The sequence below is a fragment of the Lathyrus oleraceus genome, chromosome 3, assembly GCF_024323335.1.
Source record: "Lathyrus oleraceus cultivar Zhongwan6 chromosome 3, CAAS_Psat_ZW6_1.0, whole genome shotgun sequence".
NCBI classification, from domain to species: domain Eukaryota; kingdom Viridiplantae; phylum Streptophyta; class Magnoliopsida; order Fabales; family Fabaceae; genus Lathyrus; species Lathyrus oleraceus.
The window spans coordinates 402,558,172-402,630,260 of record NC_066581.1 but is presented as its reverse complement, the minus strand read 5'-3'; positions in this window follow the sequence as shown (position 1 = coordinate 402,630,260).

Here is a 72,089-nt window from a genome sequence, read left to right as displayed (position 1 = left end):
GAGCTCAGACAGATGATGCAGAGGAATCCCGCCGCTACTCAACCAGAGACATTGGATGATCCTCCAGCTGGAGAGGCTAATGGTCCCAATGGACCGGGGCCTATCCCGATCCCACATGTCAACCTTGATCAACAGCTCGTCCATGATGATCAGGCCGATCAATTCCCCCTACTTCAGGAAGACTTTGGCATGGGCCATGGCATGGACCCCATGTTTAGAAGATTAGAGGAGAGGCTGAAAGCTGTGGAAGGACAGAATCCTCTAGGAGTAGATGTTGCTGACTTGGGGCTGGTCCCAGGTGTGAGAGTGCCACCGAAATTCAAAGTCCCGGTCTTTGACAAATACAATGGCATCTCTTGCCCCAAAACTCACGTGCAAGCCTATTTCCGTAAAATGGTTGCATACTCTGATGACGAGAAGCTACTTATGTACTTCTTCCAGGATAGCCTAGCTGGGGCATCCTTGGAATGGTATATGAGGCTGGACAGAGCCCATATCCGCTGCTGGAGGGATTTGGCGGAGGCTTTGGTAAAGCAGTATCAGTATAATGCAGACATGGCTCCGGACAGAACTCAACTTCAGAATCTGTCCCTTAAAAGCAATGAGTGCTTCAGGGAATAGGCTCAACGCTGGAGGGAGATAGCTTCCCGTGTTCAGCCTCCTATGTTGGAAAAGGAAATGGCCAACATGTTCATGAATACGCTGCCTGGACCTTATCTGGAGCGTCTGGTGGGGTGCAATGCCTCCAACTTTGCTGATGTGGTCTCTACCAGAGATAGGGTGGAGAATTACCTGAAGACCTGCAAGATCCAAAATGGAGTTGGATCTTCATCAGGGGTAAAAAAGTCGTTCATTGGAGGGCATAAGCAGAGAGAGGGGGGAGTGAATTCTTTGACTTCCTATCAGAACAGAGGTGTTAGAAGGAACAGTTTCCAGAATTATCATCAACAACCGTATGTTGCGGCTGTGACCATTCCAGCTGCAGCACCACTACAACAACAACAACCACAACTTCAACCAGCTCAGTACCAACAGCAGCAACAACCGGGTAACAGACCCGCCTATCAAAAGAGACAAAGGATGATGGACCGTCGTTTCGACACCCTTCCAATGTCGTACGCTCAGTTGCTTTCTAGTCTTCAACAACTACAACTTGTGCAATTGCGCACTCTGGCTCCTCCTGTTGGTAGACTTCCGGTGGGTTACGACGCCAACGCTAGGTGTAGCTTCCACTCTGGGGCACCTGACCATAACATTGAGAACTGCAAAGCTTTTAAGCACGTAGTTCAGGACCTCATAGATTCAAAAGCCATCAACCTTGCACCGGCTCCTAATGTCGTCAACAATCCCATGCCGCAGCATGGTGGTGCAAACATTAATATGATGGAAGGAAAAGCCAAGTCCATTAAGGATGTGTTGAAGTTGAAGACTCCATTGTTGGATATCAAAGGATGCTTGCTGAAGGCCGATGTTTTCCCCGGTTGTGGGAAGGATTGTCTGGATTGTGCCACTCAGAGTGGAGGTTGTTTGAAGCTACAGTAGGGTATCCAGGCCTTGCTCGACAAAGGTATCCTCCAGGTTGAAGATTTGTCTATCCAAGAGTCTATGGAAGGGGTTGAGGAAGAAGGGTTTGAAGATGCTACTGATGAATTCGCAGATGTTGTTCCTACTGATTCTGTAATCCATGATGTAATTGAACTTGATTCCGATGTTTCGGATGTGTGTACTTCAACACTTCAGACTCATCAGGGGCCGATTACTTTCTCCAGCGTTGGCATCTTTCAGTATGGCCATGTATCAGCAATCAATGAAGAGGGTGGGGATAGTGATTGTGACATCGACAACTGGGTGCGTCCGAGGATCCCGGGTGAAGTCATCAACAATTGGTCTTCTGAGGAGATTGTCCAAGTCACTTTTCTGAAGGAGTAATTTTCTTTGTTTATTCATGCATGTCCAAGTCTTACATTCCGCCCAGGGCGTAATGACTCATTGTAGGGCTCATCTATGTGACACTTGCATTTTTTATCATAAATAAAGGACGTCTTTTTGCATTCAAATATTTCGTTCCCTGTCTTTCTATTTTTGCAGTTTTTCAAAATAAAAAAAATGGCAATGTTTTGTTTAGTTTCCACTTTTTTCTTTCACACTCATAAGCACATACCATCACTCATGCAGATGCACGTCACCGGATCCTATTGATAACGCTTCTGCTATGGCTCGCTTCGACTTTGAAAATCCAATCTTTCAAGCTGAAAAAGAGGGTGATGAAGACAGTGAACTCCCTGAAGAACTTGCCAGGTTCTTAAAACAGGAAGAAAGGGTCATTCAACCGTATCAAGAGCCTACTGAAGTGATTAATCTCGGCCCCGAGGATGCCAAGAGAGAAATCAAGATAGGGGCTGCTTTGGGAGATGATGTGAAGAAATGGCTGATTGAATTGCTGCAAGAATACGTTGACATCTTCGCCTGGTCTTATCAGGACATGCCCGGGCTGGACACAGACATCGTGGTACACCGCTTGCCTCTCAAAGAAGGTTGTCCTCCGGTCAAGCAGAAGCTCAAAAGAACAAGACCAGAGATGGTTGTCAAGATAAAGGAAGAAGTGCAAAAGCAGTTGGATGCAGGGTTTCTAGCAGTCACCAATTATCCGCCATGGGTTGCAAACATCGTCCCAGTACCTAAGAAGGATGGAAAGGTATGGATGTGTGTCGACTACCGGGATCTGAACAGAGCTAGCCCTAAAGATGATTTCCCATTACCTCACATCGACGTTTTGGTGGATAATACAGCTCAGTTCTCGGTATTCTCCTTCATGGATGGTTTTTCTGGCTATAACCAAATCAAGATGGCACCAGAGGACATGGAAAAGACAACTTTCATAACCCCATGGGGCACCTTCTGCTACAAGGTGATGCCGTTTGGTCTGAAAAATGCCGGAGCAACATATCAACGAGCTATGGTGACTCTGTTCCATGATATGATTCATCATGAAATCGAGGTTTATGTGGACGATATGATTTGCCAAATCTCAGACAGAAGAAGAACATTTGGTGAATCTGCAGAAAGTGTTTGAACGGTTAAGGAAATTCAAACTGAGACTTAATCCGAACAAGTGCACTTTCGGGGTGAGATCGGGAAAATTGTTGGGTTTTATTGTTAGCGGAAAAGGGATTGAGGTGGATCCTGACAAAGTGAAAGCAATACAGGAAATGCCTGAGCCAAGAACAGAGAAGCAAGTCCGTAGTTTCTTAGGGAGGTTGAACTACATTGCAAGGTTCATCTCTCACCTAACAACCACGTGTGAGCCAATTTTCAAATTGCTGAGGAAAGATCAGGCTATCAGGTGGAATGAAGATTGTCAAAGGGCTTTCGAGAAGATAAAAGAGTATTTGCAGAATCCTCCTATCCTTATGCCTCCAGTCCCAGGGAGACCGCTGATTATGTACTTGACAGTACTTGACAATTCTATGGGTTGCATTCTCGGTCAACACGACGAGACAGGTAGGAAAGAACATGCCATCTACTACTTGAGTAAGAAGTTCACAGATTGCGAGTCGAGATACTCAATGCTTGAGAAGACATGTTGTGCACTTGCATGGGCTGCTAAGCGATTGAGACAATACATGTTGTCTCACACAACCCTACTGATCTCCAAGATGGATCCAGTCAAATACATATTCGAGAAGCCAGCTCTCACCGGAAGGGTGGCTCGTTGGCAAATGGTACTGACAGAGTATGATATCCAGTATACATCCCAAAAATCCATCAAAGGGAGTATTCTGTCAGACTATCTTGCTCATCAGCCGATTGATGATTATGAACCGATGAAGTTTGATTTTCCAGATGAAGACATCATGTTCCTCAAGATGAAAGACTGTGAAGAGCCAGTTGTTGAGGAGGGACCTGATCCAAACGAAAAGTGGACTTTGTTGTTTGATTGGGCTGTCAATGCTAGAGGAAGTGGAATTGGCGTTGTCATTACTACTCCGAAAGGTGCCCACATGCCTTTCACCGCTCGTTTGACTTTCGAGTGCACAAATAATGAAGCTGAGTACGAGGCCTGTATCTTGGGTATTGAGCAAGCCATTGATCTGAGAATCAAGACTCTGGACATCTTCGGAGATTCAGCTCTGGTGATCAATCAAGTGAATGGTGATTGGAATACTCTCCAGCCCACTCTGGTCCCCTACAGAGATTACACGAGAAGACTGTTGACTTTCTTCACAACAGTAAAATTGTATCATATACCTCGTGATGAGAACCAGATGGCAGACGCACTTGCTACTCTATCCTCCATGATCAAGGTAATTCGTTGGAACCATGCTCCCAGGATCGATGTGATGCGCCTTGACAGGGCCGCGTATGTGTTTGTTGCTGAATTGGTAGTCGATGACAAGCCCTGGTATCACGATATCAAGTGCTTTCTGAAGAATCAAGAGTACCCTGCAGGGGCATCCAACAATGACAGAAAGACTTTGAGAAGATTGGCAGGCAATTTCTTCTTGAACAAAGACGATGTGCTATATAAGAGGAACTTCGACATGGTTTTTCTCAGATGCGTGGACAGACACGAGGCGGACATGTTAATGCAGGAAGTTCACGAAGGTTCCTTCGGTACTCATGTCGGCGAACATGCAATGGCTAAGAAATTGTTGAGAGCGGGTTATTATTGGATGACCATGGAATCAGATTGCTTCAAATATGCTCGGAAGTGTCATAAATGCCAGATTTATGTTGATAAGGTGCATGTGCCGCCAAATCCTCTGAATGTGATGACTTCGTCGTTGCCGTTTGCTATGTGGGGCATTGACATGATTGGAAAGATTGAGCCGACTGCTTCCAATGGGCATCGATTCATCCTTGTTACCATCGACTATTTCACCAAGTGGGTCGAAGCAGCGTCGTTCGCGAACGTCACCAGACATGTGGTTGCCTGTTTCATCAAGAAAGAAATCATTTGTCGCTATGGGATTCCCGAAAGAATCATTACTGATAATGGTTCTAATCTCAACAACAAAATGATGAAGGAGTTGTGTCAGAACTTCAACATTCAGCATCACAATTCTTCCCCTTACCGCCCTAAGATGAACGGCACACAGATACTTCCGCTGGGAAATAGCGACCTTCAGGCCTGGCGACTGGGGAAGCATCGATCTGAAACCTGCTGGGGATAACCATCCTGACCCTGCTAGGGAAGCCACAAACCTTGAATCTGCTGGGGAATTAGTCCTTCCGACTCTGCTTGGGGAGAGGAGGAAACCCTGGTACTGAACACTCGTCGACTCGTCGAACCATTGGCATTCATATCCAACTCCCACTATCAGCTTTCCAACTTTGAGAACTCCCAGACTCGTCGGGACTTTTCTGATTCATCACCTTGTATTCCCGACCGCTCCGCACTCTACGGAGAGCGAACTCCTGGGATCTATACAGACTTTTCAATCTTCAGACTTTGAAGAGTCTTCTTGATTAATTCCAAGGATCGTCGTACGTCTCGTCGTCTTTTCATCGTTCTTCCATTCATTCGTCCCTGATTGGACTCCATGGGGATTGTTTATCAAAAGCCTCCACATCACAACCTGCAAGTGTGGCTCAAATTGAGCAATACAAAGGAAGCAATTCCTGAAAAGAGGTAATTGCGCACAAAAGGAAAAATCTATCCTAATGGCAATGTGAAACCGCGATCTCATCGAGTTCCAACTCGGTTACACCCCATATGTCCTCAGACTCTCCGTGCTTTCTGCCTTCTAAACAAGACAATTCCAACTGATCCCTACCGGGTATTATCCATGATGCTTTAACCAAAGCGCAAACGATCATGCCAGACGCAGTTGTTCGTTTCAATCCCTCTTTTGCCTAGACCGCCCTTTCGGGTTTTCAGTCCACCGGGATACCCTTTTTTGCCCAAGCCGCCTGTTCAGGTTTTCGACTTGCCAGGTGTACAATTTTTTCTTTTTATCCCTAATTTTTTCCCGAACCTTTTCTTTCTGTTTTTTGGTTCGCTGTGATGCCCATTTTTGCCTGGACTATTTTATTCTTTTCGTCCAGCGGGTCTCTTTATACGAAGTATTTTTTAACTGCGTCCGCATTCATAGGGGATGGAAAATCCTCGCCATCCATGGTCGTTAACAACAAGGCTCCGCCAGAGAAAACCTTCTTGACCACGAATGGACCTTCATAATTAGGTGTCCATTTGCCCCTACGATCGTTTTGAGGAGGAAGGATCCTTTTCAGCACCATATCACCTACGTGATATACCCGAGGTCGCACCTTTCTGTCAAAAGCACGCTTCATCCGCTGCTGGTACAACTGCCCATGACAGATGGCTGCCAGCCTCTTTTCCTCAATTAGGCTCAACTCTTCGTACCGGGTCCTTACCCATTCCGCCTCTTGCAACTTCACGTCCATCAGGACTCTCAAAGAGGGAATTTAAACCTCAACCGGTAGCACGACTTCCATCCCATACACAGCTGAAAGGCTTTTTGCCCCAGTGGATGCACGCACCGAGGTTCGATACCCAGGATACCAGCTTCATACTCAATCACACCGTCGGTGCTTTCAAATGCTAGTCAGGCAGCACAAGGAATGTGGGATCTCTTCGGCGCAACCAAAGCACAACTCCGTTTCCATACATGTTAATGGCCCCATCAGACATCAAAATCCGTTCGGATTTAGGGTCAGGCCCCTCCTCCGGGATCGGTTCCTCACAATCTTTTGATTTGAGCACCTCGAGATGTCCTCATCAGGGAACTCAAACTTCCTTGGTTGATAATCCTCTATGGGTTGCTGGGTGAGGTAATCGGACAATACACCCCTTGATTGCTTTCTGAGAGTATCACAAATCAGTCAACATTCTTTTGCACTCTCACAACCCGTCCGGTCACTGCTGGCTTCTCAGATATGTACTTGATCAGATCCATCTTAGAAATCCACAAAGTGGTATGAACCAGCATATACTGTCTCAGTCGGCGAGTAGCCTATGCCAAAGTACATCAAGTTCTCTCGAGCAGTGAATGTATTGTTTCACAGTCGGTAAACTTTTTGCTAAGGTAAATTGCATGCTCTTTTCGACAAGACTCGTCATGCTGACCCAATACACCTCGTAGACCCCTCGAAGGCCGTCCAGTACAGGATTAATGGTTGTCTATTCACGGGAAGCAACAGAATCGGAGGTTCCTGCAACTTATTCTTTTATCTCTCAAGGCCCCTTGGCAATCATTATTTCACCTGACCGTTTGATCTCTTTTTTTCAACAGCTTGAGTATAGGTTCACACGTGGCTGTTAGAGGAGATGTGAACCATGACATGTAGTTCAATCTACCTAATAGACCACGAACCTCTTTTTCTGTTTTCGGTTCAGGCACTTCCTTTTTTTTTTTTTTTTCAGCAGGATCAACCTCGATTCCTCTTTTCCGTTCACAATAAGCCCCAGCAACTTACCGGACCGCACTCTGATAGTGCACTTATCTGAATTCAACCTCAGTTTGAATTGTCTCAACCGGTCAAACGACTTGCCCCGGTCTGCCAGATGCCCCTCTTCTGTCTGGGACTTTGCTATCATGTCATCAACATAGCATTCAATTTCATGATGAATCATATCATGAAACAAAGTCACCATGGCTCTCTGATAAGTAGCACCGGCGTTCTGCTTCTCTAGAGGACGGTCTCCTCTCCATGATAGCTTGTGCACAACGACATTGGTATCCGATCTTGGCATATCCTGACACGACCAGGCGAAGGTATCCACATGCTCTTTCAACAGGGCTACCATTCTGCTCTCGACTCGCCTCTGAAGCGGCCCCAACTTTCATTTCCTTTCTGACCTCGGCAGTATACATGCTAACAGCTCAACTCGCCCTTCGTGCAGCTGAATCACCTTCTCCTCTTATTTCAACAACCTGGCTAATTCCAGCAGATCACAATCTTCTTCGCCTTCTTCTTCGGCATGATAGATCGGATTGTCGAAGTCATATGAGGTGTAACCAAATTGTTATCAACGAGATCTGTTGAATTACTTTTCGAAGTTGGAACGAGACAAAACGCAAGGAAAGAAAAATGAAAACAAACATTGCCATTTTTATTTGTTTTTAAACTGCAAAAATAAATGAAAAACAGGGAACACTGCTTTTAATTGAAAAACATCCATTTATTTATGATGCAAAATGTTGCAGAATGAAACATGAGGTGGCCCTTACAATGAACCATTACGTGTCGGGCACCACGTATGGCTTTCATGCAAATAAAACTGAAAACAGGAAAATATTACTCTTCCGAATGAGTGACAGTGATGATCTTTTTAGGCCTTCCAGTTCTGGACTTCCATCCCTGGTGCGCACGGCTTTATCCAACCATCAAACTCGCAGTTACTGTCAGTCTCTTCACCTACCGCAAAGGCGTGATCCGAATCTTCAGTAATTGCACCTACCATCGCCTGACCATGTGCCGACATGGGATTGGCATTAACATTCTGTGATGGTGCAAAATTGATGGCCTTGGAGTCTACCAGATCCTGGACAACATGCTTAAAAGCTCTACAGCCCTCAATGTTATGCCCTGGTGTACCAGAATGGAATTCACACTGGGCGTTCTCATCATAGTTAGGAGGCCTCTGATCTGATCTTAACGGAACCATCGTCCTTGGCTGAACCAACCCAAGATCCATCAACTTCTTGAACAGAACAGCATATGTCACGGGCGGCTTATCGAACTGACGATCAATCCCTTTTCCCCTCACTTGGTACCCGGATCCCTGTGCTCTCTGTTGGGGTGGCTGACGTTGCTGTCCTACTGACTGATTACCAGCAGGGGTGGTTACCGCAGCAGTGTGCTGGTAGTAACGATCCCTACCGTGTCCTCTCTGGGCATACACAGCACTCGATTCACCCTCATTTTTCCTTTGGCCATTTCCGAAGGGCTTCTTCGATCCTGATGACGAAGCATTACCACCCTGGATCTTCCCCATTCTCAGCCAACTTTCAATTCTCTCCCCAGCCACCACAATGTCAGCAAAGTTGGTCAATGGACAACCGACCATCCTCTCAGCGAATGCCCCCTACAGGGTACCCATAAAGAGATCAGACATCTCTCTGTCCACCAGTGGAGGTTGCACTCTGGCAGCCAACTCCCTCCATCTTTGTGCGTATTCTTTAAACCCTTCATTCGGCTTCTGAGACATACCCTACAGCTGGGTACGGCTAGGAGCCATGTCAGCATTGAACTGGTACTGTTTAAAGAATGCATCTCCGAGGTCCTGCCAGCTCTTGATATCCGAAGACTTCAACTTGGTGTACCACTCCAAGGATCCTCCAGACAGACTGTCTTGGAAGAAGTACATCCAGAGCTTCTGATCCATAGTGTATGCAGAGATCTTGCGGACGAAGGCTTGAAGATGAGTTTCTGGGCAGGAACTTCCATTATATTTGTCAAATGAGGGCGCCTTGAAATTCTGTGGGATCACAATCCCCTCGGCCAGTCCCATATTTGACATGTTTACGACCCCTGGAGTGGCATAACTCTCCAAAGCTCTGATCTTTTCAGCCAGCAACTGAATCTCCTTATTCGGTGGTTGGGCACCATACTGACCAAACGGTTCGTTATGCATAGAGAACTGATCAGCTTCTCGGTCTTCCTCTCTGTCGTCATCAACCCCGAAGAAAGGAGGGAATAGACTGTCTTTCATGTTATGGCCCATCGGACCAGGTTGACCACCAGTGGCAGCACCGAAACCACCAGCATTGTTTACCACGCCCACAGTCGTTCTTTTTCCACCATCTCTGGAGCCACCCAGCCCCTGGTTGGAGACACCATCCAGGTTAACACCACTGTTGGCCACTGAAGCCCGCTCGAGCTTCTCAACTTTATCAGCTAACACTTTTTGACCAACTGCAAACCCTTGCATAATGTTGATCAACTTGTTCATTTTCTCTTTCAGCTCGAGAACGTCTGTATTAGGGAGATCCATCAGTCTGGGAGTATTGCGTCTTGTGAAGTATCTGTGAGGACGGGTTGAGTGCAAGGGTATAACTCTGCGCGCTCGAGCAATGATTCCTGAAACAATCAAGCACGTTAAAACCCGACACCTGCAAAACAGCAAACAGGTTAATATGCATGAATGCAACATCTATCCATACGAGGAAGCTTCTGTCTTTTGATCCTGGTTTCATTGAGACAGATAATATTTTGACATCCACATTCTGAAATTCAAGATGACTCTCAACCAGGTTCTCAATCAATAATTCTCCCCATATGGCTAGACATAGGTTTGATGCAGATGAATGCAAAATGTGATGATGCTAATGAATGAATGCAATGCATTGCCATCCTCCAAGTCGTCTGAACATCTGTTGCTCTGAAGCCTGATCTCTGAACTGATCACAACCATCTGAAGGAATATGTAACCACAAATCCGACTTAAGGGTTCCGAAATAAACGGAACTGAAAGATACATCACCATCATCATCATATAATCTTTGAGCAGATAACCACAATCCTCTGAATCGGCCCGGGGAATCCTGAAATAAATGGATCCCCACTGATAAATAACACGGACAGAACTCCAGCGTCTCAGAAAGAAATGTCCATAAATCTGACTTATAAATAGGACTCTGATCAACGGAACCAAAAGTCACCATCAAAGTCACCATCTGAACATGCATCTGTAAGAATCACCCTCCCCTCACAGGTAAATTCTAATCAGGTCATCCTAAGGCGGATAATAGTCTCGACAATCGGGCAGAGATACGCAATGGGTTTGCCCTTTCGGGTGTGCCATTGTAGCTCCCTTGAGATCGTCTAAACCAAAGATCCGGGAAAGATCAGTCACCGAAGTCAACAACTCAGATGAGGTGACTCAACTAGAGTGGAGTACCCCACAGAGGAAGAGCACTCTCAAATGAACCTCGTCCGGCTTGTGGTACATCACGTTGCCAAACACATGTTGACCTAACATGAAGGAGGCAACATGAGACCACACTAATCCTAGGTGTATACTCGGGCCTGGGTTTTAGCCCCACTCAGAACACCCACCCCAAAACAGAGGAACCACCTGCACAGAGGACAACACGATGATAGTATGATGCATGCAAATATTTATGCCAATATATACACAATCAGAATAATAAATGCAATAAATATAGCGGCACAAGCAACCTAAACTATCCTAGAGCGCTAGGAGAGACTCGCTTAGGGAAGATGGACCAGCAATAGGTCAACTTCAAAGATCCCCAGCAGAGTCGCCAGCTGTCGCATCCGCGAAAAACAACCGGCGGGCTAAAACAAAACAAACAGAGCCGCCACCGTGCGTTATTTATCCCAAAAGAGGGAAAGGAAACGCTCGAAGTAAACCTGGGAAAAGCATGGTCTCGCGACCAAAGAGAATGGGATCGGGAGTCGGTTATGCGAAGGGAAGGTATTAGCACCCCTACGCATCCGTCGTACTCGACGGGATCCATGCTCAAAAGATAGACAATCACAAGCATTGCCTCTTAAGGAGGACTTCAGACAGGTGCCTGGCCAAGTAACAGGCCAGGTCTTCCAGACTACATGGAGTTAGTGATGCTATACCTCAATTGGTTTATACAACCAAGCAACAGCACAAGCAAGTTCAAAGTGAACTATAGCAACTAAGGTACCTGAAATCAATCTAACATAATCAGTACACAGCTTGAACAGTCAAACAGACAAACTAAAAGTCAACAGTTAACTGTACACAAGCAATGCATCAAGCAAAGCATAAGCCAATGCTCAACACAAATGACTTAGAAGCCACCTACAAAACAAACTTAATGTTAATCAACATCAATCAAACAAACAACTCAAGCCAAGTGAATTAATTCCTCCATGCCATATGCTTTTTGTTCTGAAAACACAACTCAAACATTAGGCACTAACCACTAGGACATGGCCTAGGCTCAAAATGAGAGCAATAAACTAAAACAGAATATGCAACTTATCAAAAATCAAGATCAATCAAATAAGAACAACATCCAATTGGTCCCACATTCATATCACACACCAATTTCATTTCATACATCAATCATGGTCACACATGCAATTTCAAAGCTCATTAGACCAAACAGAATGCATCAATCCAAATCCAATCAAAAATAATTCAATAAATCCCAGGAAATATCATGGCTAAACAGCATTCATCAAAGGGTCATCACACCAAATTTCAAGCCATTTGGACAATTGGAAGCAAGTCAATTAAAATCCCTAAGTCAAAACATGTTCAAACAAGCTCATACAAGGCACTAAATCATGCATCAACTTAAAGCAAGCACAAAACAGAATTGGCATAAGATAAATGCACCAAACCAAAGCCATGGCAAACTTCAATGTGTCTATAATCACTCCGCAAAATTTCAAGTCCATCCAATACATCTCAAGAATTTCATGAAACATTTAAGATCATGACTCACAAAAGGTCCACATTTGGTCAAACAGAAAGGAAATTCTCAAACAAATTGGAAATGCATCCAAAAAAATCCACAAAAATTCACATTCAAACTTAACATCCAGAAGTATCAACATGCAAAAATTCAGGTCATTTTGAATTCATATGACATGGTAACAAAAATCAAGAAGTTGGACATGAAATGGTGTGACACACATTGTAACACCTCTAATGATCATAGCATATCTCACAATCCAGGAATGCAAAAATCACAAACCATATACCAAAATGCTCCTCAAGGTGTCTAAATTATGCATACAAAATTTCAGCTCCATCCAGTTAAGCATCATCATTTCATGATCAAAACATCAAGCAAGGTGCATGAAAGAACACATCTAAACAAACCCTAGCCAAAACAGAAATCCACATATGCACAATATTTGCAAAAATAATCAAAAAATAGAGGACATCATAAGGATCATGGCACAAAAAATTTCAGTTAATTTGGACTAACGGTTATGAAGTTATGAATTTTCTAATGTTGAGAAAAAATAAAAAAACATGAATGAAGGCATGTGAAATATATGAAGCATATGGAAATAAATGTCAAAGCCTAAATGAGAAATGCTTGGGCGAAGGATCGAAGGGAGGCTCATTTCAAATCCAGCGCGCGCTACCTTAAGTGAGTGGACACATGGCACGGCTTAATTGGACGCATGGGCCAAAAACACGAAACACATGCAAATGAGCGAAATTATGGATCTTCAGCGTTCTAGAAACGCGTTCTTAGAGTTCATCATGTGTTCATCCCAAGTTCATACGTCCAAGAACAAATGTTCACCAAAATCAACAAACCGCACATCATTGGAATCCTTGTTCAACGTACATCAACAATATCAAATCAATTTGATCTAATTCTTCCTAACCTAAGAGATTCGAATGGAAACATATTGGTGCATCAAACTTCCAATCGACATAACTTTCTCATTTCTCAACCAAATTCAGTGGTTCAAAGTGCAGATTACTCTACTCTCAAAGATCTATCTAAAGCATATATCAATTTCATGAATGGTTAAAATCGAAATCTGACCTTAATTGGATGACAGTTATGAAATCGCGCGAACCAAGCCTTGTAAGTGCAAAACATAAGTTCTTTGACGCTTGAGTTGATGAATGGAACAAGGTTTGGATGTTGCTTGTACACGATCTTGCTGAAATCTCAAATTGCCATGGATGACCTTCACTTCAACAGTCCCAAATTCAGCTTGAAAATGATGAGATCTTGCTTCCAACAGCTTCAATAATGCACATGGATCATGGATTGGTGAAGATCTTGGCAAGGTTTGTGAAGAAAATTGCAGAAAAAGTGAGAGAGAAAGATGAAGAGTTTTTGGATTTCTAGATCTAGAATGCAATTCTGTTATGGTTAATCAGAAAACAGTTATGATTTAGTTTATATATGTGATGTTAATGATGTTGTTAATCATGATTAGTGTAATGGCAAAGGATTAAACCAAATCAAGTTTTCATGCTAAATGGCAAATTGACCAATCCACCCTCTCATGTGAAAACCAATGTAACAGTGCATTTCTGGTTTTGAGCAAGTTTAAAATGATGTTTGGAGGCCAATGCAAGTGGAATTATGTGTATGCCATGCTTAATTCTCAAAATCACCTTTTTCCCTCCACTTTTCAAATTAAGTCCACTTGAAAAATGCACTTTTTGTATGATCAAAATTCATGAAATGTAATGCTTGTTTTGGATAGAGGACATCAAAAGAAATTTGCTCAAAAAAGTCTCACTCCATTTGGCCTTGTGAATCAAAAGTTATGCACTTTTAAAATCCAACTTTTCTTGACAATGATTTGATCATAACTTGCCAACCACACATGAGAAATTCATGTTCTTGGACTTTTTGGAAAGGTGAGAGCAAGATCTACAACTTTCGTGTTGGACAAAATTCCATTTTAATCATTTTTGGACATGTAACTTCAAGGAGAAAACCTTTCCATTTTTGGCAATTTTGAATTACAAGTCACTTTCTATTTTTGGAAAGTTTTCATCTGACTTTATTTTCTTTATTGTTGATGTTTGAAATGTCAAATGAAACTTGTTTGGACATGAATGAAGTGTCTCTAACCCTCTCCCACCTCCAAATCCATGAATTCAGGCACAGTTGACCACAATTGACTTTTGTTGACTGATAGATGCATTGGCCATGCATAGATGATCTTGAGCCTCAAACTCCTGATGAAATGGCTCAATGATGAAACCCTAGCTTCCATAAGCTCAATATAATCATATGATGATCCCCACCTTAATGCAAACCTCATCTCCTTGGAAAGCCCTGATTGGCACAATGCAGATGATTAGGGTTGACCAGAGGTCAAAACCCTAATCTCAAGGAACTGATCATGAACAATGAATCTCTGGGTGATGACAAGACCACGATGATGATGATGTACCATCTCAACCAAGATAAAGCTCAATCTCCTTGAAGAATCAAGAAACCCTAATTTGAAGCACCAACCCTCAGATGATTAGTGATCAGTTCAATGAAACCCTCAACTTGAATCTCAACCTCTTTATCTTCTGATCAAGACCTAGGAGGATGACTTGCTTGATATAGCCACATGATATGCAAAGTGCAATGACTAATGACCTAAAAATGAAATGCAATATGTTAAGCTAGTCCCAATAGAGGAGGGCAAATTTTGAGGTGTTACACAACCTCAGAAATAACAGTCCTCTGGGGAGGAGTTGCAGGAGGCAAAGATGGTTCATTCTGGGCAGCCAAGAATTGCTCCATCAGAGCACTCAGTCTAGCGACCTCTTCTTTCAGCTCTCGGTTCTCTTGTTCAAGTTGATCCATCACTCTTGCAGAATTAGCTCGGGTGTAGTATCGATGAGTCAGCTTGTCTTCAAAATAAATGAAGATCACAGAGTTAGGCCACAGACAAGAAGACCAGAACAACACCTGCTTATGCAAAATGATGCATGAAATGCTCGTGCATATGCTTTGTTTTTATATTTCAAGGAACTTTTAGGGTATTATTTGCAATTTTGAAATTTAAAACATTTAATCGCATATGGAAAATATCTCATCAAATATATTCAAGGCAAAGAAGTACAACATTGTTGATTATTACAAGGGAAAAGGAAAATGAACATCCTATGGATTCCTAGAAGCTCGAGATGCTGGAAGATGAGATGCACAAAGCCTCTTGATATCTCTCTCATATGCTGCTTCCATATCCGCTTTCTCCTTAGCAAGTCGATCATACTTCCTCTTCCAGAATTTGGAAGACTGAGGAAGCAGAGAAGTCCAGGTATCATTCAGATCATCTATCACCTGATGCTCGAGGAATTCGATCAGAGCGTCCTTCTCTTTAAGCTGTTGAAGCAACTCTTCTCTTTCACGGATCCAGGCACGTGAAAGGTCTTCGTCTCTCAACTCCTCTACGCCTTGGTTAGGGAGGGTTGAAGGCCCAGCCACATCCAAAGGTGTAGGTCTCGGATAATCATATGGCATAAGATACTCAGAAGCTCTCTGTCTGACCCAAGAAGTATACGGCTCCAAAGCAATGCAGTTTTTCGGACCCAATTCACTTCTACCCTTCTTGTGAATCTTGCGCCAAGCGCGGACCATCCTGGCTTTCAGGCCTTGGGGATCTTTACCCTCCTGAAAGAACACACCTTCTAACAAAATGTTATGAGGTTTATCCTTTAGGGGGAACCCAAGTTGACGACGTGCTAAGATAGGGTTGTAGCTGATCCCACCACATGTACCAAGAAGAGGCACATTAGGGAATTCACCACAATAATCAATAATCTGAACTGTATCATACACGCGATCATACCAAGAGATATCGTCATTAGTGAGAGACATAAGTCTCGTAGACCACCGTAGACATCCCTTGTTCTCCTTGAAAGCAACCGTCTGCGGTAAGTGAGAAATAAACCACTTATACAACAGAGGCAAACAGCACACAATAGCTCCTCCACCTTTTGCATTCCTCAGATGCAAAGAGAAATAGGCATCACCAATAGAGTAGGAACAGGATTAAGAACAGAAAAGATCCTAATGGCGTTCACATCCACAAATTTGTCGATGTTGGGGAATAATACCAAACCATAGATGAGCAGCACGAATATGGCCTTAAAGGCATCCTCACTCATGGCCTTCCCATAAACGGTAGCTTGAGCGATGAGGAAGTCAGAAGGAAGACCCTGAATTCCACCTTTGGTGGTCATATGCGCTTCAATCAGGGATTCATCTATGTGCAACAAGTCTGCGATCTCTCGAGAAGTCGGAATACTCTCTAAGCCACTGAACGGCACCTGATCCAGAATAGGAATACCCACAAGATGAGCATACTCCTCGAGCGTAGGCAATAACTGAAAGTCCGGAAAAGAGAAGCAGTGATACAAAGGATCATAGAACTGCGCCAAAGTACTCATCAACCCTTCGTCAACCTGAGTAGTCAACAGAGGCAGAAGCTTCCCATAACGAGCTTTGAAACCCAAGGGATCTAATACATAAGATGTCAGATTCCTTAACTCTTTCAGATCGGGCTGTCTAAAGCTGTACTTCTTTGTATGCCTTTTTGGTCTTTCCATGTCTGAAAATTTTGCAAATAAACCCTTTAAGTTCCTTGAAAATTTTCTTGCTTTTTCTGATGACATGAATGCAGATGAATGCATGAATGCATGAATGCAACAATCACACTCAAGGATCAAGCAAATCACACTAGACAAAGGTCACGGGAAAGCTCGTAGTATCCTTAGTATCAATCATTCATTTTGGTGGATTATGGTTTACACCTTATCGACACCCAAGTTCCATTGATATTATCCATACATGAACCGGTTCAATCATCCTTAATATCAATCATCCATTTTGGTGGATTATGGTTTTCACCTTATCGACACCCAAGTTCCATTGATATTAAGGATGTTTGAACGACTCAACCATGAATCACGGGTTTGTTGAGAGTCACGAGCATGGAGTCTCGGTTAAGAACCACCCAAAGGGAGTGTACTAGGGTTTAAACCTGCCGAACATGTTCTACAAGAGGTTCCCATAGTCATCATCCCATCTTTCGAATATTATCGGAGGAACGAATACTCGTATTCCAAAAATATTCTCAAGAGAGACTCTTATCAGTGTAGTATCGCGTAACAATCGCATCAGATCTTACATCTGAACGACCTCCGCACTACGTCCTAAAAATAGGCCAAGATGGGCTTGGTAAACTAAGGTCCTTGGCTTCTAAGGCACATGATTGAAAGAATAATGCCTAACCACAAATAACTTGTGTGACATTATTAATCCAACATGACCTCCACCAAGTGAATGGACTCGCAAGTCAACTTGCTAAGGAATACTCCACACAAGTCGACAAGACTATGCCATTCTCCTATCCTAAGGTGCACTCGAGTTCGGGTATAGAACTCATCTCACAGAGATCACCAAGCAAACAAGCAATTGTATATCAAGCAATTCAAGCATTACAATCAATACAGTAATCCCAAATTGTACAAAAATATGTCATATAACAGATAAACAAATATCATACAACAAGGGTGAAAAGTAGGCAAAACCACCAAGGATTCGTTATCCCCAGCAGAGTCGCCACTTTTCTGTAGCGGTGTATTCGTCACTTTATGATTTATTGACTAAATCAAAAGCAAAGCATACAAAGAATCGAGTCGCCATCGTACTTTTATTTATCCAAAGGAATGGCTAAAAAGCGAACAAAAGCCTAAGAAGTTTTACACATAGAAAACTAATGAAAAGATCAGAGATCTGGGTAAGGGGTTAATTACGCAATGGGAAGGTGTTAGGCACCCAAAACGTCCTAGGTACTCCTAGGGAGCCCTTTTCATAACTTGTTGTATGAAATGTTATTTGTTTATGAAATATTTATTGTGCAAACATGGATTGAAGGGATGAGAGAAAGAATATACAATTTTTATTATTTTTATGTTTGAACGGATGAACCCGTAGCCTACGTACCTTTCCATGGAAGGTAAGGATCAAAATGCCGTAGTTCGGCTAAAAGATTTCCAAAAGTGTGGGTGGATTCATTTTAAAACAAAAGCCCTAAGGTCTTTCGTTATCCATGGGAGAAAACTCAACCTATACAAACAACAAGTCCACCATGTGAGAAAAGCTTCAACTTGCTAGTGAGGCGTTAACCCTATAATAAGCAAGGAAGTCTTACAATTCATTCACTAAGGACAAAAGGTGAGATTAACATCAACCAACTAGGATAAATCAAACCTATGGCTAATGTATGAAAACTTATCAAGAAAGTGGACTTGAGCCACAAAACAATTGAATGAGTGGAATTAATCAATTAGAATTTATTCACAAAAGATGGTCAAAGTATGATTAGAATTCAATTCAAAAAGAAGTATTATGAAAATGAAGTTTGAAAAATCAGAGGCTTAAGGCCTAGGTTTCTAATTTGAAAAGAACAAATGAAAATGTTTGCACAATAGTTTTCAAGTTTTGGGTTAACATGCAAATGGAGGTTTAAAGAAACAAAAGGTGGGAAGGTTAAGGAAGTAAAACTTCTTAGATGTTCACCTCTTGAGATCATATGTAGATGATCCAAGTGATTCCTTTGGAAAAGGCAACAATGCAAATAACAGATGAACAAAGTAAATGGATACCGGATGCCAATCAATGGACTTATTCCAATCTCACAAAACAAAATGGATGCTGGATGCCAATCAATGGACTTATTCCAATCTCCTAAAACAAAGAGAAACATGGATACCAGGTGCCAATCAATGGACTTATACTAGTCTCACAAAGCAAAATGGATACCGGATGCCAATCAATGGACTTATACCAATCTCCTAAAACAAAGAGAAACATGGATACCAGGTGCCAATCAATGGACTTATACCAATCTCCTAAAACAAAGAGAAACATGGATACCAGATGCCAATCAATGGACTTATACTAGTCTCACAAAGCAAAGAAACAAGGATACCAGAGGCCAATCAATGGACTTATACTAGTCTCCTACCATATCACAGGAAACAACTACCAATCAATGGACTTATGCTTGCCTCCTCCATGGACAAAACAAAATGTTACAAAACAATGTTTATGAAATGATATACAAGTAATGATGACAAATGCACAAAGGCACACTCAAGCAAATATGCACAGATGAATCAAGTAAGCAAACAAACAAGTCAATTAGCACACACTATACACAATCAATTAGGCTCAAGCAAGGTTAGGCTTTACAGCCAACTGGAATGGGGTATTTTGAGCTCTTAACCCTAACATTGAGAGTTAGGGTGAAGCAGATGAAATGGAGATGAGGGGTGTGCCTCATAGCTCTTATCCCTGGTCAGGGAGAGCTTTGATTAATGGAAAGTGTGGGAGTTCAGAAAGTAGGAACTCTTCTCCACAAATGATTGACTCTATAAGATCTTGGGTTCTTATTCACAATGCATCAACACATGGTGTGAGCAAAGTGAAAGACACACTGAGTAGCAGGAGATGGATTACATATCTCTTTTATCTGCCAATTGCCTCATGAGAGGACTTTACCTGCTTGGCACAAAATTAAACAAGCACAAACATTGCCTCTTAAGGAGGGCTTCAGACAGGTGCCTGCCAAAGTAACATGGCAGGTCTTCCAGACTACATGAAGATTAGAGATCATACCTAAGTGGTTAAGCAACCAAGCAAAAGCAAAGTTCAAATGAACCTAAAGCAACTTAGGTACCTCTTGAAGTGCAGAGCCTTTGATTTCACACAATCCACAGCTTGTACTGCTTCAATTCCACTCTACAATGTTGGAAATGAAGTTTGATGAAGTGATTGAAGCTTGAATGGCTCTAGATCTAGCTCAAAACAGAAACTCCATTTGCATCTTCATGAACATGAATTGCACTATTTTTGCACGAATTCAGCAAAACAGCTCTTGATCTACACTAAATCCAAGCTCAGGAGCAAGAATATGAAGTCAAAATGCAATGCTATTTGGAAGAAAATGGAATTATGAATGAGAGAAAAATTTGAAGTGAGAGAGAATTTTAGATCTAGAAATTTGAAAAATGATTAATCCCCCAAATTCTGTTAGGGTTTAGGTATTTATATGAAGCCCTAATCACTTTGTTAATCCATAATTAGCTTGGTTAAGTGAAATGAGGTGTTTTTGCAAAAATCAAAAGTTGCATGGTGCATGTAGCAATTGCACGTGAACAGTACTCTTTCTCTCATCAAATTCACTTAAAATCCTCTTTCAAATCCAATGGCAATGGCAAAAAGTTCATACAATACACCACTTTTGAATTTTGTAATTTCCCTCCAAAAAAGGAATGGATTAACAAGTGAGCATGTGATGAGAATTCATGTAATGTGATGCATGATTTGGAAATTAGAGGTCAAGAGGAGAATATTGCAAAAAGAACCACTCATTTTGGAGCTTTGAATCAAAAGATATGGCCATTTGAAATTTCAAGCACACTTTGCCATGATTTGATCATATCTCCTCAACCACACATTAGAAATTCATGATCTTGGACATTTTGGAAATGGGAGAGAAAGATCTACAACTTTCATGTTCAACAAAATTTCATTTGAAGCTTTCTTGATGATGTAATCTTGAGTTGAAGTTGGTCCAAAACCTTTCCATTTTTGGAAAGTTCAAATTATAGGTCACTTGCTATTTTGGGAAAGTCTTGACTGGACCTCAAATTCTTCATTGTGAGTGTTTGAAATGTCAAATGAGACTTGTTTGAACATGAATGAAGTATTTCTAGTCACTTCCCACCTCCAAATCCACAGTTGACTTTGTAGTTGACTTTCTAGGTCTTCAGATGACTTGAAAATGTTCTGATGAAATTCAAGCCTCTACCACTTGGGATTTTGCTTCAAAATGACATCATAACTCATATGAACTCTTGTGAATGATTGTGGGGTCCAAATCTCAAGAATGACCACCATCTATTGCTCAATGAATGCCTTTGATTGCCTTGACCTGTTAATGCTTCATCTGCAAGACAAAGGTTAGATGACATATTTTTGTACTTTTTGGTTAGTGATAAAAAGAAAAACAATGATATACAAATGCAAACATGCTTGGTGATCAAGAACCACTCTCAAAAAGATGACCCACCTACAGGGAAGGAAGCAAGGTGCCCAATGATCCTTGAGGCAATGCAATGATATGATATGATGCCATGAGGGATCTTAGGGACAAAATTGGGGTCTTACAACTTGCCAGGTGACAACTCCATCAAGGAAGTCTACTCTAAGTGAGATCTTCGTATCAACCCTCGTGAGGCAAGCTCCTCGGGGACTTATACTACGTGACCATCGGTCTAGGCCGACCAACGTTAAATGTTCTAAAAAAAGGGTATCAGGGTCATAAAGTCTAATAAAGGTAAGGATGATTACGCCGAAAGCATGACGGTCATCAATCCCCTTAAGAGAGTCTACCACTAAGTGGGGTTCTTGTACGATCCTACATGAGGAAAGCTCCCCAGGGACCCATACTACTTAATCTCTCCTATCTCAAGAAAGCTCTCAGACACGGGTGAAGAGTCTTTCACACAAGGTTTAAATTGCAATTACCATTGTAATCATTTTTCTTCGTTATAGAGCCATCATTTTGGACCAACAAAGAATATATATATATATATATATATATATATATATATATATATATATATATATATATATATATATATATATATATATATATATACATATACATATATATATATATATATATATATATATATATATATATATATATATATATATATATAGAGAGAGAGAGAGAGAGAGAGAGGTTAGTAATAAAAGCAATATATACAAAGAAAAAATTAATAAACGGATAAATCCCCATGTACGCATAGAAAGAAAAACAACCCAAACTAGGCTAGACTTGCTTAGGGAAACTAGAGATTTTGGGTTCGATCCCTAGCAGAGTCGTCAGTTGTCGCTAATGGGGGAATTAAGAGAGAGGGAATCGGGACTACAGACTAAAGAATTTCCCAAAAAAGAATGGGCGGTATCATAAGAGTCTCTACCAAATTTTATTTATAATACCTCTATCAGAGAGGCGAGGGGAAATAGTCAATAAAACTCTCAAAGAGAAAAAAGGGTGCACACGGGCAATGCATGGATAAAGAATTGGTCTCGCAACCGAGCTTTAGGTTCGGAAATTGGTTACGCAAGAGGAAGGTAATAACACCCCTCACGTCCATGGTACTCCATGGGAACCATTTGAGTTGTTTATGTATGCATGTATTTATCACGTTCACTATTTTATTTTCAAAAGAATGCATAAAAAATGATTGGACTCTAGGAGTTTTTGTGTATTGTGCTCGCCAAGGATTGTGACCCTTGTGCCTACCTATCACTCATAGGGTGATGAGGAATCAGATCTTCATAGTTCGGAGTAGAAAATGTTTGTGTGTTGGTTGATTTTATCTTTGAGAAAAGGATTTCGAGAGTGGTGCTCTAAGGAACAAAAATAAGGTTTGATGGGTTGAATTGATTTTACCTTGAATAAGGGTTTATGAAAAAAAAGTTTGTGATTAGATTCTACTAAAGTCTATGGGCGGAGGTGAATATTCTAAACAACAAGTCAAGTGTCTTGCATCCAAAATAATCAGAGTAAGGATAGGAATGCTCCATTCTTACTCATTATCCACCACTTTATGCTCTTGGCGCGCAATACTAATCATAGTTTTAACTATTTTTAATTTGATTAAGAAAGTGCCACTTGACGTTGGATCAAGGGTTTGTTTATTTGATTATGAAATTGGGCAACGCAACAGGTATCCAAAGTAACCAACAAGAAAGTAAAGGGTGTCATTGTAAGGTAGCCCAAGAGAAAGTCTTGTATATGCCAAAGTGACCTAGGATAAACAAAGGATAATGGTCTTAAAAACATGTCCCCCTAGGGTGGTGCCATGATGCCATTCTTACAACAGGTATGTAAGTTACAAATGAAACCCAAAGTTAACAGAATATCACAGAGATAAGGAAAAGGCCTCCAAGCAAAGGTCCTAGGATGAGATCCTCTAAGTCCAATTTGATTAAGTGGAATAAATTATTTTTGGTCTTATCATTTTATCATGTATTTGTTACTTTTTATGTATGATAAAAATAAAGATAAATGACAATAAAATAAACATGCATGATGAGTTTATACAATGGATATGATGATGACGAGTACTTAAATGTAAATTAAAAAAGTAAATTACATAAAAGTAAATAAGAAAATAACAATGATAATAAAAAAGGTGGGTAGTAATCAAAGTTAAAAAATTAGGTTAAGTTAGTATCATGAACAATGGACTAATACTTGAGGATTATCTACCCTTAGGTCAATAGGTTCAAAATATGACGCATCAAGGGATACCTTATCATTGATGCAAAGTATTGAAGATGATCAAAGGATCAACTTATAATAGATTTGTAACAATGAAAGTTATATAACCCCAAGTCCATCTATCAATATATTGACAAAAGGTAGACTATACAAACTCAAGGTTGAAAGTTAAAGTTTTGATTAAGTTGTTAGGTTAAACAAAGTATAAGATCAATGTAAAATGTTAACAAGATAGTAATGGTTAGTGTATAATATAGACAAGTAAGTATAAGGGGTTAGTGGGTTCGTATAAACCAAAAGAAATGATATGTATCAGATGAAAACACAAGTTAGAATGAATGATCACTTGATGGATGTAGGGGGAACATATCCATGATTCAAAGTACCATGAATGATCACTTGATCATTCATTAGTAGGTTTGAAACATGGAAGGTTCAAGCAACCCTAAACCAATCAATATCATGACAAGTGTAGACTTCATTATCCATTAGATTCAAAACATCATAAGCCCATGAAAAAATGTCCAAATGACATGAAATAAAGCATAAATAAATACTAGAGGCAAAAATAATAAGGGTCCATGTTGAAAATATTTTCAGAATAAATAAAATAAGTGGTGTAAAAAATAAAAATAAAATGGAAAAAATATGGTAAAGATAATAAAATGGAAGTGGAATAAAATAAAAGGGACAGAAATGCACACTTTAGGGGTTCAACCCCTGACCTCGGGGTCATGGGGGGATCAATCCCTCTCCCACTGGGCCAAACGCCCGATTGTTAAACAAAATAAATAACATAAACAATACTTTAAATGGAACACGACATATTTTCAAATTCAAAAAACACGGGCAACGTTCATCTTCAACCTCAAACCTTAGAAATCTAACCAAATTTTAACATGGATTCATATTGCAAGCATATATTTGAATCACCCTCCTCACTCATGAGCCATTGACTGGCTCTGAGTGTGGAGTATTTCACCAAGAACCAAAAGAAACAAGTTAACCTAGTTTAGAAATTAAATGGTGAATATTGATTAATCAAAGCTAAAATTTTGGGTTTATTGATCAAAAATGAATTTCGAGTTGAATGGTAAGTCGTTTGGAATATGGGGGTGAGTGGAACTATCTGATCAGAATATATCTTAGAGTGGAGTTTCGATGACTCGGTTAAGCTCATGTGAGGCTCATGGGAGGTGAGTTAGGACTTGGGAAAGTTTGAGTGGAGGTCAGTGGTGGAGTCTGGGTGGTTATTTGGGATTGAAATGGATTGAAACTTAAAACATGAATCTATGTTTTGGTTGCTTCAGCTCGAGTATGCAGTAAATTTTTTGTGGCTTTTCAAGCTTATCCAATGAAGGGGAATCGTTCCCCTATTTATAGGGAAGGTGTCTGGATGGATTGGAGGGAAGAATGTAGAGGTTTTCTTCACAAAGGGAAGTGGCTCGAAGCATGCTCAAGGTTGGTGTAAGACCCTAATTTTGACCCTAAGATCCCTCATGGCATCATATCATTGCATTTGCATTTGCCTCAAGGATCATAGCATCTTGGCTCCTTTACCCTTGGGTTGTGACTTGTGTGAGTTGGCTTGAGATCACCAAGCATGCTTGAATTGTATATTATGGCTTTTCTTATTTTGTTTACTAACCAAAAGCACAAAAATATGTCACTAACATCTCTTGTTTTGTAGCTTGAGCAATCATAAGATCCAAAGCTCCTAGATGATCCCTATGCTCAAAGAATGGCCAGATGAAGTTAAAAGAAAGCATGAAAATGGTTAAAAAATCTCTCAATCATCATATATGCCTCCCTAGTATCTCAATTTGTCAATTTGATCAAAGCAAACCAAGGGGCTTGAGGATTGTTTCCCAAGGAAACCCTAATTCAACTGTTCATCAACTATGCCTTGCTCATGAAGCAACCTCAACCCATGATCAAATACAATCAAGGGAAGTTCTTTCACTCATAATTTCATGCATATTTGAGCTTATTTAAGTGTCCTCAATCATCTATTCATCAATATTTGAAGTTTGAACTTGAGAAGTTGATCAATTAATTCATCTGACTATTTCAAAATACACTGAGACCTAACTTTTAATGTGTTTGTGAAATGGAGATGACCCCAAGAAAAAAAAATTCTTAAGTACCATATGAACAACTTTCATGTTCATCAAAAATTTATTTGAAGCTTGGAAGGTCATCATCCATTTCAAAACATTATAGGTCATTTTGACTGAAACCCTAATTTTGGGTCAACTTCCCAAAGACATAACTCATTCATATTTTATGATTTTGAGGTGGGATCAAATGCATTGGAAATTTTAAGATGTGTACTGAATTTTTTATGTTTAACAGATTTTCATAATCCTAAAAGAAATACATGTGATAATGCAAAACATTATAGGTCACTTTGGGCCAAAGGCATTGAAATGTGAAAAAGTCCAACTTCAAGTGCCCATAACTTTCTCATAAAAAATCCAAATGATGAAACATGTGAGTCCAAATTGATTGCCTTGAAAAGATCTACAACTTTTATGATGAAGGTGTTTCCATTTGAAGCTTTGATCAATGAAACCGAAGGGCTTGAAATTGGTCTATTTTGGAAATTTTCACATGCACATGTTTTGCACCTTGAACTTTATGACCAATTTTCACTAATTTACCAATTCCAAATGAAGTTTTGCTCAACATAACAATTGCTCCTCATGTCAAGACCTTTCCAACCATTACCCACAAGGCCATGTTTTATTTTTAGAAGTTGCATTTTCGAAGAGGGGAATATTTTGGTGCATTTATGAAAACTTGATTCAAACTCATTACACACTCCAATTACCTCACATCTGCACGTCCATTTCAATTTAAATTGACTCTAGCCTGCCATTCCAATAGGATTTGGGCCCTCCATGCGCCTGTACAGGCCCATGCATGGAGGCCCTCTTCATTCATGCACACACAATTTTCATGCATTGCTTGTCAATTGCTATAAATAGAGGTGCATACCTTCACTATTTTCCAACCTGAAGGCGCCTGTTTTGCTGCAAAACTCAATCCATAACCATACCTAAAGGAATTTCTCATTTTCACTTCAAATTTTAGATCTGATCTTCAACTTCATTGGTTGATTATCAGACTTAAAATTCCTTGGCCTTGCTTCATCTTCATCTCAAGAGTGAACTGTAATCAATAGTTGAGAGGATTCGTGCTTCATAGATCCACATTTCCAAGGTTGATACACAAACTTTTCTTCTTCAAAACTCACTAATTATTGCTTGTTTCTTGTGTTACTTGGCTTGGCTGAAGTCCTCTCATCAGAGGCAATTGAATAATGTGCTTAATTTTGAAAATATATTGATATCAAGTTGAACACCATTATTTTCCACCTCTGATTTCTCTTCCCATGGAGATCTAGAGTGAAAACCAATGGTACAGGGGTGATGTACATCACCCCAGCTTTCCAATGATATGAGGATCGCCTATTTTCATTGAGTTTCCATGTCTGCAACTCTCGCCAGAATCTGCATAGCTTGTCGGAGAAGACGGTGGTGTACACCACCGTCCGTTTGCCAGATCAATTGTGGACCCTTGGATCTGTTTTCCAGATTTAATCGTGGCCATCACTTGTTATGACCTTATTTAATGCACTGTGTGATTCATTTGGAGAGTGTCGCAACCTGAAAAATACAGTGCGCGAAAAAACAACCGGCGAAAGAAAATGACAGAAGAGTCGCCACCGTGCGTTATTCGTCCCAAAGGAGGGAAAGGAAACGCTCGAAGTAAACCTGAAAAAGGAAAGGACAAGATGGGGTCTCGCAACCAAATCTTGGGTTCGGGAGTCGGTTATGCGAAGGGAAGGTATTAGCACCCCTACGCATCCGTAGTACTCTACGGGATCCACTTTTGTAGTTCTTGTCTAAAGAGTGTGAGTTTATCTTGTGTTGTTTACCAAAAAAAGGGTTAAATGAAAATGACTCGCGCGGATGTCGCATCCACTGCATACGTATCTCATATGAATATGAGAATCAGAGTCTTCATAGCTCGGCTGACCTATGGGTTGGGGGGATGTGTGCTCGCTAAGACATCGCGTCTTATGCCTACGTATCTCATCTGGAATGAGAATCAGAGCATGCCGTAGTTCGGCTTCCTATGGGGTTATGGAGTGGGTTTTGGACGAACGACGTTACTACGCAATCTACCGGATGCTCGACCTTTGGAGACTTACTCACCTGTAGTAGAAGGAGTAAACGTGTGTTTAGGAGAAGAAAAATTAATGAAGGGTTAGGGTTTGGTGAACTCATGCAAAAAGGCAGTCCTTGACGAAGGAACCTGTAAAAAAAACACACACAGAAACATTGCCTCCTATCGAGGTCTTCCAGCTAGGAAAGCAGTAAAATGCGGGAAAAATGTAAAAGTACCACGCGGATAAAGATCCGAAGTAACAGTAGTTAGAGGAATGGGAAACCCAGGGATCCTTCCAAGCTAATTGGAGAGCTTGATTGAAATTGAGTTGCACCCGTGAGGTTTACAAAATAATCTTTAGGGTTTATGTGAGGCAAAGGTGATTCTGTGCAGTTGAATTCCCTTCAGGGTTTGGAGGCTGCTCTGAACTCTGCTAGCTCTTCTCTCACTATCTTTTTCCTCAGGGTAATAGGAATAGAATTCATATTTGTTTCACTGAAACTCTAGTATTTATAGCCTAATATTGGTAGCTTAGTGGGCTTTTGAGAGAGGTCCAAGTCTGAGATTTTTCTTTTATTTATTTATTTATTTATTATTATTTTTATTTATTTATTTATTTATTTATTTATTTATTTATTTTCGTTTTTTTTTTCTAAAAAAAAAGTTTCTTGGATCTAATTCTGATTGACATGATGAAATGCAATGTATCTAATGTTAAATGACCTAAAAATGAATGCATGCATGAGGTGTAAAGCGTATGCTTCCAGGAAAAATAAAGGCTAAATTTTGGGGTATTACAGCTGCCCCTATTCAATCAACTGGAGACCTGGAAAGAAGATAGCAACGTCTTTCGTGCTTTCGAGGTATCAAGGGATTGAATACAATAAAAGCCCAAAAATTTGCACTGAAGTGAAGTGAAGTAACAATGTCTGTCAGAATCGGCAAAGAGGTGGTCTTGAAAGAAGAATCCGTCTGGTACGGTGAGAGTCAGTCTGAATACCGAAAAAGAATGTTAACCTGGATACCAAAATAAATGGTAACACAGAAATAACCATGGCCTGAATGCCGCTCATCAGTCTGAATACTGGAAATGATTTCGATCTGAACATCGGGAGATATGAGATTATTAATATCGGTCTGAACACCGAGAGGCTGGCCTGAATGCCACAAGTTGCGTCGACCTGAACATCGGAAACTTCTTCGATCTGAACATCCGAAAATTGGCCTGAATGCCACAAGTTGCATCGACCTGAACGTCAGAAACTTCTTCGATCTGAACATCGGACAATTGGCCTGAATGCCACAAGTTGCGTCGACCTGAACGTCGGAAACTTCTTCGATCTGAACATCGGAAAAGTGGCCTGAATGCCACAAGTTGCATCGACCTGAACGTCGGAAACTTCTTCGATCTGAACATCGGAAAATTGACCTGAATGCCACTTCGGTCTGAATACCGGAAACTGGCCTGAACGCCACTTCAATCTGAATATCGGAAATTGGCCTGAATGCCACTTCGATCCGAATATCGGAAATTGGCCTGAATGCCACTTCGGTCTGAATACCGGAAAATTGGCCTGAATGCCACTTCGGTCTGAATACCGGAAAAACTTCATGCCTGTCAGCATCGGCAAAAATAGGGAAAGATAATAGAGGCGGCGCATGGGCCAATGACACTTGCTAGGGATAACAAAGGTAAGTCATGAACAATCTTCAGTCTGAGTACTGGAAACAACTTCTAGCTTATCACTTGGGATACCGAGAATGTTTTATGCTTACATGCGTATGTTTGAATTTTTCAATGGCGTAATGCTCCATGAAAATGGAAATGCTACGCGATTTGGAAGGATGCAATGCAATATGATTCTACATGCAAGGATGCGAAATGCTGGGTAGAATGCCAAGCTGAGGCAAGGGGATCTGCTAGGGAAATGATCACCATCTTCTGGACCCTGGCAAGGCTGCTGAAGATGCACAGCGCAAAGAATTATGTGGGGAAATGACCCGCCACACGGTGTTCTAGCAATGACGAAATGCCGAGATTCAGACTGGGGAGAGAACGACACTGAAAACCTGTTGTTGGGGAAAGCGATAGTGGTTCTGGCAACCATGATCTGCGAGAGATGACTCAGCAGGGGAAGCAAACACTGATACGGTACCGAGGTTCTGCTTCAAGGAAAGAAACCATGGATCTGGCATTGGGATTATCGATCTGGCCTCGAACTCTAAGGAGCAGCCACTTCTGCTGGGAAGATACAGTCTGACACTGTCAACTCCGCTGGGGATATATAGTCTGGCACTGTCAACTCTACTGGGGAGTGTATGTCCTGAAACAAACGCTTGGGGAAGTACAGTGGTGAGAACCTGCTGGGGATTGAAGAATCCAACACTCTGATCAGCTCTGCAGGGATAAGACACCAGATTCGTCTGTTGGCGACTTCACTGGGGAAGATATTCACGATCATCTGCAGGGGATTTTAAGGAAATGCCCCGAGGGTATCTGTTCTGAATAGACGATCCAAAGCACTTAAAATTTACAGAAATTTTAAATGTTTATTAAGCATGTACCTGTAAAGCCCTTATGTGTCATGATGCAATGTTTATCAAAAATTCGGACGTCATTTTTGCAAACAAAACAGTAAAATGAAAATGAAAACAGAGATATACTGAATAACATGATTTTATTGATTGAATGGCCTCTGAATAGGCATTCACATCAGGAAGCAATCCCTGGAAAGAGGTAATCGCACAAAAGATAAAAACAGAAATTAATCTAATGGCAATGTGAAATGGATTTCTATTGGGTTCCAATTCTGCTATGACTTTCCCGTCTTCAAGATCCTCCAGATGATCAGCCTTCTGAAAAGGTGATTGGAATGTTTTCTACCTTTCGAAAATTTCCAGTCATCGACATGAGATGAGATTCAGAACTAACTCAGAACGCAGTCATTGGCTTAATCCCTAACTTTTGCCTGGATCGCCCTTTTCGGGTTTTCAATCCACCGGGATACCCATTTTTGCCTAAGTTGCCTTTTCAGGTTTTCAACTTACCGGGTGTACGATCTTTTCATTTTTAATCCCTAATTTTTTCCCGAACCTTTTCATTTTCTTGGTTCGTCGGGATGCCCATTTTTGCCTGGGCTATTCTTTTTACTGTCCAGCTGGTCTATTTTATGCGAAGTATTTTTTAACTGCGTCTGAGTTCACAGGGGAAGTGAAGTTTTCACCATCCATAGTTGCAAGCATTAAGGCCCCACCATCAAAAACCTTGGTGACAATATACGGTCCATCATAGTTAGGAGTCCACTTGCCCCTGTGATCTGTCTGAGGAGGAAGGATCCTTTTCAACACTAAATCTCCGACTTGGAAACAACGAGGACGCACTTTCTGATCAAAGGCTCTCTTCATCCGACTCTGATACAACTGCCCATGACAAATGGCTGCCATTCGCTTCTCTTCGATAAGACTCAACTCATTGAACCTTGTTCGAATCCATTCGGCTTCGTCTAACTTGACATCCAACAGGACTCTTAAAGAAGGAGTCTCCACTTCAACAGGTAGGACTACTTCCATACCATACACCAGGGAGTAAGGGGTTACCGCAATCCACGTACATACTGAAGTACGGTACCCATGCAAGGCGAAGGGTAGCATCTCATGCCAATCTCTGTACGTGACGACCATCTTCTGCACAATCTTCTTTATGTTCTTATTTGCCGCCTCAACAGCGGTGGTTTCCCAAGCGGAGTCGGGATTTATATTCCCCAGCAAGTCAGAGACTGTTGGTTCCCCACAGAGTGCGTTGGTGGATTCTTCCCCAGCGAGGTCCCCAAGCGGATCTGTACAGTGGAGGTTATCCCCCAGCAAGGGTTGCCTTTCTCCCAGCAACAGTGCTATTCCCCAGCAGGGTGGAGATTGGAGTGTGGGCGAGTTCCTCAGCAGAATGCCTCGAGCTCCCCAGAGGAGTCCCTTGAGGGGGATACCTTTTTACATGCATCATGTAGTTAAGCATAGCATATTGCATAATAAATTGCGTAGCATTTCCATTGTTATGGAGCATTACGCTGAAAAATATCATGCATCATCATTGCAAGCATCGACTAGTCTCAAGCCGTGGTTGCCGCTTGAGATGTGGTTTTGCCATGGGTGAAGATGCTACTCAAGCCGTGGTTACCGTTTGAGAAGTGGTTCCGCTAGTTGGAAAATCAACAGTGTTCCCCAGTAGTGCGATACTGGAGGAAACTTTTCCGTCGGACAGAGATGGAAAGGAAGATCACGATCAGCGCGACTCAAGCTGTGGTTACCATCTGAAATGGGTTTTGCCGGTCAGTGAAGATGATACTCTGAGGAGTTTGGCATTGTGACGTTGGGTCAACGGTATTCCCCAGTAGCGCGATATTGGAAGAAGTTTTCTGTCGTGCGAGACGAAAGTTTGAAGATGTTACTCTGAGGAGTTCAGCATCGTGATTTTGGGGCAACAGTATTTCCCAGTTAGTCCCTGGCAAGAGTCTGCCTGGTTTTGACATATGTGGATGTCATCCTTGCGATACCAGTAAGTTTCGTGTCGATCCTTGTAATGTCAGTTTTCTTTAGTGTCAAGTAAACATCATTGTTCGATGTCCAGTAAACGTCGAGTTCCCTCCCAGTCATCAGTATATGTCTGGTCGAGCTTTCTTTGGTGTCAGTAAACATCATTATTCGATGTCCAGTAAACGTCGAGTTCCCTCCCAGTCATCAGTATATGTCTGGTCGAGCTTTCTTTGGTGTCAGTAAACATCATTGTTCGATGTCCAGTAAACGTCGAGTTCCCTCCCAGTCATCAGTATATGTCTGGTCGAGCTTTCTTTGGTGTCAGTAAACATCATTGTTCGATGTCTAGTAAACGTCGAGTTCCCTCCCAGTCATCAGTATATGTCTGGTCGAGTATTCTTTGGTGTCACGTAAACATCATTGTTCGATGTCCAGTAAACGTCGAGTTCCCTCCCAGTCATCAGTATATGTCTGGTCGAGTCTTCTTTGGTGTCAAGTAAACATCATTGTTCGATGTCCATTAAACGTCGAGTTTCCTCCCAGTCATCAGTATATGTCTGGTCGAGTTTTCTTTGGTGTCCAGTAAACATCATTGTTCGATGTCCAGTAAACGTCGAGTTTCCTCCCAGTCATTAGTAAGTGTCTGGTCGAGTTTTCTTTGGTGTCAGTAAACATCATTGTTCGATGTCCAGTAAACGTCGAGTTTCTTCCCAGTCATTAGTCAGTGTCTGGTTGAAGGTGTTACTCTGAGGAGTTTAGCATCATGACGTCAGATCAGCAATGTTCCCCAGTAGTGCGATACTGGATGAAATTTTTCCGTCGGACGGAGATGGAAATAAAATCAAAGGACGTTACGCGATCAACGCGAACATGCATTTCAACCGGAGAAAAGGAAGTGTTGCGGCATTTTCTGGAGATCGGGGTTCAATTGGAGAAAGGGAAATGTTGAGGCATTTTCTGGAGAGCGGGGTCCAAATGGAGATTGGAGTTGAAGATTATATCCGGGATGAGGTCCTCAGGATTATCTTCTGTTCATGTGTCACCTTAGACTTTGGCTGAGGCCAACAGAGGTCGTTATGGGTGTCTTCTGAGGAAGAGATGCACATGTTACCTTCCTTTTGTGAGGGTGTACCCTCTGATATGTCGCCATCAGAGTGGTGTTTGGTGTTATTTCCGACATTGCCAGCAGAATTATCACAAGAAAGCGGAGAACGGGGTTCAAACGGAGAAAGGGAAATGTTAAGGCATTTTCTGGAGAGCAGGGTTCAAATGGAGAGAGGGAAACATGAGATGTTTTCTGGAGAACGGGGTTCACAATGGCGATTGCGAGCTATCGTCAGGCGACTGGGGTTCAAATGGAGAATGGGGTTCATTATTTTGGCAAACAAGATGTCGGGGTTCAAATGCAGTGATCCGGGATCATTTGCGCGAAAGAAAATTTCGGGGTTCAAGAAAAGTAAAAAAAAAAAAAAGAGATGATAATCCCCAGCGGATGTGGTGTTCAGGCCATGGTTATCCCTGTGTTACCATTTATTTTGGTATCCGGATCGACATTTTGTTTCGGTATTCAGGCCGACTTTCTCCGTACCAGACGGATTCTTCTTCAGAGATTGTTTCTTTGCTGATTCTGACAGGCATTGTTAATTATTTCCCATCAGAGTGCAAATTGTTCGTCTGTTCTTGGTATTCAATCACTCTTCACCCTGATCATCTGAAAGCCGAGGCTATTCATATCGACAGGTTCACAGTGGATTGAATAGGGGCAGCTCTAACACCTCAAAATTTGCCCTCCTCTCTTGGGACTAGCTTAACATATTGCATTTCATTTTTAGGTCATTAGTCATTGCACTTTGCATATCATGTGGCTATATCAAGCAAGTCATCCTCCTAGGTCTTGATCAGAAGATAAAGAGGTTGAGATTCAAGCTGAGGGTTTCATTGAACTGATCACTAATCATCTGAGGGTTGGTGCTTCAAATTAGGGTTTCTTGATTCTTCAAGGAGATTGACCTTTATCTTGGTTGAGATGGTACATCATCATCATCGTGGTCTTGTCATCACCCAGAGATTCATTGTTCATGATCAGTTCCTTGAGATTAGGGTTTTGACCTCTGGTCAACCCTAATCATCTGCATTGTGCCAATCAGGGCTTGCCAAGGAGATGAGGTCTGCATTGAGGTGGGGATCATCATATGATTATATTGAGCTTATGGAAGCTAGGGTTTCATCATTGAGCCATTTCATCAGGAGTTTGAGGCTCAAGATCATCTATGCATGGCCAATGCATCTATCAGTCAACAAAAGTCAACTGTGGTCAACTGTGCCTGAATTCATGGATTTGGAGGTGGGAGAGGGTTAGAGACACTTCATTCATGTCCAAACAAGTTTCATTTGACATTTCAAACATCAACAATAAAGAAAATAAAGTCAGATGAAAACTTTCCAAAAATAGAAAGTGACTTGTAATTCAAAATTGCCAAAAATGGAAAGGTTTTCTCCTTGAAGTTACATGTCCAAAAATGATTAAAATGGAATTTTGTCCAACACGAAAGTTGTAGATCTTGCTCTCACCTTTCCAAAAAGTCCAAGAACATGAATTTCTCATGTGTGGTTGGCAAGTTATGATCAAATCATTGTCAAGAAAAGTTAGATTTCAAAAGTGCATAACTTTTGATTCACAAGGCCAAATGGAGTGAGACTTTTTTGAGCAAATTTCTTTTGATGTCCTCTATCCAAAACAAGCATTACATTTCATGAATTTTGATCATACAAAAAGTGCATTTTTCAAGTGGACTTAATTTGAAAAGTGGAGGGAAAAAGGTGATTTTGAGAATTAAGCATGGCATACACATAATTCCACTTGCATTGGCCTCCAAACATCATTTTAAACTTGCTCAAAACCAGAAATGCACTGTTACATTGGTTTTCACATGAGAGGGTGGATTGGTCAATTTGCCATTTAGCATGAAAACTTGATTTGGTTTAATCCTTTGCCATTACACTAATCATGATTAACAACATCATTAACATCACATATATAAACTAAATCATAACTGTTTTCTGATTAACCATAACAGAATTGCATTCTAGATCTAGAAATCCAAAAACTCTTCATCTTTCTCTCTCACTTTTTCTGCAATTTTCTTCACAAACCTTGCCAAGATCTTCACCAATCCATGATCCATGTGCATTATTGAAGCTGTTGGAAGCAAGATCTCATCATTTTCAAGCTGAATTTGGGACTGTTGAAGTGAAGGTCATCCATGGCAATTTGAGATTTCAGCAAGATCGTGTACAAGCAACATCCAAACCTTGTTCCATTCATCAACTCAAGCGTCAAAGAACTTATGTTTTGCACTTACAAGGCTTGGTTCGCGCGATTTCATAACTGTCATCCAATTAAGGTCAGATTTCGATTTTAACCATTCATGAAATTGATATATGCTTTAGATAGATCTTTGAGAGTAGAGTAATCTGCACTTTGAACCACTGAATTTGGTTGAGAAATGAGAAAGTTATGTCGATTGGAAGTTTGATGCACCAATATGTTTCCATTCGAATCTCTTAGGTTAGGAAGAATTAGATCAAATTGATTTGATATTGTTGATGTACGTTGAACAAGGATTCCAATGATGTGCGGTTTGTTGATTTTGGTGAACATTTGTTCTTGGACGTATGAACTTGGGATGAACACATGATGAACTCTAAGAACGCGTTTCTAGAACGCTGAAGATCCATAATTTCGCTCATTTGCATGTGTTTCGTGTTTTTGGCCCATGCGTCCAATTAAGCCGTGCCATGTGTCCACTCACTTAAGGTAGCGCGCGCTGGATTTGAAATGAGCCTCCCTTCGATCCTTCGCCCAAGCATTTCTCATTTAGGCTTTGACATTTATTTCCATATGCTTCATATATTTCACATGCCTTCATTCATGTTTTTTTATTTTTTCTCAACATTAGAAAATTCATAACTTCATAACCGTTAGTCCAAATTAACTGAAATTTTTTGTGCCATGATCCTTATGATGTCCTCTATTTTTTGATTATTTTTGCAAATATTGTGCATATGTGGATTTCTGTTTTGGCTAGGGTTTGTTTAGATGTGTTCTTTCATGCACCTTGCTTGATGTTTTGATCATGAAATGATGATGCTTAACTGGATGGAGCTGAAATTTTGTATGCATAATTTAGACACCTTGAGGAGCATTTTGGTATATGGTTTGTGATTTTTGCATTCCTGGATTGTGAGATATGCTATGATCATTAGAGGTGTTACAATGTGTGTCACACCATTTCATGTCCAACTTCTTGATTTTTGTTACCATGTCATATGAATTCAAAATGACCTGAATTTTTGCATGTTGATACTTCTGGATGTTAAGTTTGAATGTGAATTTTTGTGGATTTTTTTGGATGCATTTCCAATTTGTTTGAGAATTTCCTTTCTGTTTGACCAAATGTGGACCTTTTGTGAGTCATGATCTTAAATGTTTCATGAAATTCTTGAGATGTATTGGATGGACTTGAAATTTTGCGGAGTGATTATAGACACATTGAAGTTTGCCATGGCTTTGGTTTGGTGCATTTATCTTATGCCAATTCTGTTTTGTGCTTGCTTTAAGTTGATGCATGATTTAGTGCCTTGTATGAGCTTGTTTGAACATGTTTTGACTTAGGGATTTTAATTGACTTGCTTCCAATTGTCCAAATGGCTTGAAATTTGGTGTGATGACCCTTTGATGAATGCTGTTTAGCCATGATATTTCCTGGGATTTATTGAATTATTTTTGATTGGATTTGGATTGATGCATTCTGTTTGGTCTAATGAGCTTTGAAATTGCATGTGTGACCATGATTGATGTATGAAATGAAATTGGTGTGTGATATGAATGTGGGACCAATTGGATGTTGTTCTTATTTGATTGATCTTGATTTTTGATAAGTTGCATATTCTGTTTTAGTTTATTGCTCTCATTTTGAGCCTAGGCCATGTCCTAGTGGTTAGTGCCTAATGTTTGAGTTGTGTTTTCAGAACAAAAAGCATATGGCATGGAGGAATTAATTCACTTGGCTTGAGTTGTTTGTTTGATTGATGTTGATTAACATTAAGTTTGTTTTGTAGGTGGCTTCTAAGTCATTTGTGTTGAGCATTGGCTTATGCTTTGCTTGATGCATTGCTTGTGTACAGTTAACTGTTGACTTTTAGTTTGTCTGTTTGACTGTTCAAGCTGTGTACTGATTATGTTAGATTGATTTCAGGTACCTTAGTTGCTATAGTTCACTTTGAACTTGCTTGTGCTGTTGCTTGGTTGTATAAACCAATTGAGGTATAGCATCACTAACTCCATGTAGTCTGGAAGACCTGGCCTGTTACTTGGCCAGGCACCTGTCTGAAGTCCTCCTTAAGAGGCAATGCTTGTGATTGTTTATCTTTGTCCCCAAGCAGGAAAAGACCTTTGTTAAGGCAATTGGCAGACACAAGAGATGTGCAATCCATCTCCTGCTCTTCTGTTGAGTCATCCCTTGGCTCACATTACATGTTGATGCCTTGAGGATATTAACCCAAGATCCTTGTACAGTTGTACAGTTGAGTCAGTGTCATAAGTGTAGAAGGGTTCCCACTTTCTGAACCCACACTTCTTTGTCTGAAGCTCTCCCTGGCCAGGGATAAGAGCTGTGAGGCACACCCCTCACTTCTTATTTCATCTGCTTCACCCTGACTCTCAATGTCAGGGTTAAGAGCTAACATCACCTGATACAGTTGGTTTGCTTTTACAGCCTAACCCTTGTGTGAGCCCACTTTGTCTGTATATAATGTGTGCTAATTGTGAATGTTTGCTTTGTTCTGATTATGCTTGCATGCTTTGCTTTGCCTGTTTAGGATTAGCTTGCTGCCTGAGCAAGATAGATAGCCAACCTTAACTTAGGGATGATATGCATGATAACATCTAGGCTCGAGTCATAGTCTCCCTAGTTGTGTCTCCCTCTGTATCTGGTTAGGCTAGTCTTTCTCCCCTGTTCAGGGGAACTACGTTGCCCAGATCCTCATACCAGATGAGGTACGTAGGCAGGAGGTCGCACGAGATCTCTCCGGGCACCCTTTTCTTTTTTGCGTGTGTTTTGTTTGACAGCTATCAGGCTCGAGTTCCCGACTCCCTGTTAGTCTGTGCGTTCACCCTTTTTCTTTTGTGTGTGTTTGCTTGACAGTTGCTAGGCTCGAGTTCCCGACTCCTTAGTAACTTGTTGTTTGTTTCTTCTTGGGTGTGTAGGAGATGGATGTAAGCCCAACAATTGGCATTCCGTATCCTCTTGTTGTGTGCTTGGAGTCCGGTATAAGTTCAGCAAGTGGCATCTGGTTTCCAGTGTGGGTTTGTTTGGTTCGGAAGCTGATGTAAGTCCAGCGATTGGCGTTCGGGTTTCATGTTTGCCTTTTTGTGCGTGTGTTTTGTTTCGGCGTGCGTGAGCCGAACTACGGTAGCTCTGATTCTCATTCCAGATGAGATACGTAGGCATAGGACGCGATGTCCTAGCGAGCCCTCTCCCCTCTTCCTCCACCTGTGTTGTCTTCAATGTGTGTGTGTGATGTTTGTTTTAGCAACCTTGTTCTATCTTTTGAGCATGGATCCCGTCGAGTACGACGGATGCGTAGGGGTGCTAATACCTTCCCTTCGCATAACCGACTCCCGATCCCATTCTCTTTGGTCGCGAGACCATGCTTTTCCCAGGTTTACTTCGAGCGTTTCCTTTCCCTCTTTTGGGATAAATAACGCACGGTGGCGGCTCTGTTTGTTTTGTTTTAGCCCGCCGGTTGTTTTTCGCGGATGCGACAGCTGGCGACTCTGCTGGGGATCTTTGAAGTTGACCTATTGCTGGTCCATCTTCCCTAAGCGAGTCTCTCCTAGCGCTCTAGGATAGTTTAGGTTGCTTGTGCCGCTATATTTATTGCATTTATTATTCTGATTGTGTATATATTGGCATAAATATTTGCATGCATCATACTATCATCGTGCTGTCCTCTGTGCAGGTGGTTCCTCTGTTTTGGGGTGGGTGTTCTGAGTGGGGCTAAAACCCAGGCCCGAGTATACACCTAGGATTAGTGTGGTCTCATGTTGCCTCCTTCATGTTAGGTCAACATGTGTTTGGCAACGTGATGTACCACAAGCCGGACGAGGTTCATTTGAGAGTGCTCTTCCTCTGTGGGGTACTCCACTCTGGTTGAGTCACCTCATCTGAGTTGTTGACTTCGGTGACTGATCTTTCCCGGATCTTTGGTTTAGACGATCTCAAGGGAGCTACAATGGCACACCCGAAAGGGCAAACCCATTGAGTATCTCTGCCCGATTGTCGAGACTATTATCCGCCTTAGGATGACCTGATTAGAATTTACCTGTGAGGGGAGGGTGATTCTTACAGATGCATGTTCAGATGGTGACTTTGATGGTGAGTTTTGGTTCCGTTGATCAGAGTCCTATTTCTAAGTCGGATTTATGGACATTTCTTTCTGAGACGCCGGAGTTCTGTCCGTGTTATTTATCAGTGGGGATCCATTTATTTCAGGATTCCCCGGGCCGATTCAGAGGATTGTGGTTATCTGCTCAAAGATTATATGATGATGATGGTGATGTATCTTTCAGTTCCGTTTATTTCGGAACCCTTAAGTCGGATTTGTGGTTACATATTCCTTCAGATGGTTGTGATCAGTTCAGAGATCAGGCTTCAGAGCAACAGATGTTCAGACGACTTGGAGGATGGCAATGCATTGCATTCATTCATTAGCATCATCACATTTTGCATTCATCTGCATCAAACCTATGTCTAGCCATATGGGGAGAATTATTGATTGAGAACCTGGTTGAGAGTCATCTTGAATTTCAGAATGTGGATGTCAAAATATTATCTGTCTCAATGAAACCAGGATCAAAAGACAGAAGCTTCCTCGTATGGATAGATGTTGCATTCATGCATATTAACCTGTTTGCTGTTTTGCAGGTGTCGGGTTTTAACGTGCTTGATTGTTTCAGGAATCATTGCTCGAGCGCGTAGAGTTATACCCTTGCACTCAACCCGTCCTCACTGTCGCATCACGCGAAAAACCGGCGGGAAAAGAAAGAACAACAGAGCCGCCACAGTGCGTTATTTATCCCAAAAGAGGGAAAGGAAACGCTCAGAGTAAACCTAAGAAAGAACATGGTCTCGCGACCAAAGAGGATGGGTTCGGGAGTCGGTTATGCGAAGGGAAGGTATTAGGCCCCCTACGCATTCGTAGTACTCTACGGGATCCATGCACAATAGAAAGGAATATTGGTTGCTATAACACTGCTCAAACACACACACACTGGCTGAAAGAAACGAAAGAGACTGACTGAAACTGACTCGGCAGGATATCGTATCCTGGGCCTACTTAGTCTATCAGGCATAGACATCAGAGTCGAAGTAGTTCGGACTGGGGAGACAAAACATGCTCGCTAGGATATCGCATCCTATGCATACGTATCTTCTCGGACGAGAGAAGAATCAGAGCATTCGTAGCTCGGCTAACACGCACACAAACAAACAAAACACAGGCAAACGTGGAGCCCGACTGCCAATCACTGGACTTATGTCAGCATCCGAACCTAAACACACCCACATTGGAACCCAAATGCCACTCGATGGACTTACATCGGCTTCCAAGCGCACAACAACATAACAAGTTAATAGGGAGTCGGGGACTCGAGCCTATAACTGTCAAACAAAAAACACACAAAAGAAAAGAAAGGCGCCCGGAGAGATCAGCTCAATCTCCTGCCTACATACTTCATCTGGTGTGAAGATCAGGGCGATGTAGTTCCCCTACGCAGGGACAAGGATCTAGCCTAACCAGATAACAGAGGGGGACACAACTCTAGGGAGACTACGACTCGAGCCTAGATGTTGTCATGCAAAAGTCAACCCTAAGTTAAGGTTTCTAGCTAGATGGCACAAGGGCCAACCTATCCTAAGCAGACACAGGAAGAAGCAAAGTCTCGATTGCAACTAGGGCAAGAGAAGAGGGATATCTCAATCACAACAGGGGTGAGAGAAAGGAGAGATCTCAATCACACAGGGGTGAGAGAAAAGAGTTAGTGTTAGTGGTTAGTCAAACTCGGCAAGACATCGCGTCTCGTGCCTACGTATCTCACCTGAACGTGAGAATCAGAGTTGCCGTAGTTCGGCCAAACAACTCTAAGCATGGCTCACACAGGGAGTAAGCCACACAGACCTGACTTGCACAGGAAGCAAGTCAAGCACAACCTACCTTGCACAAGGGCAAGTCTAAACCAAACCTAAAGAGGCAAAGCAAACAGGCAATCACAGGAAGCACACTCTATATGCATACAAGAGGCTCACACAAGGGTTAGGCACTAGGGCCAACTGGAATAGGGTAAGTGTGCTCTTAACCTTGCCATTGAGAGGCTAAGGTGAAGCAGATGAAAGGAGATGAGGGGTGTGCCTCATTGCTTCTATCCCTGGTCTGGGAGAGCATTTGACAAGAATGTGTGGGTTCAGAAAGTGGGAACCCTTCTACACATTAGATACTGACTCAACTGTGCAATTGCACAAGATCTTGGGCTAAGATCTCAGTGCTACAACCATGTAATGGGAGCACTGAGAAGACTCACTGAATAGTAGGGGATAGATTGCTTATCCCTTTGATCTACCAAATGCCTCTTCACTTAGGAGGTCTTTGACTCTGTACAAGGACAAATTAAACATACACAAGCATTGCCTCTTAAGGAGGACTTCAGACAGTTTGCCCGGCCAAATAACAGGCCGGGTCTCCAGACTACATGAAGTAAAAGAGATTATACCTCAAACAAGTTGCTAAAAAGCAAAGCAAAGCAAGTTCAGAGAACTTAAGCAACTAAGGTACCTGAAAAAGTCAAAACAATCAGCAAACAGTTCAAAAGTTTAAATCAAAAGGAATTGGTAAACAGTCAACACAGATGGTCAACTGTGCAAGGCACAAGACTCAAACACATGAGTCAAACCTACAAAACAAAGGTTAGCACATGATAAACAAATCAAGTTCAAACAAGTTTGAATGATCTTTGAGGCATTGGTGCTTAACCTGAAACATTAACTCAATTGTAAGTACAAAAGACCACTAGGACTAGCCTAGGGTCAAGGATGAAAGAAAAAGTCAAAACAGCAAAGAAAAGTCAACCAAAGTCAAGGTCAAACATTTAAGAAGCTATCTCAATTGGATTCACAATCATATCATGCATCATCATCAACTCATAAGCAAAAGAAGGCAAGGCATGGCAAATGAAAGCTCAAAGAAGTCAACAGAATGACTTGCATCAAAAGTCAACCCAAACATTTTCAAAAATCATCAAATAAATCACACTCAATCCTAACATCTAGCATGGTAAGCATGTCAAATTTCATGGCATTTGGATGAGAGGAAGGCAGTCAATGAAAATCATGAAGTCAACATAATTTCAAGTAAGCACAATGAAAGTCAACAAACATGGGTCAACTTCAAAAATCATAACAAATTGAAAACAGATGAGAAATGAATGAGATTAACACCAATGCAAAGCTCAATATGTCTAGTTATCACATATGAAATTTCATGATCATATAATATGGTATGAGAATTTCCCAAAGGATATGGCAATGTGTAGCACAAAAAGTCAACATTTGACTAGGCAGGGAAGAAAATTCTCAAATAAATGGAAAACAGCACAATCAAATCCAGGAAAAATTACACATGAACTAGACATGTAAGGGAGGGATCATGCAAAATTTGGGGTCATTTGGATGTAAGGAAGCATGTTAACCAAAATTGGGAAAATGCATATCATTGGTGTGACACAAGTTGTCACACCCTAGTTCAAAAATTCATATCCAGCAAACCACATATGATAAATGCATAAACTCTACATGGAAACAAAGGTGAATGTGTCTAGTTTCTCCACAAAAAATTTCGGAACCAAAGGATGCAACATGATCATTTCACAATTGTTTTGGCAACATGTATCATTTTTGGTTACATAACACAAACCCTAAGGCCAATTAAAATCCAATGATCCAAAAAATCTGTAAAAATAATGATAAAAACTAGACATTTTCATGATCAAGATGCAAAAAACCCCACTGGATTTGGATTTGAAACGAGCAAGTTGTGATTTTTCAAAGATTGATGAACAAATGAAATAATTATTTGAATTTAAATGAAATAACATGGATTTAATTTGGTCCGAGTGGCAATCTGGTAATTTGGAGACTCATTAAACGAAACACGGTCGTTTAAGCCAGGCAATTGAAATGTTGTGATTGGCTGTTGCCCAATGAAACAGTAAATTTACAGAAAAACAACAACAACAGCCAATCAAATGCATTGTTTCTGGGCAGGGTTTAAAGATCATGTAACCTAGGGTTTTAGAAACCGCATGCATTTCGACTCCATGCAATCATCATCAATTGAAACCCAAACCGCATGGCATACAGCATTAACATTTGATGCAACATCAAACCAACACAAACCAAATATATTTCATGGGAATTTTCTGGGCAGAGCTAGGATAAAACGCAACAGCAAAGCTTCATCATTAACATTCATCCATGAAAATCAAAACACCCAGAACATGAAATTAAGCATGGCAACACGACAAACAAACATCACTCATGCATATTCTAACAGCCATAATCAACAAATTGAGCTAAAGCAGAAGAATCAAACCAAAACAATTTTGCACATGACACTTTAAAATCAGATTTCTTCCACATAACTCAACCATTTAACACGATTCAAGTTGCAATAGACTCAACAATGAACATTCTACCATAAACATAGCATAGATTGGATAAAGAAGAGAGTCGAAAACTAACCAAAATGAAGCTCAATGATGAAATAGCTGTTGTTTGGCTGTGCAGTAATGAAACAGATAAAGTTTGTGGCTCCCAATGATGAATGCTCGAGGACTTTGAGCTTGACGAGGCTTGGAAAACCTTAAATCTCAACCTGCCATTGGAAGAGCTTGGTGAAAACAGAACATGGTGCTCAATTCCAGTTGGTATTTGCTGCTTCCAATAGTCTCCAAATGACGTCTAGATGATGAAGTAATGAAGAGATACTCGGGTTCTTTGAAGGGTTGGTCAGAAATCCCAAATCGTGCCAATTCCAAAATGAGAGTGTGAGAGTGTTTTCTGTATGATAGGCTGCTGCTAGGGTTGTGAAAATGGCAGAAAATGAACTTAAATACCTCTGTTTAACAATGCTAATCCAAATGCTTAAGCTTGCTTTACTTAATAAAGCCAAATTGCAAATTGCTAAGTTTGTGCATAAGCATATGGAGGGTGCATGGTCTGCCACAAAAATGGGCCTTGGCAAGCTGCAAATAACACTTACATCATCTGTTTTTGGTCTGCTCATGAAGTGCTTAGCTTGGATTTACTTAAATGAACCAAAATGCATCATTTTCCACTTGTGAACCAAAGGTGTATATGGAGGTGATATGATGGAATGCTGCTCAATTTAGGGCCTGGAACATCTTGCAAATATCATTTAAAATGAATCCCAATTGGCCAATTGTGTAAAAAATGCTTAAATCAAAAAGTCAAACTTGAGTCAAACTCGATTTTTAAATGGAACAAGTCAAAAAATGCCATTTTGATTGGCAAGGTTTTGGTACATGATGTTTATATTTTTGGAAAGAGGAGGAAAAATGTGGTTTGTAGGAAAAAACCCCACCAAATTTGGCCTTATGGTTCATGAGATATGGCTTGTTGAAGTTCAAGATTTTGTGAAAATGATTTGACCATAACTTGCAAACCATGCATGGGAATTGAGAGTTCTTGGACTTTTTGAAAATGGGAGAATAAGATCTTCAACTTTCATGTTGGGCAAAAATTCATTTGAAGCTTGTATCATGATGCAAGATGAGGATCAAAAAGTTTCCATTTTTGGCAGTTAAAATTACAGGTCCACTTTCTATTTTGGGAAATTTTCTGTCTGACTTGATTTTCTTCCATGATGAGGTTTGCCATGACACATGAGGCCTATTAGGACATGAATAAGCTCTTTCAAAACATTTCCATCCATCAAAACCAAAGAATCAACCACAGTTGACCAACTTTGACTTATCTAGGGTTTTGGATGACTGAAGCACTTCTGATGAATTCCAAACCCTAATTCCTTGAGACCTTGACTTCAAATGATGTCCCAAGTTGTATGAACTTTTGATTATTAATCATGGTGCCCAAATTCCACAAGAATGGCCACCATCCACTGTTTTGACTGACTGTTAACTGTCTAGGGTTTTTGCCTGGCTATGCATTGACTGATGACCTTTGAGCCTTCAACCCTTGACTTGAACACTTCAAATGGACCTCCAAGTCATGTGAACTTGATGGGCAAACCCTAGGGCCTTGGCTCCTTGAGAAACACCCTTGCTTGATTGGTTGACTGATCTCCTGATCAGTTTGACCTAATTCTTTGCTTGCTTGCTCTTGAGGCAACTGGGGACAATGCAAATGCTATGCAATGGACCATGATATGATATGACCTAATATGATATGGTATGTACAATGATAGGTGCAAATTTGAGGTGCTACAGCTGCCCCTATTCAATCAGCTGGGAACCCGAACGGATGATAGCATCGGCTGTCAGACTTTCAGGGTAAACAGGGATTGAATACAAAAGAACCGTAGAAATTTGCACCAACTGAATATAATACAAGAATGCCTGTCAGGATCGGCAAAGAAACAGTCTTGAGAGAAAAATCCGTCTGGAACGGAAAAAGGAAATCGGCCTGAATACCGAAACAGAAACGTCGACCTGGATACCAAAATAAATGGTAACACAGGGATAACCATGGCTTGAGCGCCGTAAGTACATCGACCTGATCGTCGGAAACTTCTTCGGTCTGAATACCGGAAGATTGGCCTGAGTGCCAAAGCGTGAATTGGTTTGTGTTCCAAAACACTCATCATCCTGAAGAGGGCTAGAAAAGCAGTCTTGTTAAAGGATGGACATTCGATTCCACAAGAGATACGAATCTTACTCGACTGGGGAGGACGACTTCGACCCAAGAGCGCATGAGACATATTATCTATAGCCGTCAGAACGTAGATAATAACCTCGCATGGAAGATTATCCATAACCGGGTTGTAGGTTGTTAGATGAATAATCAACCGAAAACATCCTGAAGAGAGCAAAGGCAAACTTGTTAAAGGATGAACATCCGATTCCGCAGGGAATACGAATCTTACTCTGCTGATGATAACAATCGAAAGATTGACCAAAGAGCGCATGAGATATATTATCTATAGCCGTCAGAACGTAGATAACAACCTCGCATGGAAGATTATCCATAACCGGGTTGTAGGTTGTTAGATGGATAAACGACCGAAAACATCCTGAAGAGAGCAAAGGCAAACTTGTTAAAGGATGAACATCCGATTCCGCAGGGAATACGAATCTTACTCTGCTGGTGATAACAATCGAAAGATTAACCAAAGAGCGCATGAGATATATTATCTATAGCCGTCAGAACGTAGATAATAACCTCGCATGGAAGATTATCCATAACCGGGTTGTAGGTTGTTAAATGGGTAAACGACCGAAAACATCCTGAAGAGAGCAAAGGCAAACTTGTTAAAGGATGAACATCCGATTCCGCAGGGAATACGAATCTTACTCTGCTGGTGATAACAATCGAAAGATTAACCAAAGAGCGCATGAGATATATTATCTATAGCCGTCAGAACGTAGATAATAACCTCGCATGGAAGATTATCCATAACCGGGTTGTAGGTTGTTAAATGGATAAACGACCGACAAGAAAGGCATCGGTACCAGGACTAGGTATGCAAAGATGACCAATCCAAAGAGGATAAAGTTGCTTACTCGGAGCAAGTATCCAAAAAGAAGGTGAAAACCCAATGGGGACAATACTGCTTGATCAAGGCAAGTATCCAAAGGGGAAAAGAGTATCAATACCACAAAGAGGGGATTACATCTACCGGTTAGTAGGCAGAAAACCACAGAAAAGTAACCAGTCATCATCGGGATGAGCACAAAGGGTTAACTCCAACAAGGGGAGGAATGTGGGATTTTACAACTACCAGCTAGTGGGTAGAAAACCACAAAGATAGGACTTACAGCTACCGGTTCGTAGGTAGAGGCCAACAAATTCCGCTGAGGATAAGATGAATGAGTGCCGGTTAGCGAGCAACGATTCATTTATGCCCCAGGGAAGCACAAGAGACAGCCAATAGGAAGCCAATTCAGGATCGATCCGAAAAGGCAGACTGAAACAAGACTCATCCTAATGAGGAAAGAACTCAATAGGGAAAACCCATCCCGTGTAGGGAGGGAACGGAAGCAACCGTCATCCACGAGGATGTATCTCAGTGGGGAATGGCAGGAAAGGGTAGACACTTTCTGCTTAAGGGGTAGACTCTACATGGAGAGATCGGACACACCCATTTTTGCTTGAGGAAAATCTACTGGAGAGATTTATATTATCGAATAGCAGGAGGTAACAATCTACAGATACCCGGCAACAGCTGCAACATGAGTATCCAAATGTTATGATTATGCATGTATGCATTCTACCTAAAATGTATGATGAATGCTGACAAACAGACATGTTCAACACGCGGGTCCCGGAATCAACCATCCGGAGAGAAAACCAAAATCGTCATCCTGCAGGGGAGGAAAAGCCATGAGAGGCTTCTGGAGGGATCGTCAGTCACAACTGGAGAACAGAGTTCAACATACTGGCGGACGCGCCACAACAACTCGTGCTGGAAATCAGAGATACCAAGGAGCAACCAGATCTCTGATGAGGATAGATAGGCATTGAGAAAGCTCATCATGCCAACAACTCCGCTCGGGGATCTATCTGAGGGCATGACATAGTACTGGGATGTTGATCTACCAAATACCGAGTCTTCAAAGAAAAACAACCATGCTGGTGGAGAGGAAGACTGGCCTGCTGGAGAGGCGAAAGTTGAAGTCTTCAGTAAACACTCTGCTAGGGGAGCTGCCCCACAATAATGTCCGAAACAGCAAACTTGCTGGGGATGCCCCACGGTAGGGCTCAAACAGCACTCTACTGGGGATGCCCCACAATAGAGCTAACAGGGACTTGGAGGAAGAATCTGTACTGCCGGGAACATGAAGATGAACCACTTCAACCAACACTGCATCGGGCAAAATCACTGAGGAGAAACCATACGAGGTTCTGCAGGACAAAGATACAGTCATGCTCGAGATACGAACAATTGTCTTACCTGTTGGTAATCATACCACCCCCGGGAGAGCACTGTGGGTCTCCTAAGTATCTTTCCATCATTGCGAATGTTCACTTTGTTTAAGAACAATTTTTTTGAAAAATTTGTTTATTTTGAAAACAATGATACTTTATCAATTAAAACATGCAAAACGTTTGTTGAGTTAAAACAAATAAGAGTGCAAATAATTGGGTAAAAGCTCAAATTGATGTGATGGAATGGTAGTCTGCAAAGGGCGAGACTCCATAGATCTGTACAAGTTTGAAATCGGTGATGTATACTGGAGAGGGCTACATTGAACATAATGACCTTTCCTCTACCATTCTGAATTTTCGATGTATTCAAAGCTTCAGTCGACGACGGATCGAGAATCCCTGACGGATGACAGATATAGAGCATAGTCTTGTCAAGATGCAGTTACTTGCCAAATCCCTAATTTTTGCCTAGATTGCCCCAGTGTGAGGTGTTCAATCTAGCGGGATGCAAATTCTTTTTTTTCAATGTCTCTTACTTTTGCCTGGATCGCCCTTTCGGGTTTTCAATCCACCGAGACGCTCCTTTTTGCCTAAGTCGCCTTTTGGGGTGTTCGACTTAGCGAGCTTTTGATTTTTTTTGTTTTTTGTAGGCGAAGTATTTCTTGACTGCATCGGAATTCACAGGACGAGTGAACTTCTCCATCCATGGTTGTGAGTGTCGAACACTGCCTGAAGAGGCTCTTTTGACAACATATGCACGTTCATAGTTTGGAGTTCACTTGCCCCTGGAATCGGGCACGAAAGACAAGACTTTCTTGAGCACAAGGTCCCTCGGAACACACGAGGCTTGATCTTCTTGTCGAATGCTTTTTTCCTCTCTGCTGATATGACTGACCATGACACATGGCAGTTGATCTCTTCTTTCTTTCAGCTGGATTCAGCATCAGTCAACTTGGGACTTTGAGGGTGCTATCTTCTTTTGTTTTCTTTTGATTTTGCTTTTGATTTTTTTTTTATTTTTTTTTATTTTGCACCCTCCTCTTTTTTTCTCTTTTTTTTTCATTCATTTTTTTTATGCCCCAGTTGGCTGTTATGCTGATTCTCGAGATGCAGCTGAGTGATCTTCTTTTCTTGCTCAAGAAGTCGGGAAATCTCGTCAGGAATCCCTTCAACATCATCTTCGTCCGCTTCGAATACAGGGAATTCAAAATTGGGAGATGACGTCCGATCATTATGTTCAATGGGTTTGAGAAACCACCTGCATAAAGATTTTGATATGAAAAGCTCTTTGAAAATCAAACAAGACAATCGTTATGCAGATGAAAAGATTGCTTTTATTCTTGTTTTTAAAGGTTTTTTGTGATCACCAATTTCATGCAAAAAGCGAAAAGGGAAAACAATTGGAAAAACAAATGTTTTAACACGAATTTATTTGAATGAAAATATCATTGCACAAAATGTTGCCAACAATGCCATCACTTCTCCTTTTAGCATGGGAGAAGGGTTTTTAAACAAAGTGATTATTACAAAGACTTATGAACAACTGTAGGAACGCCCACAGTGACCCAATTGTGATAGATCCCACCAGGGATGACAACTGTCAGTATCCTTTGCATTAGCAACTTCTGCTTTTGAACAACCCTTCTGAAGAAAAGTCGGCGCCAGCCCAGGACTTGTTATCTTCAAACTTGATTAGCATTGGGACCTAAGTCCTCCAAAATCAGAATACCTGACCTCACAAGGTCTTGAACCTTCATCTTCAGCTGAAAGCAGCTATCCACATCATGACCAGGAGCACCCGAGTGATACACACAATGCTGTTCAGGCCTATACCACCACCGAGGGTTGACGGGTATGGGCGGAGGGTCTCTGGGAGTAATCAAGTTCCGCTCTATCAGAGTGGGATACAGCTCGGCGTAGGACATGGGGATTGGATCAAAAATGATCTTCTTCCTCTCATTACTTGTACCAGCTTGATTATCAATGGGAGGCTAGTAAGCCTGCTGCTGAGGATGATGTTGTGGACGCTGATGCTGCTGAGCTGGTCTTCTCGGCTGCTGTTGAGTTTGAGTTGCTGGGATAGTCACAGCAGCAACTTGACGATACTGTCCTCTGTTTGCACTCCTCCGACGGTGCACAGCATTTGTCTCACCCTCTCCCCTTCTGGGTGCCCCAGAGGATGGCTTTTTAGAATTGGACGAGTTTGAAGAGCCAGGATCTTGTATCCTTCCTGCTTTGATAAGGCTCTCAGTTCTTTCTCCACAGACAACAACATCTGAAAAGCTACTGAACGGGCAACTTCCCAAGCGATCCATGAACACACCTTGCAAGGTTCCAATGAACATGTCAGTCAGCTCTCTCTCCAACATCGGAGGTTGCACTCTTGCGGCTAGCTCACGCCACCTCTGGGCATACTCTTTGAAGCTCTCCTTATCTTTCTGATACAAGCTCTGTAGCTGAGTTCGGCTCGGCGCCATGTCCATGTTGTGCTTGTATTGCCTCAGAAAGGCCTCACCCAAATCTTTCCAGCTTCTGACTGATTCTCGCTTCAATTCCATATACCAGTCCAAAGATGCCCCAGATAGGCTATCTTGGAAAAAGTACATCCACATCTTTTCATCGTCAGTGTAAGCAGAGATCTTCCTGAAGTACGCCTGCACATGGGTGCGAGGACAGGAAGTGCCATTGTACTTGTCGAATGAGGGTGCCTTGAACTTGTAGGGGATCTTCAACCCTTCCACCAGACCCATGTCGGTCACATCAAACCCAAGGGAGTTCTGACATTCCATGACTCGGACTTTCTCAGCGAGAGCATCCACTTTTCTGTCCCTCTCTTCGGTTTTCACAACATCATAGTCCTCACTGAGGAGAGTAAACGTGTCCTCTTGTTGGTTGACAAACGGAGCTGGATGACGAATCGGAGCCCGGGTAGCTCTGACATTGACCTCTGCAGCAAGAGGCTGTCCATTGATTCTTATACCCTCAAGTTCATCCCCGACGGCATAGTTGTTAGTGGGAGCAGCAACATGGATAGTCTCATGAGCGGGTGCAGCAACAGGCGAAGCACGGTTGGATGTTGGAATCACAACTTCCTGTCTCTGGGCTAAGGCACGCAGCTCCTCTTGCCCCTGAACGACCCCTTGCATCATTGTCATGAACTGGGCCATGTTTGCCCTCATCTCGGCCAGCTCTGTCTGAACCTGATCCATACCTCTCTGTTGATTGAGCCTGGTTGAATACTGGTGTGGTCTTTGATCAGTTATCCTGTCTCAAAGGAACCGGAGTGAGAAGACAGCACAAGAACACCTGTTATGCAAGTGATATGAGTATGATGTTTAATGATATGCATGATGCACATGATATGCTCATTTCTCAGGCATTCAAAGAGCCTGACCCATCCTGAAAAGATGGCAACCTGCAGCAACAAGAGAAAGATACAAATACAGGGAAAAAGAGAGCAACAAAAAGATACTGACAACCTTATCTATACATAAGGGTAAAAAGGTCATACAACAGAATATTCGAATAAACAGAGTACAAAGAAAGAGAATCCCATCCAACAAGCCTGGAGGTGATTCTCAATAAAAAGATCCGAAGACGGAGTACAAGCAAATGAATCCCATCCAACAAGCCTGGAGGTGATTCAACAAAATATCACAGAGGTACAACTAGGACAGGCGATCTTCAGGAATGAGGGTCTTCAGGTAATGGCACTGGTCTATCAACAGTGTGCATTCTGAACAATCTGGTAGAGGAGTGATCTTCTCCTTTAACTGTCTTCTAAGCTCTAAGACTTCTCCTCCAAGATAGTCCTCTGATTTCTGTCTCAACTCCATCTCTTTCTTCAACTGAGCGTCCTTGTCTTTGAGTTGCTTCTCCAAGTCTCTGATCTTCTTTTGATAGTTGACTTCTGCTCTCTGTAATCTCAGACATTCCCTATGCTCTGCATCCATCAGGGATTCCATCTCCTCATATGATCTTTTCTTGCTCCTTGCTCTACCAGCATCTTCTCCTTGCACTTCCCTGAGTTGATGGGCCAAGTGCAGCTTATCAGCCTTAGCTTTGTACAGCTCCATCTGGGTGTCTTGCTCTCTCTCTCTCAGACGACGACTCTCCATCAAGGCTTGCTTATAGTGCTCAGCAGGCACACTATCAGCAAGAACCAAAGGTGGTTGCTCCTGCAACGGCTCCATCCTATCGTAGGGTAGCAGCAAAGTTTCCACTCTCTTCTTTACCCAATCTGTGTAATCGGGCATTGCAATGGCAAACTTCTTCCCTAAGACGGATCCATCCTTCAATCCAACATCTCTCCAGGCCCTCCCAATCTGCTCCAATCTAACAGGGTCAGCCTTCTTCTCAAAACACACATTCTCAGCTATCTCAGCTTCGAGCGGTCTTCTACTCATTACAAACCCTAGCTGGCGAAGAGAAAGAACTGGGTTGTAATTGACGCAACCCTTGGTCCCTATGAGTGGCACGTTCCGGTATTCACCACAACTCATAATAACATTTTTCACGTCCATCCGGTACGACTGCCATCTGATGTCATAGGAAGTGAGGGACATGACCCTCTGAGTCCACTTAAGAGTGCTCTGGGTATCCACAAATGGTCCACTGGCTGGCAGGAGAGACATGAACCATTTGAACAGAAGGGGTAAGCAACACCTGATGGCTCCTCCCTTACCATGCCTACTGTGGATGGCATAGTAAGTATCAGCTAAAAGGGTTGGGACAGGATTCCCTCTGATGAAGATGCTGATGGCAGTATAATCAATGAAATTTGGCATACTGGGAAACAGGATGATCCCATAGATCATGGCAGCAAGCTGTGCGTGAAAAACTTCCCAATTCCCCTTTTTTGCTTCATCTCTGGCAATCCTCAACAGAAACTTCAATGGCAGACCCACTACTTCCCCACAGGGCTTCCAATTCTCACCAACCTCCTTAACACTCAACCGGAGAGCTCTGGCAACCAATCTGAAATCAACCTCCTTTGGGACGTCCAAGAAGGGAGTCTGATGCTGAATAGGGATACTCAACAGGATAGAATACTCTTCGAGAGTAGGTGCAAGCTGATAGTCTTGAAATGTGAAGCATCTGAGCTCCGGGTCATAAAACTGAAGAAGTGTCTGCAGAGGCACCGGCTCCACCACTGTCTTCAGCACTGTCAGAATATCTCCATACTGCCCAACAAATCTCTTCAGTCGATCATCTGTCACGAGACTACCCAACTCGACTAGTGGAGTCAACGGCTCACGATGGAAACTGTAGGAACAGGTCTTCCGCTTCGGCTCTGAGACTGTTGCCATCTCTATCAGTAGTCAAGCTCGGGAATGTACCTGAGAAATGATATGCATGCAGAGATTAGTTTTTTTCTTCTTCTTTTTTTGATTTTTTTTTCGATTTTTTTTCAAAATTTTTCCATTGCATTTCTTTTGAAAAATAAATATGCTATGATGCAAATGATGCAGACTGGACTGGCTGGTTGTGCAAATCTGATTACTAGGTCGAAGCTTCAGTCAAAATTCGGAACTTAAATCCAACTTAAGGTCAACTGAACACTGTCTGAACAAAGTCACCAACAGAACCATAAGTCACCAACGGTACCTGTAATGATCAACCCTTCCCCACTCACGGGCGTAGTCTAGGCCAGGGTAAAGCTGAGAGAAACGCAGCATAAATAACCTTTCGCAGGATACCATCATATACACACCCGAAGTATGTAACGACGATACCCCACCAGGGTCTGAACTGCTCGTGATATCAATGTTCCGCTAAGTGGCGCAATACCACCCGCTTCCCATGAATCACTCTATTCCTAATCATCCTAGATTTCACTCATGGTCTGGGTATTGGACCTTTTACCTCAACTGACTCCCACCCCACAAAGAAAAACAGACAACCAGCCAGGCAGAATGAATAATGAATATGAATGCAAACATTAATGCACACAATCAATGCAATCAATAAATGAAATGAACAAATAATGAAAGCAATAAATACACACAGCACAAAGCAACCAAAACCCTAATCCTAGAGAGCGCTAGGAGAGACTCGCTCAGGGACGATGGACCAGCATAGGTCAACTTCTCTTATATCCCCAGCAGAGTCGCCAGCTGTCGCATCACGCGAAAAACCGGCGGGAAAAGAAAGAACAACAGAGCCGCCACCGTGCGTTATTTATCCCAAAAGAGGGAAAGGAAACGCTCAGAGTAAACCTAAGAAAGAACATGGTCTCGCGACCAAAGAGGATGGGTTCGGGAGTCGGTTATGCGAAGGGAAGGTATTAGGCCCCCTACGCATCCGTAGTACTCTACGGGATCCACGCACAATAGAAAGGAATATTGGTTGCTATAACACTGCTCAAACACACACACACTGGCTGAAAGAAACGAAAGAGACTGACTGAAACTGACTCGGCAGGATATCGTATCCTGGGCCTACTTAGTCTATCAGGCATAGACATCAGAGTCGAAGTAGTTCGGACTGGGGAGACAAAACATGCTCGCTAGGATATCGCATCCTATGCATACGTATCTTCTCGGACGAGAGAAGAATCAGAGCATTCGTAGCTCGGCTAACACGCACACAAACAAACAAAACACAGGCAAACGTGGAGCCCGACTGCCAATCACTGGACTTATGTCAGCATCCGAACCTAAACACACCCACATTGGAACCCAAATGCCACTCGATGGACTTACATCGGCTTCCAAGCGCACAACAACATAACAAGTTAATAGGGAGTCGGGGACTCGAGCCTATAACTGTCAAACAAAACACACAAAAAGAAAAGAAAGGCGCCCGGAGAGATCAGCTCAATCTCCTGCCTACATACTTCATCTGGTGTGAAGATCAGGGCGATGTAGTTCCCCTACGCAGGGACAAGGATCTAGCCTAACCAGATAACAGAGGGGGACACAACTCTAGGGAGACTACGACTCGAGCCTAGATGTTGTCATGCAAAAGTCAACCCTAAGTTAAGGTTTCTAGCTAGATGGCACAAGGGCCAACCTATCCTAAGCAGACACAGGAAGAAGCAAAGTCTCGATTGCAACTAGGGCAAGAGAAGAGGGATATCTCAATCACAACAGGGGTGAGAGAAAGGAGAGATCTCAATCACACAGGGGTGAGAGAAAAGAGTTAGTGTTAGTGGTTAGTCAAACTCGGCAAGACATCGCGTCTCGTGCCTACGTATCTCACCTGAACGTGAGAATCAGAGTTGCCGTAGTTCGGCCAAACAACTCTAAGCATGGCTCACACAGGGAGTAAGCCACACAGACCTGACTTGCACAGGAAGCAAGTCAAGCACAACCTACCTTGCACAAGGGCAAGTCTAAACCAAACCTAAAGAGGCAAAGCAAACAGGCAATCACAGGAAGCACACTCTATATGCATACAAGAGGCTCACACAAGGGTTAGGCACTAGGGCCAACTGGAATAGGGTAAGTGTGCTCTTAACCTTGCCATTGAGAGGCTAAGGTGAAGCAGATGAAAGGAGATGAGGGGTGTGCCTCATTGCTTCTATCCCTGGTCTGGGAGAGCATTTGACAAGAATGTGTGGGTTCAGAAAGTGGGAACCCTTCTACACATTAGATACTGACTCAACTGTGCAATTGCACAAGATCTTGGGCTAAGATCTCAGTGCTACAACCATGTAATGGGAGCACTGAGAAGACTCACTGAATAGTAGGGGATAGATTGCTTATCCCTTTGATCTACCAATTGCCTCTTCACTTAGGAGGTCTTTGACTCTGTACAAGGACAAATTAAACATACACAAGCATTGCCTCTTAAGGAGGACTTCAGACAGTTTGCCCGGCCAAATAACAGGCCGGGTCTCCAGACTACATGAAGTAAAAGAGATTATACCTCAAACAAGTTGCTAAAAAGCAAAGCAAAGCAAGTTCAGAGAACTTAAGCAACTAAGGTACCTGAAAAAGTCAAAACAATCAGCAAACAGTTAAAAAGTTTAAATCAAAAGGAATTGGTAAACAGTCAACACAGATGGTCAACTGTGCAAGGCACAAGACTCAAACACATGAGTCAAACCTATAAAACAAAGGTTAGCACATGATAAACAAATCAAGTTCAAACAAGTTTGAATGATCTTTGAGGCATTGGTGCTTAACCTGAAACATTAACTCAATTGTAAGTACAAAAGACCACTAGGACTAGCCTAGGGTCAAGGATGAAAGAAAAAGTCAAAACAGCAAAGAAAAGTCAACCAAAGTCAAGGTCAAACATTTAAGAAGCTATCTCAATTGGATTCACAATCATATCATGCATCATCATCAACTCATAAGCAAAAGAAGGCAAGGCATGGCAAATGAAAGCTCAAAGAAGTCAACAGAATGACTTGCATCAAAAGTCAACCCAAACATTTTCAAAAATCATCAAATAAATCACACTCAATCCTAACATCTAGTATGGTAAGCATGTCAGATTTCATGGCATTTGGATGAGAGGAAGGCAGTCAATGAAAATCATGAAGTCAACATAATTTCAAGTAAGCACAATGAAAGTCAACAAACATGGGTCAACTTCAAAAAATCATAACAAATTGAAAACAGATGAGAAATGAATGAGATTAACACCAATGCAAAGCTCAATATGTCTAGTTATCACATATGAAATTTCATGATCATATAATATGGTATGAGAATTTCCCAAAGGATATGGCAATGTGTAGCACAAAAAGTCAACATTTGACTAGGCAGGGAAGAAAATTCTCAAATAAATGGAAAACAGCACAATCAAATCCAGGAAAAATCACACATGAACTAGACATGTAAGGGAGGGATCATGCAAAATTTGGGGTCATTTGGATGTAAGGAAGCATGTTAACCAAAATTGGGAAAATGCACATCATTGGTGTGACACAAGTTGTCACACCCTAGTTCAAAAATTCATATCCAGCAAACCACATATGATAAATTCATAAACTCTACATGGAAACAAAGGTGAATGTGTCTAGTTTCTCCACAAAAAATTTCGGAACCAAAGGATGCAACATGATCATTTCACAATTGTTTTGGCAACATGTATCATTTTTGGTTACATAACACAAACCCTAAGGCCAACTAAAATCCAATGATCCAAAAAATCTGTAAAAATAATGATAAAAAACTAGACATTTTCATGATCAAGATGCAAAAAACCCCACTGGATTTGGATTTGAAACGAGCAAGTTGTGATTTTTCAAAGATTGATGAACAAATGAAATAATTATTTGAATTTAAATGAAATAACATGGATTTAATTTGGTCCGAGTGGCAATCTGGTAATTTGGAGACTCATTAAACGAAACACGGTCGTTTAAGCCAGGCAATTGAAATGTTGTGATTGGCTGTTGCCCAATGAAACAGTAAATTTACAGAAAAACAACAACAACAGCCAATCAAATGCATTGTTTCTGGGCAGGGTTTAAAGATCATGTAACCTAGGGTTTTAGAAACCACATGCATTTCGACTCCATGCAATCATCATCAATTGAAACCCAAACAGCATGGCATACAGCATTAACATTTGATGCAACATCAAACCAACACAAACCAAATATATTTCATGGGAATTTTCTGGGCAGAGCTAGGATAAAACGCAACAGCAAAGCTTCATCATTAACATTCATCCATGAAAATCAAAACACCCAGAACATGAAATTAAGCATGGCAACACGACAAACAAACATCACTCATGCATATTCTAACAGCCATAATCAACAAATTGAGCTAAAGCAGAAGAATCAAACCAAAACAATTTTGCACATGACACTTTAAAATCAGATTTCTTCCACATAACTCAACCATTTAACACGATTCAAGTTGCAATAGACTCAACAATGAACATTCTACCATAAACATAGCATAGATTGGATAAAGAAGAGAGTCGAAAACTAACCAAAATGAAGCTCAATGATGAAATAGCTGTTGTTTGGCTGTGCAGTAATGAAACAGATAAAGTTTGTGGCTCCCAATGATGAATGCTCGAGGACTTTGAGCTTGACGAGGCTTGGAAAACCTTAAATCTCAACCTGCCATTGGAAGAGCTTGGTGAAAACAGAACATGGTGCTCAATTCCAGTTGGTATTTGCTGCTTCCAATAGTCTCCAAATGACGTCTAGATGATGAAGTAATGAAGAGATACTCGGGTTCTTTGAAGGGTTGGTCAGAAATCCCAAATCGTGCCAATTCCAAAATGAGAGTGTGAGAGTGTTTTCTGTATGATAGGCTGCTGCTAGGGTTGTGAAAATGGCAGAAAATGAACTTAAATACCTCTGTTTAACAATGCTAATCCAAATGCTTAAGCTTGCTTTACTTAATAAAGCCAAATTGCAAATTGCTAAGTTTGTGCATAAGCATATGGAGGGTGCATGGTCTGCCACGAAAATGGGCCTTGGCAAGCTGCAAATAACACTTACATCATCTGTTTTTGGTCTGCTCATGAAGTGCTTAGCTTGGATTTACTTAAATGAACCAAAATGCATCATTTTCCACTTGTGAACCAAAGGTGTATATGGAGGTGATATGATGGAATGCTGCTCAATTTAGGGCCTGGAACATCTTGCAAATATCATTTAAAATGAATCCCAATTGGCCAATTGTGTAAAAAATGCTTAAATCAAAAAGTCAAACTTGAGTCAAACTCGATTTTTAAATGGAACAAGTCAAAAAATGCCATTTTGATTGGCAAGGTTTTGGTACATGATGTTTATATTTTTGGAAAGAGGAGGAAAAATGTGGTTTGTAGGAAAAAACCCCACCAAATTTGGCCTTATGGTTCATGAGATATGGCTTGTTGAAGTTCAAGATTTTGTGAAAATGATTTGACCATAACTTGCAAACCATGCATGGGAATTGAGAGTTCTTGGACTTTTTGAAAATGGGAGAATAAGATCTTCAACTTTCATGTTGGGCAAAAATTCATTTGAAGCTTGTATCATGATGCAAGCTGAGGATCAAAAAGTTTCCATTTTTGGCAGTTAAAATTACCGGTCCACTTTCTATTTTGGGAAATTTTCTGTCTGACTTGATTTTCTTCCATGATGAGGTTTGACATGACACATGAGGCCTATTAGGACATGAATAAGCTCTTTCAAAACATTTCCATCCATCAAAACCAAAGAATCAACCACAGTTGACCAACTTTGACTTATCTAGGGTTTTGGATGACTGAAGCACTTCTGATGAATTCCAAACCCTAATTCCTTGAGACCTTGACTTCAAATGATGTCCCAAGTTGTATGAACTTTTGATTATTAATCATGGTGCCCAAATTCCACAAGAATGGCCACCATCCACTGTTTTGACTGACTGTTAACTGTCTAGGGTTTTTGCCTGGCTATGCATTGACTGATGACCTTTGAGCCTTCAACCCTTGACTTGAACACTTCAAATGGACCTCCAAGTCATGTGAACTTGATGGGAAAACCCTAGGGCCTTGGCTCCTTGAGAAACACCCTTGCTTGATTGGTTGACTGATCTCCTGATCAGTTTGACCTAATTCTTTGCTTGCTTGCTCTTGAGGCAACTGGGGACAATGCAAATGCTATGCAATGGACCATGATATGATATGACCTAATATGATATGGTATGTACAATGATAGGTGCAAATTTGAGGTGCTACACTCACAGATACTTCACAAGACGCAATACTTCCAGACTGATGGATCTCCCTAATACAGACGTTCTCGAGCTGAAAGAGAAAATGAACAAGTTGATCAACATTATGCAAGGGTTTGCAGTTGGTCAAAAAGCGTTAGTTGACAAAGTTGAGAAGCTCGAGCAGGCTTCAGTGGCCAACAGTGGTGTTAACCTGGATGGTGTCTCCAACCAGGGGCTGGGTGGCTCCAGAGATGGTGGAAAAAGAACGACTGTGGGCGTGGTAAACAATGCTGGTGGTTTCGGTGCTGCCACTGGTGGTCAACCTGGTCCGATGGGCCATAACATGAAAGACAGTCTATTCCCTCCTTTCTTCGGGGTTGATGACGACAGAGAGGAAGACCGAGAAGCCGATCAGTTCTCTATGCATAACGAACCGTTTGGTCAGTATGGTGCCCAACCACCGAATAAGGAGATTCAGTTGCTGGCTGAAAAGATCAGAGCTTTGGAGAGTTATGCCACTCCAGGGGTCGTAAACATGTCAAATATGGGACTGGCCGAGGGGATTGTGATCCCACAGAATTTCAAGGCGCCCTCATTTGACAAATATAATGGAAGTTCCTGCCCAGAAACTCATCTTCAAGCCTTCGTCCGCAAGATCTCTGCATACACTATGGATCAGAAGCTCTGGATGTACTTCTTCCAAGACAGTCTGTCTGGAGGATCCTTGGAGTGGTACACCAAGTTGAAGTCTTCGGATATCAAGAGCTGGCAGGACCTCGGAGATGCATTCTTTAAACAGTACCAGTTCAATGCTGACATGGCTCCTAGCCGTACCCAGCTGCAGGGTATGTCTCAGAAGCCGAATGAAGGGTTTAAAGAATACGCACAAAGATGGAGGGAGTTGGCTGCCAGAGTGCAACCTCCACTGGTGGACAGAGAGATGTCTGATCTCTTTATGGGTACCCTGTAGGGGGCATTCGCTGAGAGGATGGTCGGTTGTCCATTGACCAACTTTGCTGACATTGTGGTGGCTGGGGAGAGAATTGAAAGTTGGCTGAGAATGGGGAAGATCCAGGGTGGTAATGCTTCGTCATCAGGATCGAAGAAGCCCTTCGGAAATGGCCAAAGGAAAAATGAGGGTGAATCGAGTGCTGTGTATGCCCAGAGAGGACACGGTAGGGATCGTTACTACCAGCACACTGCTGCGGTAACCACCCCTGCTGGTAATCAGTCAGTACGACAGCAACGTCAGCCACCCCAACAGAGAGCACAGGGATCCGGGTACCAAGTGAGGGGAAAAGGGATTGATCGTCAGTTCGATAAGCCGCCCGTGACATATGCTGTTCTGTTCAAGAAGTTGATGGATCTTGGGTTGGTTCAGCCAAGGACGATGGTTCCGTTAAGATCAGATCAGAGGCCTCCTAACTATGATGAGAACGCCCAGTGTGAATTCCATTATGGTACACCAGGGCATAACATTGAGGGCTGTAGAGCTTTTAAGCATGTTGTCCAGGATCTGGTAGACTCCAAGGCCATCAATTTTGCACCATCACCGAATGTTAATGCCAATCCCATGCCGGCACATGGTCAGGCGATGGTAGGTGCAATTACTGAAGATTCGGATCACGCCTTTGCGGTAGGTGAAGAGACTGACAGTAACTGCGAGTTTGATGGTTGGATAAAGCCGTGCGCACCAGGGATGGAAGTCCAGAACTGGAAGGCCTAAAAAGATCATCACTGTCACTCATTCGGAAGAGTAATATTTTCCTGTTTTCAGTTTTATTTGCATGAAAGCCATACGTGGTGCCCGACACGTAATGGTTCATTGTAAGGGCCACCTCATGTTTCATTCTGCAACATTTTGCATCATAAATAAATGGATGTTTTTCAATTAAAAGCGGTGTTCCCTGTTTTTCATTTATTTTTGCAGTTTAAAAACAAATAAAAATGGCAATGTTTGTTTTCATTTTTCTTTCCTTGCGTTTTGTCTCGTTCCAACTTCGAAAAGTAATTCAACAGATCTCGTTGATAACAATTTGGTTACACCTCATATGACTTCGACAATCCGATCTATCATGCCGAAGAAGAAGGCGAAGAAGATTGTGATCTGCTGGAATTAGCCAGGTTGTTGAAATAAGAGGAGAAGGTGATTCAGCTGCACGAAGGGCGAGTTGAGCTGTTAGCATGTATACTGCCGAGGTCAGAAAGGAAATGAAAGTTGGGGCCGCTTCAGAGGCGAGTCGAGAGCAGAATGGTAGCCCTGTTGAAAGAGCATGTGGATACCTTCGCCTGGTCGTGTCAAGATATGCCAAGGTCGGATACCAATGTCGTTGTGCACAAGCTATCATGGAGAGGAGACCGTCCTCTAGAGAAGCAGAACGCCGGTGCTACTTATCAGAGAGCCATGGTGACTTTGTTTCATGATATGATTCATCATGAAATTGAATGCTATGTTGATGACATGATAGCAAAGTCCCAGACAGAAGAGGGGCATCTGGCAGACCGGGGCAAGTCGTTTGACCGGTTGAGACAATTCAAACTGAGGTTGAATTCAGATAAGTGCACTATCAGAGTGCGGTCCGGTAAGTTGCTGGGGCTTATTGTGAACGGAAAAGAGGAATCGAGGTTGATCCTGCTGAAAAAAAAAAAAAAAAAGGAAGTGCCTGAACCGAAAACAGAAAAAGAGGTTCGTGGTCTATTAGGTAGATTGAACTACATGTCATGGTTCACATCTCCTCTAACAGCCACGTGTGAACCTATACTCAAGCTGTTGAAAAAAAGAGATCAAACGGTCAGGTGAAATAATGATTGCCAAGGGGCCTTGAGAGATAAAAGAATAAGTTGCAGGAACCTCCGATTCTGTTGCTTCCCGTGAATAGACAACCATTAATCCTGTACTGGACGGCCTTCGAGGGGTCTACGAGGTGTATTGGGTCAGCATGACGAGTCTTGTCGAAAAGAGCATGCAATTTACCTTAGCAAAAAGTTTACCGACTATGAAACAATACATTCACTGCTCGAGAGAACTTGATGTACTTTGGCATAGGCTACTCGCCGACTGAGACAGTATATGCTGGTTCATACCACTTTGTGGATTTCTAAGATGGATCTGATCAAGTACATATCTGAGAAGCCAGCAGTGACCGGACGGGTTGTGAGAGTGCAAAAGAATGTTGACTGATTTGTGATACTCTCAGAAAGCAATCAAGGGGTGTATTGTCCGATTACCTCACCCAGCAACCCATAGAGGATTATCAACCAAGGAAGTTTGAGTTCCCTGATGAGGACATCTCGAGGTGCTCAAATCAAAAGATTGTGAGGAACCGATCCCGGAGGAGGGGCCTGACCCTAAATCCGAACGGATTCTGATGTCTGATGGGGCCATTAACATGTATGGAAACGGAGTTGTGCTTTGGTTGCGCCGAAGAGATCCCACATTCCTTGTGCTGCCTGACTAGCATTTGAAAGCACCGACGGTGTGATTGAGTATGAAGCTGGTATCTTGGGTATCGAACCTCGGTGCGTGCATCCACTGGGGCAAAAAGCCTTTCAGCTGTGTATGGGATGGAAGTCGTGCTACCGGTTGAGGTTCAAATTCCCTCTTTGAGAGTCCTGATGGACGTGAAGTTGCAAGAGGCGGAATGGGTAAGGACCCGGTACGAAGAGTTGAGCCTAATTGAGGAAAAGAGGCTGGCAGCCATCTGTCATGGGCAGTTGTACCAGCAGCGGATGAAGCGTGCTTTTGATAGAAAGGTGCGACCTCGGGTATATCACGTAGGTGATATGGTGCTGAAAAGGATCCTTCCTCCTCAAAACGATCGTAGGGGCAAATGGACACCTAATTATGAAGGTCCATTCGTGGTCAAGAAGGTTTTCTCTGGCGGAGCCTTGTTGTTAACGACCATGGATGGCGAGGATTTTCCATCCCCTATGAATGCGGACGCAGTTAAAAAATACTTCGTATAAAGAGACCCGCTGGACGAAAAGAATAAAATAGTCCAGGCAAAAATGGGCATCACAGCGAACCAAAAAACAGAAAGAAAAGGTTCGGGCAAAAATTAGGGATAAAAAGAAAAAATTGTACACCTGGCAAGTCGAAAACCTGAACAGGCGGCTTGGGCAAAAAAGGGTATCCCGGTGGACTGAAAACCCGAAAGGGCGGTCTAGGCAAAAGAGGGATTGAAACGAACAACTGCGTCTGGCATGATCGTTTGCGCTTTGGTTAAAGCATCATGGATAATACCCGGTAGGGATCAGTTGGAATTGTCTTGTTTAGAAGGCAGAAAGCACGGAGAGTCTGAGGACATATGGGGTGTAACCGAGTTGGAACTCGATGAGATCGCGGTTTCACATTGCCATTAGGATAGATTTTTCCTTTTGTGCGCAATTACCTCTTTTCAGGAATTGCTTCCTTTGTATTGCTCAATTTGAGCCACACTTGCAGGTTGTGATGTGGAGGCTTTTGATAAACAATCCCCATGGAGTCCAATCAGGGACGAATGAATGGAAGAACGATGAAAAGACGACGAGACGTACGACGATCCTTGGAATTAATCAAGAAGACTCTTCAAAGTCTGAAGATTGAAAAGTCTGTATAGATCCCAGGAGTTCGCTCTCCGTAGAGTGCGGAGCGGTCGGGAATACAAGGTGATGAATCAGAAAAGTCCCGACGAGTCTGGGAGTTCTCAAAGTTGGAAAGCTGATAGTGGGAGTTGGATATGAATGCCAATGGTTCGACGAGTCGACGAGTGTTCAGTACCAGGGTTTCCTCCTCTCCCCAAGCAGAGTCGGAAGGACTAATTCCCCAGCAGATTCAAGGTTTGTGGCTTCCCTAGCAGGGTCAGGATGGTTATCCCCAGCAGGTTTCAGATCGATGCTTCCCCAGTCGCCAGGCCTGAAGGTCGCTATTCCCCAGCGGAAGTATCTGTGTGCGGTGGTTTCCCAAGCGGAGTCGGGATTTATATTCCCCAGCAAGTCAGAGACTGTTGGTTCCCCACAGAGTGCGTTGGTGGATTCTTCCCCAGCGAGGTCCCCAAGCGGATCTGTACAGTGGAGGTTATCCCCCAGCAAGGGTTGCCTTTCTCCCAGCAGCAGTGCTATTCCCCAGCAGGGTGGAGATTGGAGTGTGGGCGAGTTCCTCAGCAGAATGCCTCGAGCTCCCCAGAGGAGTCCCTTGAGGGGGATACCTTTTTACATGCATCATGTAGTTAAGCATAGCATATTGCATAATAAATTGCGTAGCATTTCCATTGTTATGGAGCATTACGCTGAAAAATATCATGCATCATCATTGCAAGCATCGGCTAGTCTCAAGCCGTGGTTGCCGCTTGAGATGTGGTTTTGCCATGGGTGAAGATGCTACTCAAGCCGTGGTTACCGTTTGAGAAGTGGTTCCGCTAGTTGGAAAATCAACAGTGTTCCCCAGTAGTGCGATACTGGAGGAAACTTTTCCGTCGGACAGAGATGGAAAGGAAGATCACGATCAGCGCGACTCAAGCTGTGGTTACCATCTGAAATGGGTTTTGCCGGTCAGTGAAGATGATACTCTGAGGAGTTTGGCATTGTGACGTTGGGTCAACGGTATTCCCCAGTAGCGCGATATTGGAAGAAGTTTTCTGTCGTGCGAGACGAAAGTTTGAAGATGTTACTCTGAGGAGTTCAGCATCGTGATTTTGGGGCAACAGTATTTCCCAGTTAGTCCCTGGCAAGCGTCTGCCTGGTTTTGACATATGTGGATGTCATCCTTGCGATACCAGTAAGTTTCGTGTCGATCCTTGTAATGTCAGTTTTCTTTAGTGTCAAGTAAACATCATTGTTCGATGTCCAGTAAACGTCGAGTTCCCTCCCAGTCATCAGTATATGTCTGGTCGAGCTTTCTTTGGTGTCAGTAAACATCATTGTTCGATGTCCAGTAAACGTCGAGTTCCCTCCCAGTCATCAGTATATGTCTGGTCGAGCTTTCTTTGGTGTCAGTAAACATCATTGTTCGATGTCCAGTAAACGTCGAGTTCCCTCCCAGTCATCAGTATATGTCTGGTCGAGCTTTCTTTGGTGTCAGTAAACATCATTGTTCGATGTCTAGTAAACGTCGAGTTCCCTCCCAGTCATCAGTATATGTCTGGTCGAGTATTCTTTGGTGTCACGTAAACATCATTGTTCGATGTCCAGTAAACGTCGAGTTCCCTCCCAGTCATCAGTATATGTCTGGTCGAGTCTTCTTTGGTGTCAAGTAAACATCATTGTTCGATGTCCATTAAACGTCGAGTTTCCTCCCAGTCATCAGTATATGTCTGGTCGAGTTTTCTTTGGTGTCCAGTAAACATCATTGTTCGATGTCCAGTAAACGTCGAGTTTCCTCCCAGTCATTAGTAAGTGTCTGGTCGAGTTTTCTTTGGTGTCAGTAAACATCATTGTTCGATGTCCAGTAAACGTCGAGTTTCTTCCCAGTCATTAGTCAGTGTCTGGTTGAAGGTGTTACTCTGAGGAGTTTAGCATCATGACGTCAGATCAGCAATGTTCCCCAGTAGTGCGATACTGGATGAAATTTTTCCGTCGGACGGAGATGGAAATAAAATCAAAGGACGTTACGCGATCAACGCGAACATGCATTTCAACCGGAGAAAAGGAAGTGTTGCGGCATTTTCTGGAGATCGGGGTTCAATTGGAGAAAGGGAAATGTTGAGGCATTTTCTGGAGAGCGGGGTCCAAATGGAGATTGGAGTTGAAGATTATATCCGGGATGAGGTCCTCAGGATTATCTTCTGTTCATGTGTCACCTTAGACTTTGGCTGAGGCCAACAGAGGTCGTTATGGGTGTCTTCTGAGGAAGAGATGCACATGTTACCTTCCTTTTGTGAGGGTGTACCCTCTGATATGTCGCCATCAGAGTGGTGTTTGGTGTTATTTCCGACATTTCCAGCAGAATTATCACAAGAAAGCGGAGAACGGGGTTCAAACGGAGAAAGGGAAATGTTGAGGCATTTTCTGGAGAGCAGGGTTCAAATGGAGAGAGGGAAACATGAGATGTTTTCTGGAGAACGGGGTTCACAATGGCGATTGCGAGCTATCGTCAGGCGACTGGGGTTCAAATGGAGAATGGGGTTCATTATTTTGGCAAACAAGATGTCGGGGTTCAAATGCAGTGATCCGGGATCATTTGCGCGAAAGAAAATTTCGGGGTTCAAGAAAAGTAAAAAAAAAAAAAAAGAGATGATAATCCCCAGCGGATGTGGTGTTCAGGCCATGGTTATCCCTGTGTTACCATTTATTTTGGTATCCGGATCGACATTTTGTTTCGGTATTCAGGCCGACTTTCTCCGTACCAGACGGATTCTTCTTCAGAGATTGTTTCTTTGCCGATTCTGACAGGCATTGTTAATTATTTCCCATCAGAGTGCAAATTGTTCGTCTGTTCTTGGTATTCAATCACTCTTCACCCTGATCATTTGAAAGCCGAGGCTATTCATATCGACAGGTTCACAGTGGATTGAATAGGGGCAGCTGTAACACCTCAATATTTGCCCTCCTCTCTTGGGACTAGCTTAACATATTGCATTTCATTTTTAGGTCATTAGTCATTGCACTTTGCATATCATGTGGCTATATCAAGCAAGTCATCCTCCTAGGTCTTGATCAGAAGATAAAGAGGTTGAGATTCAAGCTGAGGGTTTCATTGAACTGATCACTAATCATCTGAGGGTTGGTGCTTCAAATTAGGGTTTCTTGATTCTTCAAGGAGATTGACCTTTATCTTGGTTGAGATGGTACATCATCATCATCGTGGTCTTGTCATCACCCAGAGATTCATTGTTCATGATCAGTTCCTTGAGATTAGGGTTTTGACCTCTGGTCAACCCTAATCATCTGCATTGTGCCAATCAGGGCTTGCCAAGGAGATGAGGTCTGCATTGAGGTGGGGATCATCATATGGTTATATTGAGCTTATGGAAGCTAGGGTTTCATCATTGAGCCATTTCATCAGGAGTTTGAGGCTCAAGATCATCTATGCATGGCCAATGCATCTATCAGTCAACAAAAGTCAACTGTGGTCAACTGTGCCTGAATTCATGGATTTGGAGGTGGGAGAGGGTTAGAGACACTTCATTCATGTCCAAACAAGTTTCATTTGACATTTCAAACATCAACAATAAAGAAAATAAAGTCAGATGAAAACTTTCCAAAAATAGAAAGTGACTTGTAATTCAAAATTGCCAAAAATGGAAAGGTTTTCTCCTTGAAGTTACATGTCCAAAAATGCTTAAAATGGAATTTTGTCCAACACGAAAGTTGTAGATCTTGCTCTCACCTTTCCAAAAAGTCCAAGAACATGAACTTCTCATGTGTGGTTGGCAAGTTATGATCAAATCATTGTCAAGAAAAGTTGGATTTCAAAAGTGCATAACTTTTGATTCACAAGGCCAAATGGAGTGAGACTTTTTTGAGCAAATTTCTTTTGATGTCCTCTATCCAAAACAAGAATTACATTTCATGAATTTTGATCATACAAAAAGTGCATTTTTCAAGTGGACTTAATTTGAAAAGTGGAGGGAAAAAGGTGATTTTGAGAATTAAGCATGGCATACACATAATTCCACTTGCATTGGCCTCCAAACATCATTTTAAACTTGCTCAAAACCAGAAATGCATTGTTACATTGGTTTTCACATGAGAGGGTGGATTGGTCAATTTGCCATTTAGCATGAAAACTTGATTTGGTTTAATCCTTTGCCATTACACTAATCATGATTAACAACATCATTAACATCACATATATAAACTAAATCATAACTGTTTTCTGATTAACCATAACAGAATTGCATTCTAGATCTAGAAATCCAAAAACTCTTCATCTTTCTCTCTCACTTTTTCTGCAATTTTCTTCACAAACCTTGCCAAGATCTTCACCAATCCATGATCCATGTGCATTATTGAAGCTGTTGGAAGCAAGATCTCATCATTTTCAAGCTGAATTTGGGACTGTTGAAGTGAAGGTCATCCATGGCAATTTGAGATTTCAGCAAGATCGTGTACAAGCAACATCCAAACCTTGTTCCATTCATCACCTCAAGCGTCAAAGAACTTCTGTTTTGCACTTACAAGGCTTGGTTCGCGCGAATTCATAACTGTCATCCAATTAAGGTCAGATTTCGATTTTAACCATTCATGAGATTGATATATGCTTTAGATAGATCTTTGAGAGTAGAGTAATCTGCACTTTGAACCACTGAATTTGGTTGAGAAATGAGAAAGTTATGTCGATTGGAAGTTTGATGCACCAATATGTTTCCATTCGAATCTCTTAGGTTAGGAAGAATTAGATCAAATTGATTTGATATTGTTGATGTACGTTGAACAAGGATTCCAATGATGTGCGGTTTGTTGATTTTGGTGAACATTTGTTCTTGGACGTATGAACTTGGGATGAACACATGATGAACTCTAAGAACGCGTTTCTAGAACGCTTTAGATCCATAATTTCGCTCATTTGCATGTGTTTCGTGTTTTTGGCCCATGCGTCCAATTAAGCTGTGCCATGTGTCCACTCACTTAAGGTAGCGTGCGCTGGATTTGAAATGAGCCTCTCTTCGATCCTTCGCCCAAGCATTTCTCATTTAGGCTTTGACATTTATTTCCATATGCTTCATATATTTCACATGCCTTCATTCATGTTTTTTTATTTTTTCTCAACATTAGAAAATTCATAACTTCATAACCATTAGTCCAAATTGACTGAAAATTTTTGTGCCATGAACCTTATGATGTCCTCTATTTTTTGATTATTTTTGCAAAAATTGTGCATGTGTGGATTTCTGTTTTGGCTAGGGTTTGTTTAGATGTGTTCTTTCATGCACCTTGCTTGATGTTTTGATCATGAAATGATGATGCTTAACTGGATGGAGCTGAAATTTTGTATGCATAATCTAGACACCTTGAGGAGCATTTTGGTATATGGTTTGTGATTTTTGAATTTCTGGATTGTGAGATATGCTATGATCATTAGAGGTGTGACAATGTGTGTCACACCATTTCATGTCCAACTTCTTGATTTTTGTTACCATGCCATATGAATTCAAAATGACCTGAATATTTGCATATTGATACTTCTGGATGTTAAGTTTGAATGTGAATTTTTGTGGATTTTTTTGGATGCATTTCCAATTTGTTTGAGAATTTCCTTTTTTTTTGACCAAATGTGGACCTTTTGTGAGTCATGACCTTAAATGTTTTGTGAAATTCTTGAGATCTATTGGATGGACTTGAAATTTTGTGGAGTGATTATAGACACATTGAAGTTTGCCATGGCTTTGGTTTGGTGCATTTATCTTATGCCAATTCTGTTTTGTGCTTGCTTGAAGTTGATGCATGATTTTGTGCCTTGTATGAGCTTGTTTGAACATGTTTTGACTTAGGGATTTTAATTGACTTGCTTCCAATTGTCCAAATGGCTTGAAATTTGGTGTGATGATCCTTTGGTGAATGCTGTTTAGCCATGATTTTTCCTGGGATTTATTGAATTATTTTTGATTGGATTTGGATTGATGCATTCTGTTTGGTCTAATGAGCTTTGAAATTGCATGTGTGACCATGATTGATGTATGAAATGAAATTGGTGTGTGATATGAATGTGGGACCAATTGGATGTTGTTCTTATTTGATTGATCTTGATTTTTGATAAGTTTCATGTTCTGTTTTGGTTTATTTCTCTCATTTTGACCCTAGGCCATGTCCTAGTGGTTAGTGCCTAATGTTTGAGTTGTGTTTTCAGGACAAAAAGCATATGGCATGGAGGAATTAATTCACTTGGCTTGAGTTGTTTGTTTGATTGATGTTGATTAACATTAAGTTTGTTTTGTAGGTGGCTTCTAAGTCATTTGTGTTGAGCATTGGCTTATGCTTTGCTTGATGCATTGCTTGTGTACAGTTAACTGTTGACTTTTAGTTTGTCTGTTTGACTGTTTAAGTTGTGTACTGATTATGTTAGATTGATTTCAGGTACCTTAGTTGCTATAGTTCATTTTGAACTTGCTTGTGCTGTTGCTTGGTTGTATAAACCAATTGAGGTATAGCATCACTAACTCCATGTAGTCTGGAAGACCTGGCCTGTTACTTGCCCAGGCACCTGTCTGAAGTCCTCCTTAAGAGGCAATGCTTGTGATTGTTTATCTTTGTCCCCAAGCAGGAAAAGACCTTTGTTAAGGCAATTGGCAGACACAAGAGATGTGCAATCCTTCTCCTGCTCTTCTGTTGAGTCATCCCTTGGCTCACATTACATGTTGATGCCTTGAGGATATTAACCCAAGATCCTTGTACAGTTGTACAGTTGAGTCAGTGTCATAAGTGTAGAAGGGTTCCCACTTTCTGAACCCACACTTCTTTGTCTGAAGCTCTCCCTGGCCAGGGATAAGAGCTGTGAGGCACACCCCTCACTTCTTATTTCATCTGCTTCACCCTGACTCTCAATGTCAGGGTTAAGAGCTAACATCACCTGATACAGTTGGTTTGCTTTTGCAGCCTAACCCTTGTGTGAGCCCACTTTGTCTGTATATAGTGTGTGCTAATTGTGAATGTTTGCTTTGTTCTGATTATGCTTGCATGCTTTGCTTTGCCTGTTTAGGATTAGCTTGCTGCCTGAGCAAGATAGATAGCCAACCTTAACTTAGGGATGATATGCATGATAACATCTAGGCTCGAGTCATAGTCTCCCTAGTTGTGTCTCCCTCTGTATCTGGTTAGGCTAGTCTTTCTCCCATGTTCAGGGGAACTACGT